Source organism: Peromyscus eremicus, chromosome 3 (genome assembly GCF_949786415.1).
Source record: "Peromyscus eremicus chromosome 3, PerEre_H2_v1, whole genome shotgun sequence".
Taxonomy (NCBI): Eukaryota; Metazoa; Chordata; class Mammalia; order Rodentia; family Cricetidae; genus Peromyscus; species Peromyscus eremicus.
Window position 1 is genome coordinate 26,458,754 of NC_081418.1, and position 72,089 is coordinate 26,530,842.

The window sequence follows — 72,089 nt, forward strand, 5'->3', positions numbered from 1 at the left end:
ATCACAACAACCAATCAAAATGAAGAGTTGTAGAGCCTAGTTCCCAACCGAAACATCTACCACACAATTCTGTACCTAAGACTCAGGAATCATAGGAGAGTGAATGGAAAGATTTTAAGAGCCAGAGGAACAGGGAGTTTTCTGTGAGATTGTGATATTTCCTAGAAATGTCAGAACCTATAACCATAAAGTCTCACCAACAGGACTTCCTAAACATGTCCTAACAAGGACACCACTAATAGACATGCTTTAGCTTAAAAAAAAAAAATGTGAATTTTTTTTTTTTCTACATGTGTGTCTGTGCACCACACACATCCATTGCCCATAGAGGCCCAAAGAGGGTGTCAAATCCCTAGGACTTGAGTTACAAATGATTGTGAGCTGCCATGTGTGTGCTAGGGAGCTGGGGTGCTGGGAATTGAACCTGGGTCCTCTGGAACAAGAAGCCAGTGGCTCCAAAACCCCTTTTGAAATAACTTGTAATTTTACTTTAGCTTTGAAATTTTAGGTTTGAAAACCTGTCTAAATATCCAAGTGGGGGACTGAAGTCTCCCACTGTTGCTGTGGCAGGATCTCTGTGACCTCTTAGTGCTTTTCAGTGTCTGTTTCATGAAACTTAAAGCTCAAGGTTCTGGCTAAATGTTTACAAAATGTATTCTCTTGGCTTGTTTTTCCTTTATAAATACATAGTGCTGCTCTTTATCTCTTTAGATTAGTTTTGAAGTCTACTTTGGCAATTTGATTCCATCCTTTGGTACTTAGATTTTCTATGTCTTCGCTGGTGTGTTTCATCAAGGCAACAAACAGCTGGCCCTTCATTTTAATCCAGACAGTTCTGTATCTTTTTCCTTGGCCAACAGAGACCACTAATATTTATTGAAAGGAGCCTGCTAATGTCTAAGGACTTGTTAGGTGATGCTGCCTACCGGAGCGTTGGTATTTGTTTTATTTCTCTCCTATTAGTTTTGAGGGTTTACTGTTTTGCTGTTAGATATGATTGACACTTTCCCGGCTTTTTTTTTTTTTTTTTTTTTTTTTTTTTTCCCCATTTGTTTGTTCCTTTCCTGGTGTGTCCTCTGATGTGTTTGCCTAGAAGCTGTATTTCTTCCTCCTTCCAGCAGAGAATTCCTTTCAGAACTTGCTGGAATGTTGGCTTGGTTGTTATGAATTGTCTTGACTTAGTGTTTGTCTTGAAATATGCTTATCTCGATATCAATTTTGAAAGATAACTTTGCTGGACATAGCATTCTTGCTCCATACTTACTTTACTTGGCTTGAAACACCATTCTGTATTTTTCTGGCTCTCAGGATTACTGATTAAAGGTTTGAGGTTATTATAATTCCTAGTTTTGTATGTGAGTTGATCGTTTTCTATTACCACATTTAGTATTACTTCATTTTTTTTACATCTTGACTATGATATGTCATGGAGTTTCCTCTCTTGGAATATCTATTTGGAATTGCAGATGTCTCTTGTGCTTGGATGTCTACTTCATTCTCTAGGCTTGGGGATGTTTCTACTATAATTTCATTTAACAGCTTATTCCTTTTGATTTTAATGTTGATTCCTTTCTTCTGTGACATGAAGTTTTATATCTAGACTCTTGAATATGTCTAAAACTTCTTGGAACTACTGATCATGCTCTTTAATGTCCCGTCCCCTGCCCCATGTCTGATTATATTATTGTTTCTTATCCTTGCAATTCATTTTCCTGCATGGCATAGTCTGTTGATGCTTTCTAATTATTGACCCTTTCCTTCCAGTATTTGTTTGGTTCGTTTAATTTCCCTCCATAATTCGGACTCAGTCTCCAATTACTGTTTAAAATTCACTTTGGAGATTATCCTGTCAAGGTCTTGGATTTCCTTCATTTGTGCAACTGTTTGGTTCTTCTGTATGTCATTAACTCTTTTACAAAGTAAGATTCTGAATTCTGTCAAAGACACTTCAGCTATTTCTATGATTTTAGACTCCATTATAGGGGAGTTGGGAGTTTGGAAATGGATTGTAGCTGGTAGTTTCGTTTCTTTGTTGTGTTTATGAATCTGTTAGACTGAGTTTGTCTTCCAGTTTTAACATCCACCTTTTCCAAATCTATATGGTAGTATTCTGTGCATCTGAGATGGGTATGTGCAAGAAGTTCAGAGATTGAGACTGGTAAAGAGTGGAACTGATTGTAAGATGATCTGGTGTGGCTGGGTGATGGCAAGGCCATAGGCAGGGCTACAGGCTGATAACCAGCCTAGCCATGAACTCCAGCATTGTAAGAGCTGTGAACTCTAGGCACTACTGGAGACCAATCTCTGGTCCCTCCAATGAACTATGGGACTAAAACTGAAACTGGTCCTATGCTGATCCCTAGACCTGTTCAAGTCAAAGCCCTGGTCTCGAATTCCAACAAAGGAACATAAGACATGAGCCTATCTGATGCTAATGGACCCTAACTAGAAACTTTTAAAATGAATGTATAAAGCAGCTTATCTATTATGTTTAATTAAGAACAAGAACATTAATAAGCAATGTTTTACAGTATTTCAAAGCAACAGATTTCTAAAAACTACAGTTGGATTTTTTTTTAAATTCAAACTAAGTAGCTGTAGAGATGGCTTAGTAATTAAGAGTGCTTGCTACTTTACAGAGGACCCAGGCTCGGTTTCCAGCACCCACATGGCAGCTTACAACACAATACTCTGGAAATCAGCTCTGGGGAACTGGATGCCCTTTTCAGACTCCCATGGCTGCTAGGTATGAATATGGCACACACATACACGTGGGCAAACACTCACACATAACATAAATCCTTTAAAAAATAAAGCTAAGATGGAAACTTTTTCTATTAAATACAAATTACTATTAAGTCAAGTTACAAGTAAGAGGAATATTATCTTGACAAACAAGGCAGGTGTGGTGGCTCATGCCTGCAATTCCAAGAGTTAGGAGACCAAGGCCAGAGAATTTCTGGGAGTTTGAGGCCATCTTAGACTACATGGTAAGGTTGTTTCAATAAAAGGAAATAAATACAACAGACAAACCCCCCAACAAAACAAACCTCAAAACACACAGTGAGCCACTGAAATTGTGAACCTATTTTTAGGATAAAGCATTCAATTTAAGGATACTACATTCAAATCAAAGTTAAAGCTAAGTCAAATACTTTCCAATTGTTGAAATTTGCATTTCTCTATCGAGGCATGAGCATTGTTTAGGAAACTTCTCTCCTTTATAACACTTATAGGGAAGGCCTAAAAGTTACTGCAACTGCTGGCTATGGTAAAATGCCTATCCTCTGGGCACTGCACAATACAAAGACTGATACTGTCAGGGGTTAGTGTTCACAGTGGATCATGTGATTTTTTCCCCATTGACTACTATAGATACTATAAGAGTTTCTACCTTTGTTATGTAATAATGTGAAACACTGGCGCTTTATTAATGTAGTGCAGGAGATTGAAGCTAGGGCCTTGTACATGCTAAGCACATTCTCTCCCTGAGCTATCTTCCCAGCCCAAATCTTAAATCTACCCTCCACTGACTACTTACTGAGGAGTGTCACTGCTGTACTGAACTCAAGGAATTGGGGGAAATGGACAAGTGCTCCAGTGTGTTTTTATTTCTTTTACAATCAGATTTTCTATTTAGCTTGTGCTTTTCTGGAGTGCTGAGCAATGCTATTTGCTGAACAGTTCTTGTGCTTGTGTGCATGTGTTTGTGAGTGTTTAAAACCTTCTGCCCCACAACTCCTGTTGCACTTCTGGGAAATAAACGCAGGATTCTAAGCTAAAGCAGAAAACCTATAGGATCAGTAAGCAGTCGTTCCTCACGCAGAAAGATGGTACAAGGATGCTTGACTTTTCCATTGTATTATAAGTGCCAAGAAAGCCAGGGGACTATGGTCAGTCCCATGCCTGCTGTTTCCCCAGCATATTGTACATAGTAAAATACAATTGTTTAATTGTTCAATTAAAAATCTTTCATGAGAAAGCTGAACACTGGCCTAAAGGGACAGATATACTTAACTATAACAACTGCCATCACATTTCATTTTGAGAATCAATGACATATGGTGGACGTATACTTAATAAGAATGTCTGATGGTATTTCATGAAGAACATGGCAGTGTTTGTTAACTGGAAATCACCTGCACTCTCTGGATCTCCGGAGTGAATTTATGATACAAAGGGACTTGACAAGATGAGCCAAATTCTAAATTGCCAACCAGCTTTCAAATTTTTTAGTGAAACATACCAAAGATCAAAAGCCTTGCTGGGCAGTGGTGGTGTACACCTTTAATCCCAGCACATGAGAAGCAGAGGCAGGCAGATCTCTGCATGTGAGGCCAGCCTGCTCTACAGAGCAAGTTCCCGGGCAGCTAGGGCTACACAGAGAAACCCTGTCTCCAAAAACCAGAAACCAAAAACCAAAAACAACAACAAAAAAGCCTTTCAGTTTACAAGCAACAGACAAAGAATATTAGAAAATTTAAATTTTTTAATAAATGTGCTTTGTTCACAAAATGTGAAAAAATACAACAAACACAGACGTACATTTTCAGGTATACTACCTCCAACCACTTTGCAACTATGATAAAAAGGACATGATCTGTTTACAATCCCGATGAGCCCAACCAACCACATGATTATCGTCTGTTTTTGAAATAAGGAATTATTTTGGAGGGATTGTTGTAAATGGGACGGCAAGTCCCTTAAATTATTTATATCCATGTGAAACCATTTTTAACGTACCCATACAATATCGAGAGGCCCTACTAACTTCACTGGTCATTGCTTATATAATCTGGCCCCAACCCAATGAGTGCTCATGTTTCAGCACTTACACCTTCAACTGGCCTTGTGGAATACGTATTGGCGTAAGTTCTAATTTGAGTAAGCTGAGTTTACAGTAACAAATGATATAACATCAAACATATTTATACTAAGTGGTAGTAGTTCTTATAAAGAGATATTTTTAAGTACTACTTAAAATACATCATGCACACCTTGGAAAAAGCAGACTCAACATCAGTAAACAATCAGAAGAATGTATAGCACCAACATTTTTTGCTGTAGGTCATACCTAGATCAACTTTGCAAAGCACTGTTTCATTTACTTTCAAAGCAATTTCATTTGGTGTATTGTTTTCTTTGCTCTTAGAATTGTAATTAGTAAATAAAACAAGAGAGTATGGTAGGAGGGATGCTACCAAAACATAGTTTTATTTTATCCTGAATACAGTGCGTTTTCATTCTTTGTCTTTTCTTTTGAGGGAGCTCTAAGATATTATCCTGTAGTGCCTAAATGAAAAGAAATATCAACTCTAATAATTATAGAACTGTATGCTATTGAAAGCAAATGAAAAATTTCAAGTTACTTATGGCATATTTGAACAACCAATGTTTATTGCATTTACACAACTGACCTTTCTAAAATTAGTTATAATCATGTTACTTTCATTAATTTAGCATGTGAAACTGAACTTGAAATATTGGATATACACAATGAACCTATCTTAAAGGGTAAGTTTATGTATTTCTAAATAAAATTTGACATTCAAAGTTAACTATAGCAATTCACAATAAGCACAAAAACATCAGTTTACCAGAGTAAAGAAGTGCAGTTTATGAAATTTAGGATTAACTACTGAAAATGCAAGTTTCCTTTTAAAAATACACACATGCACACGTGCGCACAGGCACACACGCTTGCACACACGCTTGCGCGCGCACACACACACACACACACACACACACACCATTAACCATGAAATCTGAAACTGTTATATTTCAGTGCAAAAACCTCAGTATGAGGTAATTTTAATGTAATAACCACTTGAAAAAAATCCACACAGTGGCACTCTTAAAAATGATAGTTTACATGACAATTGCTGGCTGACAAGACAATGTGGACTATATGTTTTTAACTGTTTAAACTTGTCTTGTTTGGACATATATTTCTCGTTAATCACTTGCTTCTGATTCAGAAACACAGAAAGGCATTTATCAATGTGGAAAGGGAAATTTCCCACAGCCAACTAATTGTTTATATAGTCACAGAAAATTATCTGCTAGGGCTTAGAAAGAAATTAGGATATTAAAAGGTCAAGACCATTCTACGAGATTATCAGTAGAGGGTTAATTTCAAAAACGTTCATGTAATTCCAAACTTGTAGTGCAGCAGTGCCTTAATGGACAGGTAAGGACCCTGTCAGAGCTGGTCTCAATAGAATATACTCTTCTAAGTGCAAACCCTTTCACAAAGGTGGTCTCAGTCAGTATTGAGTATTAGACATTGCTCCTTGCTTAAACAGAAAATTTTATAAATGCACTCTAAGTTTTAAAAAATAAAAATGAACTTTCACAGGTAAAACAGACTGAACACCAAAGCCTAAATCAGTAAGAAAGTCATGGAAATATTACTTTGGCAATGGTGTTTGCTGTGCTGTGTTAATGAAATTAGAACATACTTCGGGAAATGTCTCTTCCAATGTCTAATGTTTCCAAATGAGCTTAATATTAAGAGTTGTCACCAATTTCAAAAAGTTCAGAAATACTGTATCAGTAGATGAAACTGAGTAGAAAATGTTTTCTGTAATAGGTAACAATTTAAAAGAAAAGTGTACCATGAACAACTAAACCAGCCTATGTGTGAAATATTTAACTTGTGAGTCATCAAAGTGCAATCTACAGCTTTCTACACATCTTAAGGTTCCTCAGGACAATGGTATAAAGTCAACACTGGACTAAAAAGGAAAATGCACAGTACATTAGACTTCACAACAGCACTATAGAGAAAAGAGGTACCTTTTAAAATCTTAATGCAAAATGCTAAAGGAACAGTGGTTTCTGCTAAGACAAAGTCACTCTGCATGAAACTTTAAGCTTCCTATATAAGAATAAATTTTGAAATCCAGAAGTAGAAAAAAATAGCAAACTCTGTAAACGTTTGCATTTCTTCTCTGCAAACCAGGCTTTAAATACTGAGTTCATGTTAGTATTCTGATTAGTGTAAGCAGTTAGTTTAGGAGTCTGGACTAGAAGGGCTTTTCGCCTTTACATTAACTTAAAAGTAAGATGGGATCCTCTAGCTCATAGAATGGAATAGAGCTGGCTTGACTTTCCCCAGAATCTGAGTCATAAGGAGCATCAGGGAGCTCTGTGAAACCGTATGCTAGCTGTTCGTCTTCTACATCTGATCGAACATAGCAAGAAGGATTAGAATACTCCTCATCTTCTACACTGTTGAAATCTTGAGGAATATATAACATCCCTGGATAGTTCCTACTAACCAAGTCACTGGTTGTTTTAAGGGAGGTTTTCCTAAAAGCCATGAGATGCATATGAGAAAATTTTGAATACTTGAAGCGCTTAAAGCCCAGGGATTCTATAGCAATCTTCCAGCTCTTCATCATCATAGCATGCCGGTTCTGATGGGAGGAATCGGGGGTGATGATGAGCAATAAGCCATTCAGCACTAACAGCTCATGGGCTTTCTTGCAGCAAATCCATCGCTGGTAGGGTGACGGAAAATAGGACAGGAGGAGAGAGAAAACAACCACATGGAAAAGTTCTCCAGGAAGAGAATCAATAGGATTTTTCAGCTGCTTCAGAAAAGCATCTATAGCGTCTTGTGCAAGCTGGAGTGGCTGCTGAAGCTGCAGGTTCAGGAAGTCACACTTGTACACACTCTGTAGAAAGAAAACAACAACGAAGGCATGTTAAGAATTTCAAAGTGTTGTATGCATGCCTGTAATCCCAGTACTCAGGACCGTGTATGTTGGAAGCTAGCCTGGGTGACATGAGATCCTGTCTCAGAAAAGAAAAAAACAAAAACAGTTTCAAGAATATGTTCAACCTGTAACATAAGTTTCACACCACAATATTTAACATCTCACAGCTTTTCGATAGAACTCAGTAATGACGACCTTTTCCTTCTAACTCTACACAGATTTTCTTTTCTTCCATTATTTTTTGTTTTTTTGAGACAGGATCTCCTGTGGTCAAGGGTAGTCTTAAACTTCAAAGTCAAGGCTAACTCAGGGCTCCTGAATCCGTCTCCTCCTTTCAAGTGCTGGGATTATATGTGTGTACCACCGTGCCGTTCTCACCTAAACTTAAAAATTTTCACTAATTAAGCCCCCGTAATTTCTAATCATCATTCTACACATGCAAACAAATACATGCACACTCTCAAAATTAAAAATAATTTAAAGCACCTTTTTAAAACTGATGCTTATTTAGAATTTAATTTGGATAAGAACATACAGGAATGATTCATTTCTAATGTTAGGCATATTTATAGTTTATTATCAACAGTTAGCCAAATAAGAAAAAAAAAAAAAGAACTTCTAAGGAGATGATCAGAGTTGGTAATTGTTACACAGTTTGTAACTGAATTCTTTAGCAAAGAATGTATGCTCCAGGCTTACAAACCTGCTGCTAGAACTCACATCCTGGATGTCAGGAGGGAGGGAGGAGACTGAAACCTCCAAGTGACACATTAGTGGACTGATCAGGTGATGAGTTCCCGGGTGAATGGACTATTGGGAGGAGACAGAAACTGTAGGAGCTGAAGCCTAGTTCCAGGCAATGGATGCTGTTTCTGTGTCCATCTCTATCTCTGTATCTGAGGAGTCGGCCTTGCCTCAGGCTCAGAATGAATAAGCTAGCTGACTGCAACCTCTGACATCGTGAGACAAAAATAACTTGACCTCCTAAATCTGCCTTTGTCAAGTACTTTGTCAGTGACAGAAAGGTAACTGACAGATAATGCAGGAAGATTTATGAACTTTCTATATGCAGAATGATGCTAACGTTCTTTAAAGTTCATCAAACATTTAAAAATGGTACTGACACTACTTTTATTCTATTAAGAAGTTAATTCCTGCCTTGAAGCAAATTACTCATTAAATTTAATTAACACTATCAAATGAGTAAGGAGAATACAACAAACAAAGAAATAAATATTTCATATTTGGCTGGACACTAAAATGCTACAGAAATATGAAATAAGAAAGTAGTGCAGGGCTTGGGAGATGGCTCCATGGATAAAAACACTTGCCCTGAAAGCCTGATAGCCTGAGTTTGATCCCCTGGAGCTCATATAAAAAGCAATGCACACAGCTAGAATCTCAGCACCCCTATAGTAAGATGGGAGGTTAAGGCAGGAGAATCTTTGTATATGTTGTTCAGAGGCAGAAAACTATGGACCCTAAGCAATACACTTACCTTTTGTATTATTTACTCTTTGCAACAAAGATGTTTACAAAGACATCTTTGTAACCTACAGATTTTTAAATCACAATGATTTTACTATAGCCTACTTCTAAATCCTGGCTTTCTAGATATAAAGAAGGAACAGAACAAAGAAAATATGTTAATATTAGTTAGCTAAATGCAGAACATTTTCAGAATATGTATTTAGTTTTGAATAGAAATGATTTACTAGTTGGTAGACAGGAAATATATCTTTGCTATTTTAAGAATGTAAAGATAGTGCTTTTCCTTTTTAAAGATACATGTAAAAAAAAAATCAAGTTTGTAAATAAAACCACATACCTCTACAGCAGGTACAATATCTATGCCAACGGTTAGAAATTCTTCAAACTTCAGAAACGGATTAAAGCAGCTGCCAACATCAAGCAATCTGATCTTTTCAGAGGCTTGAAGCAACCTGGAAACAGACACATGCTTTAAAAAGCAAGCTGAAAATAACACAGTTGGAATTCACACATGAGAATGAAGATTATCACGTGGATTATTAGCTTGTGTCCTAGGAGGAGGGCTTGAAGAAATGCTGATGATGTGGTTACATCTACGCATTCTATGGTAAAACAAAAATAATCTTTATATAAAAACCGTTTCAAAATGGCTGTAAAACGTGAGGCAATGTTTTCTATTTCTTGATCCGTTTAGTATCTGGCATACAGTGGATTCCAACAGCTGTCTGAGCATTTAAGATTCTGCAGTATTCCTGCCAGGAAGAAAGACTCAGAAAACACTACTCTCACAGAAGAAAGTAAAAAACAAACAAAACAAATGGTAACTTTGTGAAAATAATTTTTCTTTAGCAAAGACTCCAAAAGTGTCTTAAACCCATACAATATATCTTGAGAACTACTGCATAAGAAAAAATAAACTCTAATTCTCAATAGTCAATAGAATTTATCTTTGGATTTCACTTTAATTTGTCTCAATGACTTAAATGAACCAAAGGAAAATAATACATTATATTCTTTAAATCAGAGAACTTTCTTATTGTATGCAAGTATTTGTAATTTCCCAAACTAGCAGAAAATGAGGTAGCAAATTTAATCAGAATGAAGTTCAATATGGCTCTAGGCAGTGACAACAGCCTCTGTCAGTCCCAACCCTACATTATAAATAAAAATAATTAAAATAGTATGACTGTTTTAACTTTGAACATATGCCACTTTAACTAATGTTAAAATAATTTTCTCTACAAAATTTATGAGTACACATTGGAAAAATAGAGGGAAAAGAACATAAATAATTGTGTAAGAATAGAATGTTGGTATTTTTTGAAGGCGAAAGTATAGAGACTTGCCTAACTTTGTTCTAGCATTTATTTCAGAGAAGTTTTAAACTACAGATCTAAAAGTGATGTTTTAGAGAACAAATGTAATAAGGGAGTTATATATTCAGCTAGGAGCTTGATGTGCTAACATTTTATACAAACAGACAGTCATCTTTTTTACTACAAATCATCTATAGTGCACTTCTTTACTATAGCACACAACACAAGACAGTACCCAAAATACAAACCAATTAAAAAAAAACTCTTGTCAATGAAATGTAATTTTAAGAACTTATCTGAACGGGTTATAGGAGTATAGAGGACTAGCAGTTTCTCCAAAGGACTCTTCCCACCTCACCCCAATTTATAATATAACTTGTTCTTACTAGAAAAAATCAGATAAATGTCAGTTTCTGCAACAAACAGCCAGAAAACTTCTCACTGACAACAACTGCTCTGGAAACTTGAGAGGTGACCTTCTGTGCCATGGCTGATCTAGGTGAAGACTATCACATGGAATCTGGATGATGTCTATAGCAAATAATCACTTGTAAACTGAATTACATTGGTAGTCTTTGAAATATGACAATACACTAGCTGAAGGAAGACAGAAGCCAGCAAATTCTTGTGGCATAAGTTACAAAATACTCAATCAGAGCAAAAAGTCTAGCCAACAACCAGAGAAATGCCTAGCATATACTTGTGCAAGTTTGAATATTTAGATGACAGCCAGTTAGAACAAATGAGAATCTATAAATATATGTAACAATAACTGTTCTAATCCTTCTTTGAGGCTATAGTTAAGCATATGAGTTTTGAAATTAGAGATTAAAATAACAGAAACTCTGTCTTTTAATATGTAATACAGGGATAGGCAGGATAAAATGAGACAATCTATTTAATGTTTAATCACTGTCTGGTACATACACTTTTTTTAAAAGGCAGGGTCTGGCTATACAGTCCAAGATGACCTAGTACTTGTTCTGCAGCCAACTGGCCTCTAGCCCAGGATGACCTTCAACTCATGATCCTTTTGCCTCAGCCCCAAGTATGACAATTACAAGTATGTCCTAGAATGCCAAGTTCTTTGACACTCAAAATTAACATTAACAGATCAAGTGATAAAAAATATCATTATCCTTTACTTAAAAAGAAGAAGCAACTGAATTTACTGAACATGTGTTATCCTATGTTGATATTAAGGGAATGAAAATATTTGAAAAAATTAGCTCTAAAAATGCATTAACAGGTGAAGACGTGGATGAGTTAGGGAACAAAAAACTGCATGTAGATATATAGTTACAATACTGTTGGACTACTTTCTATTTTCAGCATATTTGCTAATTCTTTTTGTTGAACTACTGGTGATCACAAATTTCAAATTAGTAACATCTTATTATATGTCAGTGAGTTACTTGTAAAAGCAACATACTTAATGAAGCATGCGTAAGCTTTTTCTTGGTATGTTAACAATAAGACTATATAAAAAGGACATTCAAAAAGTTTCCCGCTAATATTAGAAATAACACCAAGTTATGAGGCAGCGTGGGAGGGCAGTATCAGAACTTCAAATCATCTGTGATATCTGATCAAATACCTGTCTAGACACCATGGAGGTATTTCTTAAAGATAAGATTAGTATTTATATCAGAACTCTGAATAAGGCTGACTGCCCTCTACAAATGGGCAGGTTTCATGCAATCAATCAAAAGCTAAGAGAAAAAGAACAGAGTTGCCTAAAGAAAAAGAAATTTTTCCTTCAGATTGATTCCAGACTCAATCTGCAGCATCTTCTATTCTCTGGGTCCACAGCAACCTAGGCCTGCACGACAGATTCCAAACTAGGCAAAATGGGGCCAATTTCTTCAAATAATTCTTCTCATTGTATGTATCTATGCGTATTCCATTGATTTTTTTTTAAAAGAAATCCTGACTAAAATGCAATCCCAATATAGTCTCTGTATGTGATAGCTCAACTTCTTGTCCATCATGTTGGATACCAAAGGGACAAAAGGGAATTCAAACCACAGAGGAATGATAGTAGAAACCTACTGTTAGTTTCCTTGCAGTATACTATAATGTGTTGTTTCATTGTCCTGAAAGTAAGTCTGAGCAATGGACATAATTTCTTAAAAGGAGGCATAGTTAGCAGGAATACTAGTAATTTTTATGGATGTACAGATCTCTCACTACCACAAATATGCCTATACTTTTAAAATTATTTATTGCTTTTTCTCTTAACACAGTTGGTCTCTTTTCACACTTGCCATATTTTAAAATTAATATATCTGAAGTCTTAAGGTTTCTTATATGCTAAACATAAACATATTTTTCTTTGAGGCTGAATGTAGCTCACTAGTCTAGCATGCCCAACAACTTGGGTTTGGTTCCCAGCAATGGAAGAAAAAAAGTGTTTTACATTTTCAGTTTCAAAGCAAATACTTAAATGATCTTGTTTTCACTCTGGGTAGTTAAATGTAAGTCTAGTAAAACTGGATCTACTATTGTGTTGTTACTAGAGGAAGAAGCTAAATAGTAGATACTGATACTGGATCATTGTTTTTTAAAAGTATATAGTTTTTTTGTTTTTGTTTTTTTTGTTTTTTTTTTAAGGAGAGCATTTTGAGTAGTTAATTCTTCAACATTTTAATTTTCCATCTCTTTGGAACCACTTGCCATGTTTTTAGAGTTCCATTCTACTCCCAACACTTGCAGGCATTTCACCTTACTGAATGGTACACAGACTGAAAAGATATTCTAGGGTAACAAGAAAACGAAGGGTAGAAGAGTATTAACTTTTTCTGTTTCTAGCCTCAATTCATCCCCATGTTATAAAGTCAGAGTTAACGCAATCATGAGACCGACATAACTGGGAACTGGTGGTATCTTTATTTATAATTTCTTCTAACAGAGAATACACTCATTGAATTACTGAGTTCCTTCACACATACGGTAACTATGTGAGGCTTTGCTAGGCACAGCAGAGTATCATGCCACTTCTAACATCTCTGCAGGTAGAGCTTTACAATCTAATACAGTGGTTAGTTAGGAAGCCTAGAGTGGTCCTGAGCTAGGCACTGAGTTCACTAGTTCTTTCCTACCTTTGCACTCCTGTTAAGCTCTAGGGAAAGCCTGGCATCACATAACAGTTGTCTTGTAACCAGGAGGGAATGGATAATCTTACAATACTATGAATTCTTTGAACCAGAGTCTTCCCCACACTTTCGGAACTGCTATTATACTGTATGAATTGAACCTACACTGAATACAGAACAGAACAGAAATTTTTGGAGATGGGTTTTTCCTCTTGAGTGTTTTTAAGGTAAACAGCATTATTTAGAAGTTTTGGGGTTGAGGAAGACAATTCATCTGAAAGACTTGACTCATTCACACTTACATTTATAGTTTACAAGCTCTGTACTGTGACCGCTATCATTGACGGCTTAAAGAGAAAATGTATATAATAACTTTTTGTTGAAGTCCAAAAATCACTTCTCTAGAGAACTGAGAGAAAAATCCAGAGCTCTTCATATTTGTGTACTTCCACTAACACTTCACCTAAAGGCTCACACTTCATTTTGGTTCAGTTCTTTGGTAATACTCTTCAGTTTAAAACATAGCATTTTCCAGAAATAACTATCCTCAAGTCTTTATTTTATTCACTTTGCCCATGTTTATTCTCTCATTTATTTAAACAAAAGCTGAGTATTTGTATGCCAAGCATTCCATAGGTTTCAAGATACATGATAAGACAGTCACTATCCTTCAATTATACACAGCAGGAGTATAACTTAGGGTATTGCTATACAAATACACTGTTTTCTGAATTATTTTCTCAAGTCCTTCTATACAAAGAGCCAAACTGAGTTCAGATGGGAATTATAAATAATAAACGGAGAGTAATATCATCTCCAAAACCATAAAGGATATTCTTAAAATTAAATGTACGTATTCTTCCATAAATATATCCATATATTCTTTCATACAGTTACTCAATCCTGAGAAACTGGCCTTTATTTTTCTAAGAATAAATTGAATGCAGAATGTATTATAAAACTTGGTGCAGGGAAACACCTCACAATTCGATGAAACATTATGACTGAAGATGCCTGCTTTGATTTTGGCAATCCAAAATTAGGTAGGGAGTCTTCATCAACTACGTAATACACAGGGGAGCCACTGGGGAGAGACAGGAAGGCTCTCCAACAGCGTGGTAAAACAAACAAGGGCAGATGAAGGGCTGAAAAACCACATAGGTATGTTAATAATTTGCAGTTTCAATTCCTACTGTAGCACTTTCAATAGAGACAGCTGTCTCGTAAGTTTCATTGTAGAAGGTTTAGACCTAAAATATGAGTCACTGACTGAAACTGGGTTATACACATAGATCTGATCCTGTATAGACCTGAATCTTATAAGTATTTAAAAATTCTCATGCTCAAGTGATCTCTCTGTCTCTGTCTCTGTCTCTCTCTCTCTCTCACACACACACACACACACACACACACACACACACACACACACACGTATGCTTTCCTTACTTGATTTTCCCTTCTTTTCAAACTTCTTCCAAACAATATTAACACTGTATTTTTTCAGAACAGTAAGGTTGCAAGCAATTGCAGGGATCTTATTAGATAGATTAAAAATATTTGAAGATTGGAGTTCATAAATACAGAGACTCATAAACGGACAAAGTGTAGTGAGAGACTTTAGAAAATTCAGTCCTAACTGGGATATCTCCATCTAATCCTTCCCCTTATGGCTCAAGAAACTCTGTTGAAAATGAGGCAGAGACTGTAGGAGCCAGAAGGGATGGAGGACACAAAGGAAACAAGATCTTCTAGATATAACAGGACTGATGCACATAAAAACTCATAGAGACTGTGGAAGCATACACAAGGCCTGCACAGGTCTAAGCTAGATAGGGTCCCAGTGCTGAGATGGGAGAGAAATGGACACAAGTCCCGATCCTTACTTAGCCAGAAGCTACCTCCAATTGAAAAGTACTTGCAAAGGAAAAATTAGTTATCTCCACTGGAGTCTCACTGGTTATACAAATCACTTAAGGGAGGGCCCATGCCCAGCAGTAGACAAAATGAATTCAATAGTATTTTTGGAGGGATTCTGTGTCTGTCTGTGTGGCTCATAATGCTTTGTGTGGCCATGGCTTTTAAACCCTACAGGTCTTTTGCTTGTATACTGTGTTTTCTGATTTTGTGTTTTCATGGGATTTCTGTGTTTGCAAATATGTGTGTCTCTGTGTCTATGTGTGTTTTTTGTGCTTTTTCTTGGGCTCTTTTTATTCTGTTCACTTACTTGTTTTTATCTTATTTCTGTTTGTTTTTAATCTATTATTATTATTATTATTTTAGATACCTGTTTGTTTTCTAATAAGAGAGAAAGCAAAAGGGTGTGGATTTGGGTGGGTGGGGAGATATGAGAGGAGTTAGAAGAGAGACACCATAACCAGAATATATTGTATGAAAAAAAATTTATTTTCAATTAAAAAAATTGTTTATGTTTTTCCCTACATACCACTGTAACTTAAACTTTTTTGCAAGGTCTCAAATTAGAATAATGCCAAAGATAAGTAAAATTTATGAGTACTACTCAAAGCAGAGAACTACTGAGCTCTCAGCATCACATTCAATGTGCCCATAACTGAAAGTTAAAGTCAACTGGCATGAATTTTATGGAAATTCCTCACTGACTTTAATCTCCCTTTGATGAAAATGAGCTGTATTTATCAAAATACAAATGATTTAAGAACAAAACAAAATAAGACATAAGTATGTTCTGAAGCAGTCTATATAAAACTAGTGAGTGTTTATTGAGGTTCAATACTGACAATACTATGTTATTTTAACAGAAAGATGGCATTCCCTAGTGAAAATTCATTCTTGGGTATAATCAGTTAATTAAAAGGTTTTCTAAATTATGAGCCAGAAAGTCTCCTCTGTAAGGGAAAGAAAAGAGAAACAGAACCTTCAAGAAAAATATTTATTTGGTCACTTTACCAGAACAACTTTGCAAGTAACATCATACAGCTCGATTAAGGGAGTCTCTCAAACACTTTCCCACTCCCAACTGTGCCTCTCAGTGAATTGAAGACATAACTTTCCTTAGGGGTTCTATGTTTTCACTATCAATTACACTTTTATGTGTCCAGAACACAAACACAGACACACACACACACACATACCTCTAACACAGTGGAGACTGGAAAAACGATTAGTTCTATACTTTGTATCCTCTCTCACAACTCTTGTCCTTTTGCTGGGACCTCCTCCCCCCTCATTGTCTACTAGCACCCTTTCTCGGTTTCTTTTCTAAATGTCCCATCACACCTACATATATGCTGTGATCACATGAGGGAAAATGTGGACACTTCCTTTGAATTTGGCTGACCTAGCTTAATATACATTCTTAGTCCACCTTATTCCTGCAAATCTCATGCTTTCATTTTTCTTTATAGCTGAACAGTATTCCATCTCGATTGCAGACATTTTCATTATTGATTCTTCTATTGAGGGACATCTAGATTGTTCTATTTCCTTGCTATAGTAAATAGAGGAGCAATAGACACATAGCAAACACCTTTGTGGTAGGATATGGAATACTATGGGTATATGTCTAAGAGTAGAAGAGCTGGGTTATGTGGCAGTTTTTAAATAAAAATTTTTTGAGGAATTTCCATAATGGCTGAATTAATCTGTACACCCACCAGCAGTGAATGAGGATTCTTCTTTTCCCATGTCCTCTCTAACACTGGGCAGATTACTTGATGATAGTTATTCTGTCTGGGATGAGGCAGAACCTCAAAGTAGTTTTAATTATCCTTCCCTGACGACTAGTGAGTAGTTCTGAATAGATTAAATTTAGTCATGCATGCAGTGTGAACCCATCAGGATCCAAAACATAGCTCCAACCTCAAGTCCACACAGATGACCCTGGTCAGCCCCAGAGGGACACAAAGAAAACAAAAAGACAGAAGAGACATGAATGTTAGTAAGGGACAGAACAAATGGGAAGGAGGGAGAAGAAAGAGTGGGGTGAAAGCAATACGAATTTATCATACACATGTATGAAATTTAATAAAAAATTTACAAAGGAAAGTGATCCTCATGAGGAAATAAGAAGGTGTTGCTTAAAACTATAATGCTGTATCTTACTCTTTTATGCCAATTCTGTAGCCCACACATACATCTGGGCAGGAGCCTGAGGGCTACTCTCTGCCTTACAATTTTGTTAATGTGATTATGATAACATTAAAATATTTATTAAGATGGCTCAGGATATTGAAAAATCAGGTCACTACACAGAGGTACACAATTAATATGTGCTGTAGTCAGCTGGGCAGAACTCCCAATCTGCATTTCCAGGTATTTTTCTCTTAACCTTTCCACTTACCATCACACATGAAGATTGCCATTAGCCTACTAGAACTTCTCAATTGAACTTCAAATTACTAAAATGTAGTTGTCACCCTTAAAGGTCAATGACCTCTTAGTTGTTAGATCCAAGAACAGTCAATTAGTTTGTATCTTACTGGCAAAAATAGCAATTTGTTACTTCAAAAGAAAACACTGAAGACTCCATTCCTTAAATTATCTTTCTATAGTTTTGCATAAAGTCTCACTAGCTTTATGTTTACATTAGATCAAACTAAATTAAATTCCAGTTACCAAAGTAATAATAATTTGTTTTAGGTAGTAAATCTAAATGATGCTGGGGACATAGTTCATAGAATTATATTAGTGGGGTGGTAGGAGTGCACATCTTTAATCCAAGCACTCGGGAGGCGGATCTCTGTGAGTTCGAGGCCAGCCTGGTCTACAAAGCGAACTCCAGGACAGGCACCAAAACACAGAGAAACCCTGTCTCTAAAAACAACAACAACAACAAAAAAATTATATTAAAAAAATTATAACCTAAGAATAACAAATGTTTAAATGATTTAAAACTCTTACTAAGAAGGCATATTTATTTCACATGTTCCTCCAAACAGTACTTACTTCAATAGAAAATACTTTGTAGTCATGAATTTCCTCTAAATACAGTATATTACATAAGTCTGATCATGGTTATGGTCTCATGATGATTTCCCAACTGAGTTGTTACCCAAATGACATTTGAATCTGTATCATCATTACTACATTCATTCTCAACAACCAACACTTTGAAAGGTCAGAGCTTTGGGATTTTACCTATTTCTTCCCATTTTTAAAGGGTAGCCTGAAGAGTAAAAGGATATGATCAAAGTACATTGCATGAATGTATGGAAATCAAAGAATAGATAAAATTAAAAGACTTAATACTATATGCTCTTCAGTTTATCTATTCTTTGGTTTTTATACATTCATGCAATGTATTTTGATCATCTCTCTTCTTCCACCTTTTCTCAGATCCTCATATTTGGCTCCCAACTTCATATGCTCTTCTCTTTTAATTTATGGCCCACTGCTGGGTGGTGGTGGTACATGCCTTTAATTCTAGCACTAGGGAGGCAGAGGCAGGCGGATCTCTGTGAATGACCAGTCTGGCCTACAAACTGAGTTTCAGGACAGCCAGGGCTGTTACACAGAGAAACCCTGTCTCAAAAAACCCAACAAATAACCAAACAAACACAGGAAATTTATAGCCCATTGAGTTCCGTTACCATTGCCAGTATGTGCACAGACATAGGGCCATGTACTGGGACATGGATAACTAATACAGGTCATGCCCCTGACCCTTCTTCCAGCTGCAGCCATCAACTATCAATAGATCTCAGGGCCCTTGTGAGTCTTTTTTTTTTTTTTGGTTTTTCGAGACAGGGTTTCTCTGTGTAGTTTTGGAGCCTGTCTTGGATCTCACTCTGTAGACCAGGCTGGCCTTGAACTCACAGAGATCCACCTGGCTCTGCCTCCCAAGTGCTGGGATTAAAGGCGTGTGCCACCACCGCCCGGCCCTTGTGAGTCTTTCTTCCCACTCATGCTGGAATGCTGCCTAGCTTGATCTTGTGCTGATCTTGTACAGGCAGCCACAGATGCCATGAGTTTATGAGTATATTAATCCTGTCACATTCAGAAAACATTTACAACAGTCCTTGACCTCTGGTTCTTACACTCTTCCTGCTCTATCTTCTGTGGTGTTCCCTAAGCCTTGTGGGTAGGGGTGATCTAATAGAAGTTTCACTTGGGGCTCAGCACTACAGGCACTTATTATCTGTACTTTGCTAAGCTGAGAATCTGTGTGTCAACCACCACCCACTTTAATAAGAAGCTTCTCTGATGATGGGTGTGAAGTTCTGTTTGTCAACACAAGCTAGAGTCATTTTGGAAGAATCTCAATTGAGAAAAATCCCTCCATCAAATTTGTCTGTGGGAAAGCATGGGGCTGGAGGAGAAGGGCATTTTGGTGATTAATGATTTATGTGGGCAGGTTCAGCTCTCTAGGGGCAGTTCCACTTCTGAACAGGTGGTCTTGGATGTTATAAGAAAGCAGGCTGAGCAAGCCACGAGGAGCAAGTCAGTAAGCACCATTCCCTCACAGCCTCTGAATCAGTTCCAACCTCCAGCTTCCTGCCATGACGTCACTCAGTGATGGACTGTTACATGGAAGTATAAACTAAGTAAACCCTTTTCTCTCCAAGTTGCTTTTGGTCATTTTTTTTTTTTTTAAATCACAACAACAGAAAGCTGACTAAGAACGCTCTATTAATCTGTATGTGTAAAGACAGCAGTAGAAAGCCGTTCAATGTTTTGTCTATTTGTTTACAGCAGACTTGGCATGTTAAGCTATCTCACCAAGGTTATCAACTAAGGCACTACTAAAATAAAGAAAAAAAGCCTGTCTTCCCAACTGTTGTGAACACATTAAATAAGTACAATTATTTGCATTATGCTAACATATAAAATCTTCAACATGTATTTTTAACCAAGACAAATTGTGGAAGATAGTGTTACAAATTTCCATTTAAGTATTGTTTTGGCAGAATTGGCTTTAAGCTTTATAACATACATTGTTTTAAATCAGAATTACTATGTTGCTAATTTTGCTAATGCTCCTGATTGGTATTTACAAACTTAACTAATTAGCATTCAGCAAACTAAACAAAAACTTTTACATTCAAGTTCAAGTACACACATTTGTATTCTTACTTTTATATATCAACACAAGGAATTGACAGTTTATTCCAGTGTTGATAGAGAAACAACAAATCGAAACCATGAAAACACTCGATGCTGGTAAGTTTGGGCAAATGGGCACTTACTGAAATCAATTCAACAATCATGGGCAAGAACCTAGACCCATCTACAATGATCATATGTAGACAATCCGACCCTGTCTTCTCTCACATATACTCTATTTAGTTAGTAGATAATCTTATAGGACATGCGTTTGTCTTAGTATCTAAGAGATTTGGAACATTATACTGAGGCACACAATAGCGAAATTTTTATGAAGAATACTATGCAAAAGTGAGTGTTTTATTGGAACAGAAAGAGTTTCCAAAATTCTATATGGACATAGTGTTTACTGTGTAAAAACTCATGAATGCCCTGCAGAAAGCCTGAGAAGTGCACTTAAAATGTAACTAGGGTCGAGGGAACATTTCCTTTTTATTTATAATCTTCACATACAACACTTTCACATCTTCATTTTATTGGCAGTCAGGAAAATACCTAATAGTGATTTCTAATAAGATATAAGTACTGCAATAATGTATAACAAGAGTTAAACAATACTGGTGTGGTGGTTTGAATAAGGATGGGGCCCATAAGCTCATATAATTGAATGTTGGGGTCCTAGTTCCTACGGTGTTTGAATGGAAAAATACCTAGACAGAGTCATCTTAGGCAAAGTCACTCTAAATGCTTAATGTTATATAACGTAAATTCTGGCTTTAAGAACCATATTTAAATACTTTAAATACTAGAAACTATATTTTCCCCTTTACAAGTAAATCCTAGCTGACCATGCCAAAGGCTGCCTGTGATGGTTAATGGTTAATATTAACTGTCAACATGGCAGGGTCTAGAATCTCCAAGGAACAAGCCTGTGCACCTGTCTAAAGGGGATTGTTGAGATCAGAGATCAGGTTAGCCTCTGGGCTGGCTGTGAGGGATTATCTACATTAGATTACCTGAGGCAAGAAGACCCATCTTAATTGTGGGTACCCTAGCACTGAGCTGAGTTGTGGACTCAATGGAAAGAGAAAGCATTCATCCTTCTCTGCCGCCTGATGGGACTGCAGCAGAGCAACTGCCTCAAGCCCTGTTGCCACGCCTTCCCTAATCAAGCGGACTGGCTGTCCCTTGAACTGTAGCCAACAGAAATCCTTCCTTCCGTTACTCGCCAGGTAATTATCACAGCACTGAGACAAGTCACTCAACATGTCAACAAACTAGTCTTCAAGAGATGACTGTAAGGTTGGACAAAGCCACGAAAAATCAACATCCTAAGGGACCTAAAGGAGAGCCAAGTAGGGTGAAGAGTATCTGTCATGAAAAGAAGCTGAATGTAGGTTAAGAGCACTGAGGATCTGTGCTATGCTTCCTGGAGCTGTTCTTGTTTCTGCCGTACCTGCTGTATCAAAAGAAAACCTCAGATTCTTCCAGGACAAATCGGGCTGTGAAACTGTAGCACCTTCACTGCTAGAGGGGGCTGAACTGGTTTGGACTGTGGGTGAAGATTTTACAGAGTATTCTCAGTAAACAAAGTAAACTGGGTTGGATCAAACGGGGACAGTCTGCAGGTATGCTAGTCTCAGGTTGCTATACCAGTCTTGGTCAGGCTGAGTTTCAGACTAGAAGATAAATCAGAAATTTAGCAGCAAGATCCTGAAAAAAGAAATACACAGAGGAACTAAATAAGCCCCCCACAAGACTATGGCCAAGAAGGCCATGTAGAGGACCTTCACGAGGGAATGGCAGAACATGAAGGGTGAGGCTGGTCTGCACACTGTTTAACTACCTCCTCAATCAACACATATCCTGGCCCAGAGCATCTGAGCACAACTTCTCATCTATCAGTGTTTAGTCATTCAACAATGAGGTACAAGTATAAACCCTAGAAAACCAGCTTAAAATAATCAACTAAAAGAGAGGCAACACAGACATCAGCATGTACAAACCACAAACCTTGAAGATCAATTACATCTAGGAGAAAAGAAAAAGAGACAAAGGAAGGAGGGAGGAAGGGAGTGTGGGAAGGAAGGACAAAGGAAAGAGGGGGAGGGAAGGAGGGGAGGGAGGGAGGGAGGGAAGGAGGGAGGGAGGGAGAGAGAGAGAGAGAGAGAGAGAGAGAGAACACACAACCCTATTCCTTGACTTCCTTCTTAGGAGAAAACCCAAATGACAAGTGTTGTACTACATTATGAGCAACGTTCAACTGCCAACAGAACACTGAAAATATGCAAAGAAAAATAAAAAAGTGTGGTCCACACTCAGCAAAAAACAGTAAATAGAAGCTTACTCTGAGTGAGTGAAAATTTGAGATTTTGCAGAAAAAAATTTCAAGGCAATGACTGTAAAAGAGCCAAATGGGTATGAAGTATACATTTGTAGCCTCAGCTACATGAAAGGATGAGGCAAGGATTGTTTGAGCCCAGAAATTCAAGGCCACCTGAGCGAGCAACATAAAGAGATCTCATCTCGGGGTTGGGGATTTAGCTCAGTGGTAGAGTGCTTGCCTAACAAGCACAAGGCCCTGGGTTCGGGCCTCAGCTCTGGAAAAAAAAAAAAAAAAAAAAGAGATCTCATCTCAAAAACAAAAATTTAAAATGCATTTAAAGAATTAAAAGACACTATGTTTAAAGAATCATTGAGAAATATGACAGAAGTGTACAAGGGAATCTCAGAGACTACAGCTGAAGAACCATACAGAAAATGCAGAGCGAGTGCTTTCCACGGCTACCTGTTTTGATGTAGCTAGATGAGTGATTATTCTTACCAACATTTTATTTATTTGCCAGTATTGGGGATTGAACCTAGGACACTAGCCAAGTGCTCTACCACTAAGCTACAGCCTTTGACAACAACTTAAAAATACTTTAGCTATTTCATGAGATCTAAGGTACAAGATGTTGGATAAGTCATTATAAGCTTTGCAATAAACTTAAGGTAAAGATGACTTACTCTTTCCTAGTGAACTAATCAATGATGTGCTGATTTTATTTAAATGAAATTACTCATAACTAGGTAATACTGTGAATACAGTATAAGGTCAGAGGAACCAAATAATGCTATCAACAGTTCTGAAATTATTTAAGAATTTAATTTTGCTGTTATCAGTTTTCAGCATTTGTCAAGAATGTTTCTACAATTCTCAAACAATTAATAAAATATTATATGACAGAAAATTTATTCTGAAACTAAGACACATACATAATTTTAATTAACTAGACTATAATACTCATGAACTCGCAAAGTTCATACCTACACACACATACACACACCCCACCAGCAGGCATACTTTCAATTCAACAATAACATGATGATAGGTGGTCAGTATTGATATTTTTTTTACTTGTAATTCCTTAGTGGCTAAATACTTTAAACAGTTTAATTGGCTTTCATTGCTTTGATTTTTCACAATAACATTTAATTGTCACAACATATAATTTTCATAACATTTAATAAACCATACTTTTTTCATTTTTAAGGACAACATATGCTATAGGAACACTAAGTTTTCATGTATTTCTTGAAATTGTATGAGTTTTAAGCTTAACAATATTATGAATATTTATGTCTCAAACTTACATATATCAGAGGAGAAAATAAACATCCTGCCTCTAAGTATTGACCATTACACTGTTTTACAAGGTGTAAACCATTTTTTCCCACTATTCACATTAACACAGCTACCTGGGGAAAAGTTGACTGAAACAGATAAGTATACTTACTCAGTAATAAATTCAGGGCTTGTAAAGCTGAGGTTTGTTAAACGACCTTCAAGTTTTGATGACTCGTGCACGTTTAAGGCTGGAGTGGTCTTAGTGGCGAGTACAGCTCTTTTTTCATCTTTCTCAAGTGCTTTTCTCTTCCCACCATTCTGGAAATACTCTCTGCATATACTAAAGATGAAAACAAAGTTGGGTTTAAAAACATTAGGTGTGATGAAGTAAAATAAATTAACAACAACAACAACAACAAAACACTCTTCATTATTCAAGGTGGGAAACTTTCAAACAGAAGGGTCCTATTTTAAAAGGTCAAATATTACAGTGATGGCTATTCTTGGTTGTTAACTTGACTATATCTGGACAAGTGGCTGGATATACCTGTGAGAGATGTTTCTTGATTGGATCATTGAGGTCAGAAGGCCCACCCTAAATCCCGATCTTCTGAGGTTGAAGAACCACCTTAAATCTGGGCCTCGCCCTCTGCTGGCAGCCGGTAGGAAGGACAGGGAAGAAAGAAGCACTGGTTCTTTCCAGCTTGCCCTTGGGCTCCCTGGCTAAGTCCTTCATTGGTATCAGAGCCTGCTTCTTCAGGATCCTGACATACATCAAAGACTAGCTGAGATACCCAGCCCTGAGGACTGAATGACTACTGGATTTTTGGACTTTCTGTTGGTAGGACTGCTATTGTTGGACTAACTAGACAAGCCACGCTAATAAATCCCTTTTACTAATTTATTAACAGATTAAACAGACAGATTCATTCTATCAATTCTGTTCCTCTCGAGAACCCTGACTAATACAACTACATTATAATTTCAAAAAGCATTATTATAAAAATGTTGAATAGGTTGGTTCGTCAGCCATTCTTGCTAGGTAAGTTGCTTCTCCCTTTGCCATCTGTACACAAGCCTAGCTCCAGACTTGCAACCTGTGAGCCCTGACCCCTTCTGTTCAAGTGCCACCTTTGCTGCCTAGCTAAGTCCTTTATTCCTTATCCCATCATTTACGCTACCTGTTGTCACTCCACACCCACAGCCCTAGTTTCAATCTGCTTTGTTCATGCGCCATCTTTGACTGGTGGGATGTCTTTAGCTATCCCAACCTTCTTGTTACCCACTGCAATCTCTAGACCCACTGCTGCAGCTCCTGATCTGTGGTCAGGAGTCAACTTTGCCTGGTCCAATTAAACAGCTCATCATCAGGTCTACCTGGCGTAGTTCTAGTCACACAGCTCCTGCAGTCACCCAATCTAAGGCAGGCCCAATTCTCACAACAGACACAAACCAAGGAGAGTTCACATGCCTAGGTCAACTCACAAAAACAAAAACAACACTAATAGCCAAGACAGTATGTCTTACATCAAACTCACCAGTTCTATAGTTCTGAGGACTACCTAGATAAACCCCATGACAGAATTTAGAAGAACTTATATATTTTATCAAAGAATTCATGTAATTCAAGGAAGAATGAATGAACAAAAACCTCACTGAACTCCAAGAGGCTCACAATAAACACCTGAGTGATGTCTACGAAAAGACAAATACACTGCTAAATGATGAAGAGAATTCAGGATTTGAAGACAGAATTCAATAAAGAGATAGAACACAAACTGAAATGAAGACAGAATTGAAAAACTTGGTATCAAGAATTAAGTAGAAGACAGAATACCAGATAGAGGATCTAGATCAAATAAGCAAAGAATATTTTTAAAAAATTAAAAAGCAGAGGAAAAGAACATGCAAGAAATGGTAAACACTATGAGGGAAAGCATCGTGGGTTATATAGACCAGGTCCTCAACAGGACCATAGAAGAAAAGTTCCCCAAACTAAGGAAAGACATACCCATCCAGACACAAAAAGTGCAGAGAGCAACAAATGGACAAGATTAAAAAAGAAACACTCCATAGCATACCACAGCTGAAACAAAACAAAGAAAAACATTGAAAGTTCCAAGACCAAAAAAGTGACATATAAAGGAAAAAACCATCAAAGTAACAGTTGATTTCTCAATGGGAACTCTGAAAGCCTTCTGGAGCAATGTACTCCAAGTTCTAAAAGACCATGGATGTCAACCTAGACGACTATAAACAGCAAAACTATTTGCCACAGCTGAAAGAAAAGGAATACTTTCACTGATCCAAACAGTCTTAAAAAATTCATAACCAACTACAATAATAAAATTTCTAAGTAGAATACTGGAAGCAGCACTTCTAATGGAAGAGAGACTACACATAGCCAAGAGACTCTAGAAAGAAAACAAGTAAAGCTATAATTAAAGAATTACAAAGCACAACTAAGAACACAAACCTACAAACAGCAAAATGATTGCAATCTACACAAACTTTTCAATAATAACTCTAAACATCAATCATTTCAAGTCTCCAATCAAGATATAGGCTGGCTGAATGGAGTAAGAAACAAAATCCATCTTTCTATTTTCTACAAGAAACACAGCTTGTAAAATAGGCACCATCCTAAAATGAAAGGATGGAAAAAAGTATTTCAGGCAAATGGGATCAGGAAGCAAGCAGGCACAGCCATGTAGCAAAATATACTTCAAATTAAAATGATTTAGAAGGGACAAGAAAGGTACATCATTACAACCAAGATACCAATTAATCAAGAATATAGTATAATACTAAAGATAAATGCACCAAATTCTGGTGTACTCAGTTTCACAAAAAAGCATACAAATGGAAGTAAAGACACAAATTAGCACAAACTCCAATAGTAGTAGGTGATTTCAACACCTTTCTCCAATAGATAGAATATCTAGACAAAACAAACAAACAAACAAAAACAAGAAACCTCAGAATTAAAGATATTTTATCAAAAGGACCTAAAAGACAACTACAGAATATTCCAACCAAACACCAAAGAACATACATTCTACTCAGAAGCACATGAAAGCTTCTCTAAAACAGACCGCATGCTGGGACCCAAAACCAACCTAAAAATACAGATAATTCCATGCATCCTCTCAGGCCATTATGCAATAGAATTTAAAATTGACAGTGAACAAAACTCTAATTAAGTGTACAAATTTATGGAGATTAAACAACTCACTAGTGAATGATGAATGGATCAAAGGGAAAAAAAAATCAAGATAGAAATCAATATCCCAGAACTAAAACAAAATGCAAAACAACAAAAGCTATGGGGCACATTAAAAGCAGCTCCAAGAGAAATATTTATAGCCCTAAGTGCCTACACATTAAATAATTAGAAAAAGCACAAATAAATGACTTAATAGTGCAATTCAAAAATTTGAAAAAAAACAAGAAGAAAACAAGCTCAAACCTTGTAGACAATAAGCAATAAGAAAAATAAAAATAAAAATTAATGAAGTATAAACAAACAATAGAAGAATCAATGCATTTAAGAGCTGATTCTTTGAAAAGATAAACAAGACAGACACTTGGCCCAAAAGAAAAAGAAATGAACAGGGAACATTACAATAGCCCCAGAGAAATTCAGCATGTTACAAGGGAATATTTGCAAAAATCTGTACTCCATTAAGTTGGAAAATCTGAAAGAAACGAATAAATTTCCAAGTTACCAAATTTAAACCACGAAGAGATCAACAGTCTAAACAGCTCCGTAACAAAGCAGGAGATTCCAAAAGCAATAGAAAGCCTTCTGACAAAGAAAAGCCCAGGCCCATATGGATTCACAACAGAATTCTACGAGACTTACAAAGAACTACAACCAGTAAATCCTAAGTTATTCAAAGGAGTAGAAGTAGGAGGAAGACTCCTAAACTTGTTCTATGAAGCCAGTATTACTAGACTATCCAAACCAGGTCAAAACACAACAGCTATGAAACTAAAGCAAACAGATGGCCAGCCAGTACACCTGATGAGCACAGATGCAAGCACTCTGAATCAAATCCTCTTCAATGAGTATAGAAACATGCCCAGGAGGAGCTGTCCAGTTCAAGAGGGGCTCTATGTCTGTCGTTTGTGTGCTTTTTCACTTTGTTGTTATTTTTTGGTCTTACTGGTTTTCTGGTTGTTTTCATTTTTTTGCTTGTTTTTTTTTTTTTTTTTTTTTTGGAGGGGGTAGGGAGGTAAGAGGAATTGAGTGAGGAGAAATAATATGATCAAAATATACTGTATGAAAATAAATGTTAAATGAAAAGCAAAGATCATTCAAAGTCAAGTTGGCTTTATCAAGAAAATGCAGGATGGTTCAACATATTTAATTATATAAATTACTAAATATAGTAAGTACATATCAATAATTAATAAACGATATAAATTAGCTTAAAGACAAAAACCCAGGATCATCTCAATAGATGCAGATAGCTTTTGACAAGGACTGGAAGGAACAGAACTCAACAATAAAGGTTCTACATGACAAACCCACAGCCAGGACAGTAAAGTACCCCCTCCCCTTCTCAAATAATGCTGGGAGCACCAGCCAGAGCAATATAGCTAGAGATGGAAATTAAAGGAATACTAATGGGGGAAAAAAGAAGCCAAGTATCCCTATTTGTAGACAATATGGTAGATGTAGACCTCACAAGTGTGATGGCTATTCTTGGTTGTCAAATTGACTACATCAGGAATCAACTAAAATCCAAGTGGGTAGACACACTTGTAAGGGATTTTTCTTAATTACATCATTTGAAGTGGAAAGATCTACTTTGAAAAGATACCTAGTGTTCAGTATTTTGGTAGAAATAATACTGTGAAAATGGCCATCCTATCAAAAGCAATTTACAGCTTCAACGCAACCCCAATAAAACTAACCACAATATTCCATATAGAACCAGAAAAGACTCTGGATAACCAAAGCAACCGTGAGCAGAAAAAATAATATTGGAGGGATCATTATCCAAGATCTTAAAATATATTGCAGAATCACAGTAATAAAAAACACTATGCTGGCATAAAACCAACATGGAATAAAGGCCCAAATGGAATGAAATAGAAAACCCAAACAGAGTACCCATAACTATAGCCATCTGGTAGTTGAGAAAAGGGGCCTCAAACCATATACTGGAGAGAAGACAGCATCTTCAACAAATGTTAAAATTACATACAGCCCAAGCCTGCTCTTGGGATCTTTGGGTGCATGGAATAGTCTCCCAACAGTTATCTTCTGATCTCCCCTTCCCATAAATACAAATAAAGTAAAAACTGTGGGTGAGGTAAGCAGAGAATACGTTAGAGAAATCTTACATAACAGGAACTGAATAATAATCTGAAGCCTGAGAGAAGTGAGCCTTGTTTCTTGTCTCCATCTCTTTTCCTGTTGCTGTGATAAAATACTCTTGACAAAAGCAACTTCAGGAAGAAAGGGTTTATTCTGTGTCACAGTTCATCATAATTAGGAGTCAAGGAGCCTGGCACAGTTGTTCACATTGCATTCACACTCAAGAAACAGACACTAGAGCTGACAAGATGGCTCAGTGTGTAAAAACAAGCAGCCGGGTCAAATGAACTGGAAAGGAAGAAATAAAACTTAATGTATTCAGATGATACTGCGAATATCTAGACAACCCAAGAGACTCAATCATGAACTAACACAAACAGTAATAAAATTCTGTAAAATGGTGAAGTAAATGAGAAGTATCCATAAACATGTTAAAGAAATACATACACTAGCCTGTTAGAATATGTAATGAAAAAGAAACTCATATTTATAACAACAACAAAATGTTAAGGTGCCTAGGAATAAAACAAGAGATATGCACAACCGCCATAGAGAAAACCTTGAAATACTGACAAAAAAGGGAAAAAAAAATGAAATACATTTTTCATGGGCAAGATGATTCAATATTGCGAAGGCATCAGTTTTTGCCAATTTATAATTTCATATCAAGCAATTAAAAAAATAAGTAAACCAGCTTATTCTAAGGTAGAAAAGGAAAAAAAAAAAAAAACAAGAACCAAGCAATTTTGAAAAAGTACAAGGGTGGGTAGGATAGATGACATAGAACGGTATTATGTAAGTCTATGATTAAAATACTGACAGTTATAGGCCAACAATATACATAACTAGTGAAAGAAATTATAAAACAAAATCAACTATGAGGTAAACAGTAAAATATGTAAGTATCAAGCTATGATACTGTGATATAGTTTTTTACATAAGTGGTGTTGGGGAAATGGACAAATCATATGGGGGAAAGTTATTTTAGGGAGAAAAAGGAGAGTGATACTTCAGAACAAATACCTGATAAACGCCAAACAGGTAAAATACATAAATACACAAAATGAAGTTATAAAAGTATTAGAAGAAAACACGAATGAATAATGAATAGGAATCCCTATAGTTGGCAACTTCAGAAACTTTTTCTAAATGTATTTGATTGGCACAGTAAGGAAGAACATTTATAAAGTATTGTGTGACATTTCAATATACTGATACTCTGTACAATAGACTTATAGTTCTACTTTAAGATATAAGAGGGGTACAAGGTATGGAACACTGATTATGTAGTCCTAGTCAAAAAGCCAGTCATCTCAAAACCCAGAAAAAATCAGTTTAATCTGATCCAGAAGGCGGGAAAAAGATGGAGTTCTCTGAAGATGGGCAGGAGAAATTTTCTAGTTATTTAAGAGAATTATTGTGTTCAGACTTTGAACTGGCTGGATGAGACCAAGGGAAATCTGTTTTATTCATCTAAAACGAAGATCTTAGGATCGATCAGACTTCATGATTATATGAGTCAGTTTTTTAGTACCACTCTATCACTATATATCCATACAGAAGTACATAAATGTGTCATGTACACACACACACACACACACACACACACACACACACACACACACTGCTTCTACTTCTCTGGAAACATCTAACATAATACCAAATGGCACGATCTCCACAATTAAGTAAAAGAAGGTAAGAAGCAATATATAACACACTATCACCTACAGTTAAGAATAGATATTGGAGGGCAAATTAGTACAGACACTATGGAAATTAGGGTGCTAGCTCCTTAAAAAATTAAGACATCTATTACCATATGAAAGGACTGTATTTCCTACCACATGTTATTTGCTGCTCTATTCACAACAGCTAGGATGTGGAAACATCTAGATGTCCGACAACTAATGATTGAAAACTGTGATAAGTATACACAACAAAATTTTATTATCTGTAAAAAGAATGAAATGATGAAATCTTCAGGTAAATAGATGGAGTTGAAAAAACATTTCAGTAAGTACAGTAACCCAGACCCAGAGAGACAATGTTCTATGTTCTCATTTATATGTTGATATTAGCATCAAATTTTTAGGTCTGTGTGTTTAACTTTGAGTACCTATAGAATCCAGAAAACTAGAAAGGGACCGATGCTGGGGATGGGAAAGAAAGTTCTTACGGGAAGAACAGAACATGGGTGATATGAGTGGGGGAAAAGAATGGAAAGAGAAGTTTCAGTGAGGAGAGTGACAGGAAGGGAGGATTAGAGGGGAGAGCTGAGGAGGGAGTGGGGGAATAACTAACATGAGGGATGTTTGAAAAAGCCATATGAAAATCTACTATTTTATAAGGATCAAATACATATTTTCATGTAAGAGATTAATGGAGTTACCCTCTACAGTGGATTCCTTGCAGAAGCCAGAGCACCAAATAAAAAGCCCAGTGATATGTGTGGGATACCCACTGGAAATGTTGAGCAGTGGTGTCCCAGAGACCCCATAAACAACAGAGGCTATTGTCCTTGCCCTTGACTGCCCACCAGAATTTGAAGGTAAGATCTTACTGCTAAAGACACCACAGACTTTGGTGACAAGACAGGTAAATCAAGCTACAAATGACTGAGAAGATTCCTCCATTCTAGCTAACTTTCATAGCATTAGAAGTTGCTATATAGGCTGCTGGGGGATGAGGGTGAAAGTCATCAACACTGTGAACTACAATAACAAGTGTCATGGCAAGATATGCCGATGGGTACAATAGTAGCACAAATGTTATGGGAGTAACCAACTATTTCCTGATTAAAGGATTTAAGACCTGTTCCCCAGGAAGAAATCTGCCTGGCAGTGTAAATCTGACCAAGAATCCGTGCCTGAGGTGCACACAAGTCACAGGTGTAAACTTATTATAATTCTGCTACATGGACATAGAATCAAACTACTAGTATCATAGTTCACTACCCATTGTTGTGATAAACACCAAGACCCAAAGCAACTTGGAGAGGAAAGGGTTTATTTAAGCTTACATGTCCTAATCACAGTTGATCATGAAGGAAGTCAGGAAAGGAGCTAAAGGCAGGAATCTGGAGGCAAGAACTGAAGCAGAGGCCATTGAGACATGGTGCTCACTGGCTTGCTTTCCATAGCTTATTACATAACCCAGAACCATCTGCCTCAGGGTGGAACTGCCCTTTGAGCTGGGCCTACACAAATTAATCAGGAAAATGCCCCATAGGCTTACCTATAGGCTAAGTTGATGGAGGTATTTTCTCAATTGATGTTCGCTCTTCCCAGATGACACTGACTTGTGTTAAGCTGACAAAACCACCAACTAGCATGCCTATATAAATGGTGATTTTACATAGTACTTTAAAATTTTTTTTTTTTTTACATTTTACAGTGGCATTTCCTTACATATGCACAATTGTATTTTACTCTAATTTGCCCTCCCTCATGCCACCTGCCCCGGAAATAGAATCTGTGTTCCCTTTCCATTATCCTCTTTCTGGCTGCATCTCTCTCTCACTCACTCACTCACACACACACACTTACTTGTAGTTTTAAATCTAGGTTGTGCATCTGAGAGTAATCATTTGCCATTTGTCTTTCTGAGTCTGGCTTATTTCACTTAACATAATGATTCTCCAGTTCTGTCCATTTTCCTGCAAACACCACATTTTCCTTTGTGTATGTACACATCTTCTTTATCCGTTCACCTACAGGTAGGCATGCCAACAAGTTCCATTTCTCAGCTGCTGTGAATAGTCCAGCAACAAATGTGGATACATAACAAACTTTGTGTTATGTGACTTCAGGTACACACCGAAGAGTGGTGTAGCTGGTCATACAACAGTTCCATTTTGTTGTTGTTGTTTTTGCTTTTTAAACACTTTCATGCCGATTTCCTCACTGGTTACATAATTATTCAAACCTATTATTCCCTTTCTTGCCTTCAGTGTGTGGAGTATTTTTAATATTTTGATCATGAAAGTGGAGAATTTTCCATTTGTGGTGTTATCAGTGCTCAAAAAAAAAAAAAAAAGATTTTGGAGCATTTAGGATTAAGGATGTTCAATCTCTCTCCCCCTCTGCCCTACTCTCTCATGTGTTTCTAATTCTCTTCACAAAAATGACATGACATAAAAGACATCCAGCTGCCTGTATTACATTATTTTCAAATTCTACCTTCCATTAAAAGAAAACAGGACTCTGAAAAATTAGATTGTAGGTCTAAAGTAAAGAAAGTAAAGACTAATTTTGTACTGGACAGAAATAAATTGCTCAAAAGCAATGTGAGAATATAGAAGCAAGCTTTTGATTCATTCTCATTGGCTAGATGAAATTACATGATTACCCAATAAGGAAAAAAAGCCAATAACAAAGGGAAAAAAAATGACTAAAAGATAGAATTAGTGAAAACATGACACTACTGCTGTGGGATGTTCTGTAGCTGGAGAATTTTTCTCCAGCTCCCATCGCCAAGTCCCATCAGTCCCGGAGCCCATTTATAAAATAAACACATAGACACTTACATTATTTAAACTGCTTGGCCATTAGCTCAGGCCTATCATTGTCTAGCTCTCACTCTTATATTCAGCCCATTTCTATTAATCTTTACTTTGCCACGTGGCTCGTGGCTTACCGGTACTTTACATCTTCCTTGTCTTGGCAGTGGCTCCAGCAGGTCTCTCTTTCCTTCCTCCTTCCTCAATTCTCCTCTCTCCTTGTCCCACCTATACTTCCTGCCTGGTCACTGGCCAATCAGTGCTTTATTTATATAGAGCGATATCCACAGCAATGTTCTAAATGTTAAATGTGTTGCTCTGATTGGTTAATAAATAAAACACTGATTGGCCAGTAGCCAGGCAGGAAGTATAGGCAGGACAAGGAGAGAAGAGAATTGTGGGAACAGGAAGGCTGAGGCAGAGAGACGCTGCCAGCTGCCGCCATGACAAGTGAGATGTAAGGTACCGGTAAGCCAAGAGCCATGTGGCAACTTTTAGACTAATAGAAATGGGTCAATTTAAGATAGAAGAACTAGATAGCAAGAAGCCTGCCACGGCCATACAGTTTGTAAGCAATATAAAAGTGTCTGTGAGTTTACTCGGTTGGGTCTGAGCGGCTGTGGGACTGGTGGGTGAGAGAGATTTGTCCTGATTGTGGGCCAGGCAGGACTGGAGAAAACTCCAGCTACACACTACAGTGATATTACAGAAACATTTTCAAAACCTCACTTGTCAAAATTGTAATTGTCTATGCCATACAACTTAATAATGTAAAAATTGGTCAACAGAAAGAACTATAAATAAACATAGATGTTTTGAAGAACACATAATTATGTTCTATTTATAAAGAAAATGCTCATTACAAAACAATGACAGTAAGTGTTAAAAGAATGATACACCTGAAAAAAGATCTTAATTTTGCAACTGCAAATGTGTTATTTAATAAACAGAAGTGCTGGGCAGTGGTTGTACACACCTTTAATCTCAGTACTTGGGAGGCAGAGGCAGGTGGATCCTTGTGAGTTCAATGCCAGGTTGGTCTACAAAGTGAATTCCAGGACAGCCAGGACTTATACAGAGAAACCCTGTCTCCAAAAAACCAAAATAAATAAATAAACAAACAAGTAAATTTATTTCAAAGGCTGTTAAAGACAAAATTGATCAACAAGCCAAAATGTCATCTCATATATTACTAGCTAACTAAAAAGAGAAAATCGAAGTTCCTATTTGAAGAATCTAGAGGCTTCACCACAACCAAGTGATAGCATGTCTCAGAAAGGTAAGAGCCTACTCATAAGATGCAGATGCAGTTTCATCTACTAAGATTTCTTTTTGCAGCTAAGTGGTGGTGGTGTACACCTTTAATCCCAGCACTCGGAAGCAGAGGCAGGTGGTTCTCTGAGTTCCAGGCCAGTCAGGGCATAGAAAAACCCTGTTTTAAAAAAGAAAACAAAACAAAAGGATTTCTTTTTGCAAAAATGTTTGAGTTGCAACAATCCTCTAGAGCAATGGTTCTCAGCCTTCCTAATGCTGTGACCCGTTAATATAGTTTCTCAGTTTGTGGTGACGCTGAACCATAAAATTGTTTTCGTTGCTACTTCATAACTGTAATTTTGCTACTGTTAGGAATTGTAATGTAAATATCTGTGTTTTTGAATGGTCCTAGGCAATCCCTTCGAAAGGTTGTTCACCACCCCACCCCCACCCCCCACCCCCGCAAAGGGTCATGACGCATAGGTTAAGAATGACTGCTCTGGAACCAACTTTCAGTTTACAAGAAATAAACAAGATTGTAAACATGAATAAATAGAACCAAGAAGAAACAAATACATGAATCCTGAATATAAGCAACAAAACTGGTTTAAGATTAGAATACAGGCCGGGCGATGGTGGCGCACGCCTTTAATCCCAGCACTCGGGAGGCAGAGCCAGGCGGATCTCTGTGAGTTCGAGGCCAGCCTGGGCTACCAAGTGAGTCCCAGGAAAGGCGCAAAGCTACACAGAGAAACCCTGTCTCAAAAAACCAAAAAAAAAAAAAAAAAAAAAAAGATTAGAATACAGACAATCACAACAGTTTCCAACTTCTGTAACAACAAAACAAAACGAAACTATATAATCTAAAACTGATGTATTTTTTTAAAAGCTTGGAGGACAAAGGATGCAATGTGGTTTAAAGGAATGAAGAAACTACAAATCAGCCTCCTTTCCTAACTAAGGGAGCGCAGGTAGGGGGAAGCGTGCACTGCAACGTTTCCGAGCACGAAGAATCAGGCTTGCCAGAGTCATGGGATCCTGTAGTGGCAGAGCTTTCAAGGGACAGTCACCACATGGACAGGTTGGAATCTTTAAAGAACCAAACTACAGATATACTTTCTCATATACTCTTTCTGATTCTTGGGCAGCAGCAGCATGAGAGGCTGGGAATGGAACGAAAAAGCAGAGGAGGATCTCTGTGTTCTCTCTTGGGCTAATACCTCAAGATCTTAGCTCATCTTCTCCAAGAGCTGTCCCTCTGCATACACAGAGCATTCATTCACCCACTCTCAGAACATCCAAAACCAAATGTGAACTGACGCTTTCTAAAGAGGTAATTTAGCTCCATTCCAGACCAATTACTACTGCCGATGGATGAAGTGTTCTTTTCTTTCATCCTAGCTCCTGTATCAGAGAAAAAAAAAAGGCATGTCTCTTCTGAGGAAAATATTTATACGAGTGTCTTTTAAGCACAATAGCAAACCACCATACACACAATGAAGCAGGAAAAAAAAATGGCCTATAACCAAAAGAAACAGATCTGCAGCTACACTGTGGTAAAATAAGCAGAGAAAGTCTTGCCTAACTATTACAAACATAATAAGCAAAAATAGAGAAAACAGTCAAGTAATTTTAAGAAATTTGAGAAAATTAATCTTACGTTTCTCAGTAATTGATAAGATACCAAAAAAGGAAAATCAGTGAAGATATCTAAAATACTTGAACAATGCAATTAGCCACTTTTAAGCAACAATCAAAATTAAACTATGTGAAGTTTTCTAAAAAAACTGACATTTTTATAAAAACTCAACGTTATAAAAAAAAACCAATGTAAGAACATAGAGATATAACTACCAAGGTCTAACTTTTAGGAAAAAAACTTAGAACCTTGTGTTAGTTATTGTTCTACTGCAATGACAAAGCACCACAACCAAAGCAAGCTACAAAAGAAAGCATTCAATTTGGGATTCATGGTTCCAGAGTGTTGGTCCATGACCATCAAGGCCAAGAGCATGAAAGCAGCAGGCAGGCACAGTGCTTACATGAGACAACCATAAGGCAGAAAGCAAGAGAGCAAGCTAGCAAGAGAGAGAGAGCATGAGCTTGCTAAATGGGAATGACATAGGCTTTTGAAACCTCCAAGTCCCACCCACTCCTAGTGACACATTTCCTCTAAGAAAGCCACACCTCCTAGTCCTTTCCAAATAGTTCCACCAACTGTAGAGCAGTATTCAAATGTATTAGCCTATGGGGCCATTCTAATTCAAATCACCACAAAATTCTAAGATTCATTCTGGAGACACTAAGAAAAAAACCCTGAATTTATGAATTAGATATTTTTAGTAAGTTAGAAGATTATTGATAATTGTCTTAATGATACAGAAGGATTTTCTCCTTAGGAGTTGTGAGTTCAGGAATAAAATGGGATGTTATTTGTGAACTGCTTTCAAATTGTTCAGGAAAAAATATGTTTATGTATCTTTGAGCATACACATAAAAAATGCTTTACTGAAATTTTACCTGTACCTTTATATGTACATTTTGCTGTATTTTATTATTTCATATTACATTTGAAATCTAATTATTCTTATAAAAGAAATCCACCTTTGAATTATTTCAACTAAATGGCCAATAAAAATCTTAGCAAAGAAAATAAGTCAGTCTTATTTCACACATCAAACCTCTTTAAAATTTTAAGCATAACTAAATGGAAGCAAACTTTTGCTCAACTGGCACTGAAGCCCATATTAGCTTTGAAAGTAATACTGATCTCTTATAATTATCAAGAGGGAAAAAAATCATACATAATTAAAATTATATATAACTACAAATTTAATATTGTTTTGAAGGCTTTAGGTTTAAATAAAGACACTGTACAACCTACAACCTCTCTTACACACACATTTTGTTCTGCTTCAAGATCTCAGTGTAGAGCCCAGGCATGTTCAAACTCATAGCTCTCCTGCCCTGCCTCCTAAGTCTAAAAGCATGTGTCATCATGGGAGGCTCCATCTTTGTTGTTGGTGTTTTTTAAATCCACATCTTGTATTTGACTATTGTTCTTCAGAAGTCTGAGTTAAATTCATATCAACTATTTTTAGCAGTTTGACCTAAAAACAATCTCTTTCTGAACACAAGAAGACAGAATACCCCTGGGGAAAAACAAACTCAAGGAAAAAGAAAGGAGAATGAATACAAGGCAGATTCATTACCCAAGTGGAAGGTACAAATGTTCCTCTGAGAATGCCACACATCAAAGTCCACTTAGGAAAACAGGAAGAGGGGTTGCCTCCTGGATTGTCATGACAACTGAAAAGCCAAGAGTAAAACAGTGATGGTTCTGTTCTGTTCCTGAGTAGATGACACTGGAACTTCCCATTACCAGGGAACATCTAGCCTAGTAGGACACCTCTTTTGTTTCTGAATTGGGGGTGGGGGGGGCAAAACAGTCAACTCTATAACCATTTTCTCTACAGAGCTAAGCAAATAAAACTAAGCAGTTAATTACAACACCCCATTTTTCTTTTCTCTTTTTTGGGGGTGAGGGGGAAAGGGAATCCTTGCTTTATTTCCCCCACTGTACAATTCTTTGTTCCACAATCCACTCCTTTCATTTTCTCATTACTTTTACCCATATATATATATATATATATATATATATATATATATGAATGTATGTGTTTGTATATATAAATATATGGTTCTCTTAAAATTAACAGGAAAGTGAATATTTATATAATTTAACATTAAATTATATAACAGAAATTTTAATATTGTGTTGAAGCCTTTTTGGTCAAATTAGCTTTAGGTTTAAATAAAGACACTATAACCTCTCTTACATACACATTTTATTCTAGATTACACATGTGCGCATGCACAACTACTACTAATTATAAAAGAAGTCATGAAATTGAGATTTAGAGGAGGACATGGATGAGTTGGAGTGGGAAGACACTGGGGTAGAAGGATGTAAATAGAGTACTCAGGTATAAGACTCGCAAAAAACTAATATATGAAATCTCAAAGTATTAATTTGCATTTCCCTGAGGCTATGGATGTTGAAACTCATTTAAGTGTTTTTCAGCCACATGTATTTGGTCTTTTAAGGATACTCCTAGTTAAAAACAAAAAACCAAACAAAAAAAACCCCACTCCTAGTTTCATGACTGATATTTTAATTGGATTATTATCATTTTTTTGATGTCTTACCATAGTCAGAATGGCTAGGAGTAAAAACAACAACAAAAACAACAATCCAAATGAAGTAGATGAGTAGATGACGTAGAGGCTGTAGAGAAAGAGAATATTTACTCACTGATGGTGGGAATGCACACTGGCCAGCCACTATGGAAATCAGTGTGGAGATTCCTCTAGAAGCTAAAAATAGGTCTACCACAACATGTAGCTATACCACTCTTCAACATGTAATAAAAGGACTGTATCTTACTACAGAGATACTTGCTCATCTATGGTCACTGCCCCTCTACTCACAATAGTCAGGAAGTAGAAGTATCTACCAACTGAAGAATAGATAATGAAAATTTATATAGTAAGAAAGGGGGACCTGTGGGAGCCCATTTTCAGGTTTCCTCCTGGCTTTACCCAGCAGGTCTGCATAGAGAGGAAGACTGGACCACGGGCCTGAGTGCAGGTGTCTGAGGTGGTCTGCACTTGGCTGTGCAGCGGGGAGGACTTTTGCTCCACCCCTTGGCATTCCTATAAATACCCTTGGGACCTGCTGGAATAGGTTCCAGGCCCTCTCAAGGTTATCCTGTATTTTCTATCTTTATCTCTCCCCTCTATATCCTTCTAACTAATATTTCCTGCTGCTCCTACTCAAGAGCACTCTGGGGAAATGTGAGGGTGTAATCTCCACCCCACCCCCAACATATGTGTATGTATGAATACTATGTGTGGATTTGCTTGGACTTCTAATCATATATATGGTCTCCATAACTCCTGTTTCACTGAGCATCTAGAAGAAAAATATCTTTCTGCAGGATATAATCCTAGAAGATAGGTCAGCTGAGAAATCACTTTGGAATTTGAAACCGAGATGGGGGACAGGTGCAGGTTATAGGGGTAAATGTCATATATGCAATGTAGGAACTAAAATGCTTTTGTTCTCTTCTGTTGTGAAAGGTTTTGTCAAGCCACATATCCATTCATCTGTTTCTCATTAGTTTTGTTTTGTTCTCATTTAAATATACACATACACACAAACTAAAAAAAGAAAGTGTGGTACACACACATAGTAGAGCATTATTCAGTTGTTAAGAAAAATAAAATTTACAGTAATTTGATAGAACTGGAAATAATTATGATGGAGGCAGTAACCCTTCCAGTATGGTTAATCTGGAAGGACAAGCATTGCAGGTTTCTTCTCATATGTGGAGTTGAGTCTTAAAACTTTATATAGTTATGTTTCATTTGGAATACCCACAGAGGTTAGGTAACTAGTAAGGGTCATTGGGTAGGAGGGACCTTTCAAGGAATGAGTAACAGAAAATAGCATTACTGAGTGAGAAAGTTGAAGAATGGAATAGGAAGGATTGGATAGGTGGGGAACAAGAGAGCAGGGTAAAAGAGAGAACATGGGGAGAGATAACTAACACTGAAGGCCTTTTGGAAAGCAATATAGAAATCTACTATGTAGAAACTTTCTAAACTGTATGTACAATATAAAATAGTTCCAAAGGAGTTAATCAATAATGGAGATGGGAGGTGGCATGGGCACAATACCCCAACTAGACACAATATCCTACCAAATAAAAGCCCCAGTAATTGGAATAGGTTAACAAAAATGGAGAAAGAAACAAAATAATACAATACAAAATAAATACTGTAATGCTGTTAACCTTCAACAAAGGAAGGATTAAAACAGAACAGAATTCATATACTTGTTATAGTTAAATTGTTTAAAATATTTGTCCATTAGAATGAATTACATGGTTTCCAATAAAAAAATGTTTAAAAAAACAAAGAATATGATTTCAAAATTATTATTAAATCAAAATTTGAATTAAATGGGCTGGATGTGGGTGGGTGAGGAGATAGGCAGAATATAGGAACAGTTGGGGTAGGGGAAATTATAAACAGAATGTATTTTATAAAACAATCTATTTTCAATAAATTACAAATATTTTAAAGAGGTGAGGGATGATGGCTGCAGTTAAGTCTACTGGCTGTTCTTCCAGAGGACTTGAGATCAGTTTCCAGTACCCAGGTATGTCAGGGTACTCACAAATGTCTGTGACTTTAGCTTCAAGGGTTCCAACACCCTCTTCTGGCTTCTTTAGGACTACACACAGATGACGTGCACACACACACAAATAAATCTTTAAGAAAACTGAATATAAAAATGGAAAATTTGAATGAAATGAAGTATAAGTTGGACACTATCATAAACTTAGGGTTTATACAAACAGAACAGAGCTTTACTTCTGGGAATTCATTTTAAAATTCAACCAACATATAAAGAGCTTCTTCTAATTTTACCACATTGATAGCATTAATAGCAATAGTATTTAATTTTCCAACTTTCAACATTAGAAATTGTACTATTAGAGAATAAACACTCAAAGTCATTATAAATGCTGATATACCCCAAAATCACACACCAAAACTTTAGGATTTTAAAACTATTACCATGCTTTTAAGTTTAATGTACTCACCTTTTACTTGAATCTAAATGTATTATCTAAAGAAGTTTTTTTAAAAATTATGGGTGAATTAAGTGTTCTTGTATTTTAAATATATTAATGTTTAATGTATTTAAATTTATACACACACACACACACACACACACACACACACACATATTGTGGCCCATTTGGTTTTTGTTTTTCTATCAATTAATTATTTTTTTTCTAGCCTAATCACAGTTTCTCCTCCCTCCCTGCCAGTTCTCCTTTCTCTTCAGAAAAGGGCAGGCCTCCCATGTATATCAGCCAGCCACTCCAAATCAAGTTGTGGTAACATTAGATGTAAAGTCATATTTTATAAAAAGTTTGGAAAAAATTAAGCATGTGAAAGAAAAAACATTTCAATTAAGAAAAGGTAACTGAAATAAACCTAGGCAAAGTGAAACACAAAGGAAAAAGAGGCTCTTAAAGACATCACTTAGAGTATTTATAGTTTCCATTGTGGTTTAATAAATTGTACATCATTTTACATTAACGTTAAAGAATCTAGTGGAGACCAAAAGCGCCCGTTTATAAAACACTCACCTACAACACCATTCAATGCGACCTTCACCCTCACAAGTTTTTGCCCAGTGATTATCTGCCAAATTTTTCATTGCAACAGCATATTCACAAAGTGTTTCAGCGTCTTCACAGTGTTCTCTCCAGATCTTATCAAAGTCTCCCACTGTAGGCAAAGAAAAAACATGAGCTAAGTTAACGTTATTTTTATGTGAACTAATTTCATGAAAATAAGATAGTTTATAAAATAATACAAAAACTCATGAATTAAAACTTAATGGAGTTTTATACATTGCTTTACAACTGATGATCTGACAACCAAAATTTACCCTTTCAAACTGACTTATACAGTTGAACATCACTGATTGTGTACACACGCACACACACACACATACACACACACAGATAAACACATGAACTACCAGCTCATAAATCAAATGCATGTTAGTAGGGGACAAGTATGGCTGGAAATTAACCATTAGTTTCACATTATACAACCTTGGAAAAGAAGAACATAAACACTATGTTTTGTACTTAGTCTAGGTATGTTGTATCTCTTTTGGCCAGGAGGGACATGCTTCACGTGATGAAATGTTTGCTTTGCAAGCATAAGGACTTGGGGTTCCACTGCCAGAAGCTACAAGCTACAAGAACTGGGGGGAGAAACGGGTGGGTCCCTTCCGGTTTACTGATCATGGCTAGCAAGCTAACCAACAGTCCAGTTGGTCAGTTCCAGAGTAAGGATAGACCTTGACTCTAAAATCAGTAAAAATACAAGGTAGATGGTACTGAGGAATGACACCCAAGGTTGTCCTCTGTGCTACACACATGCACATGTACACATACAAACACATACACAGAAGGTTATAATCTAACTATTACTTTTAAATCAGTCTTCGTCACATTTAAGATGGAATTTCAAATGTCACTGTGAAGACTGATAGAGGTTGGAAAGTTATTTGACCAAATAAAGGTCATTTTGGTCATTAGCACAACAGGGTAAAGAATTAAAATTATCTGACTGCTTTCCTTCAACATCTTTAAACAAAGGAATTGAGTTCTCTTGTACCATATCTAAGTCTAGGTATTTATGTAGTAACAGAATAAACATAAAGAAATAGTCAACTGTGGGGTTAATTACATCCAAACTCTTCTTCCAAGCAAGATTAAGTCTTTTTTCTTTAACAATTAACACATTTATTCAAATTTAAAGAGCAGCCAATTAATTCTATTTACCGGCTACTTTAGTTCCACAGTCTAGTAAGTGTTGGAGTTGAAAACCTATTTATTACCCCTCGACTTTTGACTATGCCCATAAACACAAGTAAGGGTACAACACATCCATATACACATTGTCCAGTTAGAAGACCACGGTACCAATCATTCATAGACTAAATACTGATTTATTTCCAAAGTAAATGGAAGCTTAACTAACAGTAAAGGAGTGTTACGCCCTTAATATACTAACATTTTCATTAGTCACTAATTTTTTGTGAAGGGGCTGGGCTCTTAATTTATTACAAATCAGGTTAGCCTTCTCTGTCCCCTAAGAAGCAAATAATAATTTAATAAATTCTCAAAAATTTCTTTCTTAGCAACATCTATCAGATGGAGGGATGTATTAAGACTATAAACAGAATAAGAGGTCTTCAAAGCAGTACTCTGACTAGTGATTTTTCCATACACCTATGGGAGCTCATAATACTGTTCTTAAATTTATCCATCAGACTTGGTACTAAATGACTCAATGAGGTAATAGTGTAGTTTTAAAGCTGCTTTATGATTAGAGTTCTGTATCAACTTTAGAGGGCCCCTTGGACTTGTTTCACTATCCTATGTAACACATACATTATTCAGAAATACGTGAGTGAGTTACATGGGTTTGTAAATGTGAGCCATTTGCATAAAAATTCTATTATCAAATGTATTTCAAAGAACCTGTGAGTACTGAAAACTGATTTCATTTGTGCAAGTCTTGATTTATATTCTACATGGTAGGTAAAACTTGAAAATTTGAATATTGTATTTTATTTGGAAGAGAGTCCTAAACATCAGCACTAAGGGGGTGGGGGAAAAAGCCAAGAGAAAAAGCCAACAACAGTCCAGGGGTTGTTAGTGACACTGCTGGTAAGGACGCCATGTCCACAATGCTACTGGATCCAAGGGCAGGAAGCCTGAGCACCAGCTATCCTAGTTCCCATTAACTAGGGAATGCTAGAAACCTTGGATTCTAGCAGACACTCACTGAGTAAGGACGTATCAACTGAAGGCTCCCTGAGCACTAGCTATCCTAGTTCCCATTAACTAGGGAATGCTAGAAACCTTGGGCTCTAGTAGGCACTCACTGAGTAAGGACGTATCAACTGAAGGCTCCAAAGTGCTGGAGAAAAGTAACAGAAAAACAGAATACACTCAAAGTGGAACTCTTGTCACGGATGGTGACCGAGTTCAGTATTTGCCCATTACAGCTGAGAATTAAAGGTGGTGATGTGACACACTACTGCCCTCTATTAAACTTCTCAGTGTCCTTACCATGTCATTTTAGACTCTGAAACTTGATTTACTCTGTAATTAACTAACAGCTAAAAGATGCAAAGATGATTAAAACTATAGAGAAACCTATTTCCAAATGGCTTTTTAAAAGGCCTGTGTATTCCTCACAGTCCACAGAACTGTCTTTAAGGAGTGCTTTACGTGTAGTTTTGAGGTTCATTACCTGCTTATCTGACATTTAAAGGATTCAAACATTTGTCTGTGTGTTTAATTGATTTTAATTGCAAATAACTTAATATTTTAACATTTTCATTAACAGTAGAGTTTACATACCCTCAAAGTGTGCTCACACTGAAAGTTAATGTGATTGTAAGCAGAGTACACTTAGGTATATAACTAAAAATAAACAATAAAATTTTATATATTTTTATTCTTATACTGTATTTGATGAAAAGGGTTTTTCTTTTTTGAAGACTATTTTAAAGTGTGTGCAAGTGTGTAGGTGCCCATGAAAGACAAAAGAAGGTGTAAGATCAACTGGGCTGGAGTTTATAGGCAGTTGTGAGCCCCGTTACATAAGAGCTGAAAATCAAATCAAACATGGATTCTTGGAAGAACAGCAACTTCTATTAAGTGCTGAGCTATTTCTCTAGCTCCAGTGAAGAAAAAAAAGAATTACTGTTAAAAATGCTATATGAAATAATAAAGTTATCAAACAGGTAATAAAACAGAAAGTGCAAAGCATACAAATAAAACGTGAGTGAAGCTATAACAAACCAGACATGAACTTAATATATTCCCTATGTCCCTTGTAAGTATCCTGAACCACAACTTTTTTGTTGTTGTTTTTATTTTATTTTCTGATTATGATGATGTTCCTTAATCTCATATTTTTAATCAAGTGCGATTTTTTTTAAATTTTTTATTTTGCAATACAATTCAGTTCTACATATCAGTCACAGATTCCCTTGTTTTCCCCCCTCCCGCCCCCCTCACCTTCCCCCCAGCCCACCCCCCATTCCCATCTCCTTCAGGGCAAAGCCTTCCCCACAGACTGAGATCAATCTGGTAGACTCAGTCCAGGTAGGTCCAGTCCCCTCCTCCCAGGCCGAGCCAAGGGACCCTGCATAGGCCCCAGGCTGAACCACAACTTTTAATTCAAGCCCTTACCCAACAAATATTTATCAATGTCTACTAAGTATACACTACAGTAAATGTTTAATGGCTAAAAATGGACAAAAAACATAGTTGATTTTTAATTATGAGAAAATTTCACTTTCTGTTATATTCCTGAAAGCTTAAGGGCACTATTTTAAATAAATTAAGAGGGGAAAAAATGGGAAAGGTTAATTTTTTCATAGTATTCTGCTTTTTTTTTTTTTTGAGACAGGGTTTCTTTGTGCAGTTTTGGTGCCTGTCCTGAATCTCGCTCTGTAGACCAGGCTGGCTTTGAACTCACAGAGATCCACCTGGCTCTGCCTCCCAAGTGCTGGGATTAAATGTGTGCACCACCACTGCCCAGCAATATTCTGCTTTTATAGTGTCCAAAATACTGAATTTAACAAATGTTTAAGCATATTATAATGTGGGTTCTGAAAGCACTGCTGCCCAAATTAATTTAAAAAAAAGTTACCAAAATGTCCAGCATGTATATTCAAATTTCTTCTGCACACTCAAACTGTATACATAAAACGTATATTAAAAGTTGATTCTAAAGACTTTTGACAGTCACTTGGTTATTAGGTCAACCACAATTTTAACTACTGTTTCATTGGAAAGGACAATGCACTTTGCTTCCTGGCCATCCCTGAGATGTAAGCAAGCCTCTGCATGTTTCAACTACTAGGGGCAGGGCTTGCTCGTACCACCATGAACTCAGCCATGATTTCCCTGCAAGACACTGTGAGCTAAAAGAAATCTATTCCCTCAAAAAGTACAGTAACTTGGGGCCTGCAGAAATGGCTCAGTAGGTACAGTGCTTGCTCAGCACCCACTCAAAAGAAAAGGCCAAGGGTGGCTGCCTATAATCCCACACTAGAGGTCAGAAGAAGCTTCTGTGATGAGGGCTGAAAGGGTCTCATGTACCTGAGACTGTCCTCAAACTTGGATGAACTAAACTTCTGATTCTTCTGCCTCGAGCACCAGTGCTAGGATTACAAGAGTGCGGTACCATGCTCGATTTTATGCAGCTCTGGGAAGTGAACTCAGGACTTTGTGCATGCTTAGACAAGCGTTGTACCAGCACCTCACTTTCAAAATTCACTCCCTCCAGGAATCCTAGAACAATTGGATGTACATTAGAAAGAGACAAAGTATGAATATATCCAACAAATATACAACTTCACCTTTCCTATTACAAGGAATACAAAAATTACTTTTAGAAAGCATCATTACACACACACATACAAACACACTTCATGATCAAACAAGAAGAATAAACTTAGAGAATCATCAACAATAACTTATTCAACTACATAGTTTTAAAATCAACTTAAGTCATATAAATCCTAGAACAAAGTTCACAATAGCATGACTTCTACTTTTTGTACACTTTAAAAAACCCGCTGTAAAACAACAACAAAAATAAATAACTAATTTATAGTGGAAGTGGAGTCACATCTATGGAGTTCACAGGTATTTTTGTAAAATCTTTAAACTTAAAGAAAAGTAATTTGAACAAAAACACTAAATTATAATGAGTTTTTTATATTCAAGAAAAGTGAATCAGTGCATTTTACATGCTGTGATCACCTAATTACACATGATATTATTTTTCTCAGTCATTATTCTAATTCTCATTCTTAAAAGGTATAAATATAAAGCAAAGATCTGAAATTTAATGAATATAACTCTACAACTTATTTATAAACCACAAATGGTAAAATATTAACATAGAAAATACATTGGGACTCATAAGATTCAACAGTAAAATTATACCAGTCTTTTAAAAAAGTGGATAAAGGAACTGAAGCCACTTTTCAAGCCAGACATAAAAAAGGATTACCAGGCACATGAAAAGATGGTCATCATCACTAGTAGTCAGGGAAATGCTAATTAAAGCTACAATGTAATGGCTATGCTGTACGTGATAAAAAGGGAGTCTATGTACTCTGTTCTGAGAGTATAATACTACCATTATGGAAAACAATATAGAGCTTCCTCAAAACATCCCAAAGCTTTCACCTCCTCTCATCCTCTCTCCCCCGTTTCCCTCTCTGTATGTATGAAAAACAAAATCAATATGTAAAAGAGACTTTGTAATCTCATGCTTTCTGTGGTATTAACTACAAGATAAGAAGAAAAAAAAAACTCCAGGTGTCCATCAGTGAGTACTAGACAAAAGAATTATGGTATTTACATATATAATGAAGCATCATTCAATTCAAAAAAGGAAATCCTGCCACTCTTGACAATGTGAATGAACTTCGAGGTCATTACACTACATGAAATACACCAGTCACAGCAAAGACATGCATCACAGACCATGTAGATGTGGAATCTAAAGCAAGGGGCTTAAAGAAATATAAAGTACTGTGTGCTCATCAGAGGTCTGAGGAAGAGGGAAGAGTTGAAGACCCAGATGTTGGTCAAGGGGTAAAAACTAAGTTACAAAATGAACAGGCTTTAGAGATCTAATGTACAGTACTGTAACTATGTTAGAATGTATACATTTAGTAAGTAGTAAATTTTTAGTAGTCATACACACACAAAATAACTGTTAGTGATGGATGTCAACCAGACTGACTGAGGAATCATTAAGTAAGATATATTTTTTTTTATCAAAACAGCAGGGTATATACCTAAAACTTACTCAATATTTATCATAATCTCTTCTTTAATTATTTATATGTAATAAATGTATGTGCATGTATGATATACTGTTGAATCCATTTAGTGCTGAAAATCTGAGATCATAACATATCAGGGGAGTTATTACCATTTATACATAAAAAAAATAACATGTTAAAACTCTGAAAGGTAACTCTATAACAACAACAACAAAATCCTGTATGGGGCAGTGAGTAGGGAGAGATAGAAGGACTGGAAAGGGAATTCTGGGAGTGATGGAAATGTTTTATAGTTTGTGGCAGTGATTTCACAGGTGCATACAACTATTAGCATTCACAGAATTCTGTATTGTAGAAGGCGTTTATGAACTACACACATCAATAAACCTAAGCTTTAAAATGATGTGCAATGAGCAGAGCAAATGCTCCAAAATTAAAACTTATCGTGGTAACTGTTAATCTATAGATTAGAATATATTTCCTTAACTTCATGGTCAAATTCTAGAGAACCAACACCCCAGGGACCTAAGACTTACGTAAGACTTAAAGTTTTAGAAATCAGAGCAATTTTCTGGTTGTGACTCAGGTATACTGCCAATGTGACTATAAGATGTTATATCTCTGTAAGAGCAGAGTCAAGTCTGATGAACTTTAAAATGCTATTGTAGAGCCTGAAGACATGACGCTGATAACTGACTGAGAAAAGCTTATACTCCAGTCACCACAGCACCCTGCCTTTCTTCCTGAGTTTTACATTTGTAAATGTGAATGGACATGAACTAAGGTCTGCAACAAACAAACTGCAATGACTTTCCCAACCACAAACAGATGGGCTTCCATCAGTCAAATGCTGTATTTAATCTCTGTAACTGCATTATCTTTAATTTTCTGGCAGTTGTTCTCATCTCTGGTTGCCAATTCTCAATGCACATAGTGACTACACAGACATTTCATTTAATGGATCTAGAGTGTGAACTGGTCATTTACCCCAACGCTTTACAAATAAATCCACTGTACACTCATGGCTCAAAACCAACAGCCTAGATATATAGCAAGGTTGGAGAGTCAAACCCCAGTGAAACAAGACAGAAAGCCATGAAGCTTAGGGCAAAGTAGAGTCAAATGAAACTTTAAAAAGCAAAGTAGTTTATGCTTATATATATATCTTCATGAGGCAGCCTTTTATAAGATGCATTTATGATTAAGAAACTTCATCCAAAATACAAAAGTCTTCGACTACTTCTTGTAAAGGAGACAATGTAAGAAGAATCAGGACCATGTTACTGGTTTTTCCCTTGTGAAAATAATTTATGTACATAGCTATGACAACAATATACAATATACAAGTACAGTTTCCTGCCTGGTTGATGTAATGCCAAACTTGCAAATAAAAGGACTTACGAGTAGCCTACCAGAACTGAATTATGTGAGTAGGGAATTGCTACACAAGTAGGATCTAGCAATGCTCAGATACATCTTTTTACAGGTATGAGATTAACAATTTATTCTCAACAGGCCATGATGGACATGAGTAAAGCTGCACTGCATTTCAGGCACCAGAAAGCAGTACACCAGTGGTTCTCAGATATTATATTTTATAAATAGCATAAATTTAGCCTCTAAAATTTAGGAGACTATTGTTATGACCATAAAATTTTTATCTGTAAATTTAGGGTATACAAATATAAATAAATATATACAAATATACAAACTATTACCATGATTTTATATAAACATATTATACCCATCAAATTATCTTTAGTTTTTACAGTCTGAAAAAAAATCTTAAAACTAAACTTAGACTAAGTGATATGAAGGAACCAATAGGTAGGGAGGGCAGAGTAGCAGGTAAGAGGAAGAAGAGAATTCACTACATAGAGTAAAGCACAGCTAATTCAGGACAGTTTGCCAAATGTTACAATGTTCCCCAATATTTGTAGTTTTAAGTATGTAAAAAGGGAGATGTTTAGAATAACTTGGATCACTAGGATAAAGCCATCAACAAGAAGCTACTTCTATTACCTTCTTTCTTTTGTATATGAATCTTCAATCTACGTGAGGCATTGTATTAAGGATAATTAGGCAAACGGCAGAGTTCTACTGAAAGAAGTAAGCTCAGTGGGAAAGAGATAACTAACTCAGGAGTGATAGACATGAGAAGGTCACACCAACTGTGGGAAGTACAAAGACAGGCACTTATTTATGTAAAATTTGTGCTAAACATCCTAAGGAAGTAGTCTAAATGACCATCCATAGCATTTTAAGAGATGGAAAGATTTCTAATTTTAAACCATAGTATTTGATAACGTGACACAGATTACCTGATTCATCCATTTAGGTTTTTTTGCTGTTGTTGTTGGATTTTTAATTATTATTATTTTCTCTAGAGTTGTGCGATATAGTCTAGGCTCGTCTCCCAACTCTTCATCTTTCGGCTTCAATCTCTTAAGTGCTGGAATTAAAGGCTTATTCCACCACACTTGGCTAATAACTTGAATTTTAAATTGTCAAGAAAACAATATATATGGCTAAATTTACTGGGTAACACTATTCTTAGTTTCAAGATGAATATTCTAGAAAATGTTACATGAACAAGTGGGGATAGGATGGGGTAAGGGATAATGTCCCGGAGCCAATCAATTCTTAATGCTACCTTGGAGGTGTATAGGTAGGATAGTTATAAACAACACTTCTGGTATATATGCAACGTGAAGATAGTTGCGATCCCACTGATTTTAGAAATTAGCAAGAACTAATAAAAATGGGAGATCCAAAAGTATGTTTCATAAGACAGGGACTTCTTAATACCACTGTCAGTTATTAAAATTTACAATGTGAGACTGTTCTTTCAACAAACAGTTTGTGACAAACAGTTTTCAATCTATGTCAGAAAGGGTATTTCCAAGTACTGGATTGTTCTAAATTAATATAAATGCTATAAGAGATGGGTATGACAGGAGCTATGGGAAGCATTTGCCCATATTATTTAGATATCAATATAGGTATGCTTATTTTTACTACAGAAGTATGAAGACACAACAAAAAAAGGAAAGAAAAAAGAAAGAGACAATCTAATATATGAAATCAATTTAGGCATCAAAACTATTAACAGGGAAATTTCACAACACAACTGCTGATATGCACACTGTACCTTAAAATAAGTAACTCTTTACATAGCAGTGAAGCAAAAGTACTAAGAAGTTAGTCAAATCACTAACAGCTCTTTCTCAACTGGCACTTCCCTCCTCTATACTATGTTTTTATTATAGAAATGAAGCATCTTATAGGCAGACAAGAAATGAGTTTCATTCTTTTGCATCAAACTATCTAGTTTTACAACAAAATAACCTTAGTTCAGTGTCATCCCCTCCCCCACACCCCAATTGGTCCAACAGTCCAACAGTTACCTGCATCAGAAGCAAACAAGAAATATTTAAATGTGTTCTAATTTCCAACTTACACAATTGCCTTCTGGGGGCCTAAGAATCAACATTTTAAAATTAACAGAGTACTGGCACACACTAATGCCTAAGGTACATCACACTAGATTGGAAGCTAATGCTGAGAATATTTCAGAATCAAAACCAATCACCATTTCTTAAAGAATATAAGAATCCTAATTCTGTCTTTTCTTGAAGACTGTAAGTTGTCATTTTGAGTACTTTTACTGTAAATGAAGCATAAATAGCAGGCGTAGTTCTTCAGCATTACAACCTAGCTAGAACAGAAGAAACTCAACTTCTGGGAGTGCTCCCTGTGTTCTGTGAAGACCCCACTCTCACCTGTACCCTGAAACTACTAGGGTATCCAAGCATCACTTCCCACATCATCATCACTTTTCTGGGAGTCTTGTTTGTTTTCTTCCACATGGAGCTTCCAACCTTCAACTTCCAAAGAGTACATCCATACTAAATCACTGTCTCCATCCCTATACTAAGCCGATTTGCATGTCTACCCTGTTCTCACAGCACTCTTACTCAACCATATACAATGCATTTCTAAACTGGAGGTTTAATGGCTACTAACCTTTTCCCAAAGAATCTTACATTATCATTGTCTTTTCCTCTTTACTTTTATGAAAACTGCTTATTGTACCCTTCAAAATATTCTTATTTTTCTCTATTTGACCACCGTGCCTGTTACGTATGTCTTTATCAACTCTATATCAGATGAGTGTCAAGAGACACCTAACTCATTTCTTCTCTAGATTACTTCCTATTGCAGTCTTCTGTACTTCAGTGTTCTGACTTTTCTGGTTACTGGACACTCCATGGAGTTTTGTTTTGTTGTTTTTCTTTTTTCCTTCAAAAAAAGTTTTTATTCATTTTACATACCAACCACTGATTCCCCTCTCATCCCTCCTCCCACTCCCCCCCAACTTCCTCCCACCCGACCCACCCCTATCCCCTCCTCCAAAAGGGGCCTCCCATAGGGAGTCAGCAAAGCCTGGTATATACTCAGTTGAGGCAGGACCAAGCCCCTCTCCCTTGCATCAAGGGTGAGCAAGGTGTCCCACCATAGGTAATGGGCTCCAGAAAGCTAGCTCATAAACCAAGGATAGATCCTGACTCCACTGCCAGGGGCCCCTCAAACAGACCAAGCTATACAACTGTCTCCCAAATGCAGAGGGCCTAGTCTGGTCCCATGCAGGCTCTACAGCTGTTGGTCTAAAGTTCATGAGTTCCCACAAGCTTGGTTCAGTTGTCTCTGTAGATTTCCCCATCATGATCTTGACGACACCGCCCCCGCACCCCACCGCCCCCTTTTGCTCATATAATCCCTCTTCCCTCTCTTTGACTGGACTTCCAGAGCTCAGCCTAGTGCCTGGTTGTGGATCACTGCATCTTCTTCCAACAGTTAGTGGATGAAGGCCCTATGATAACAGTTAGGGTATTCACCAATGTGATTACTGGGGTAATCTGATTTCACTCTCCCCATTATTGCTGGTGGTCTAATCTGGGGTCATGCTTGTGGATTCCTGGGAATCCACCAGGTTTCTCCCTTACCCCATAATGTCTCCCTCTATCAAGGTATCTCTTTCATTGCTCTTCTCCTCCCTCCCTCCCTCAGCTCAACCATCCAGTTCCCTCATGTTCTCATTGCCCATCCACTCCCCTCTATAGACAGTTATATCCTACAAAGTTCCAAAGACAACACTTATAATGGACCTGAGACTAAGAACCACGACATCTGGGGTTTTGTTTTGTTTTTTTAATGTTTGTTTGGGCCGGTTAGGTAATCAAAGGATTTGCATTAATATTTTTCTTTTCAGGCTATCATCTGACACCACAAAGACACCTAATGATAAAATCAAATAGGTAACATACACTGCACACCTACTGTGTGCCCTTCACTCAATCAACTGCATCAGTACTCCTTTCAGTGTTACTGATTACTAAGCTCCTTTCATTTCTCTTCCTGCAAACAAAAACAAAAACAGTCCCCCAAACAAACAAACAACAAAACCAAAACAAACCTTCTAGGCCTAAGTTACCTACATTTTTGGTGGAGTCTATTACAGCGATAAAGCAAAGATTCTCTTATAGGCATATGCACGTGTGCCACACACGTGAGCACACGAGCACGCATGTGCACATGCGCGCAAACACACACACACACACACACACACACTTTTCTGACTCTGTATCAGAATGGGTGTTGACTAGGGGAAAACACAACAAGAAACCTCACTTGAAAAAAAAGAGAACCTGTTCAAAATCTCTTGGTGGTCATAGAACTGGTCAACTCACTAACACAGTTGTGGAGAAAGTCCACTGAAAGAAAGCGCAGGTTAAAATGGTTTCCCCACAATCCTCTCACTTCAGGTGTTTGCTCAAAAGCAGTGACAGCTGGAGAGATGGCTTGGCCACTAAAGTGCTTGCCTTGCAAGCAGGAGGCCCTATGTTCAGATCCCTAACACAATATACAAGGCCCAGGCCCAACATCATGCAATCATAATCCCACCGATCTCAAGGGATTGCTGTCTGGCCTAATTAGTGAGCTCTAAGATTCAAAGAGAAACCTTGTCTCAAAAAATAAAATGGACACAACCAAGGAAGACACCTGAAATTGCCCTCTGGCCTTCACAGGCATACGCACACATGCACTTATACACACACATTCACACACACAACACACATACACACACCAAAACTACAAAAAAAGCAAAACCAAAACTGAAAATCCACATGGCTCCAGTTCTGTTCTCAATCAGATACACTGATCAAGTAAATCTGACCAATCAACAAAGTCCTTGTTTGGAAAGCAAAACTAAACTAGCTATTTCTTAAAATTACTGTCTATACATATTATGATCAATTTAAAATAGTTTAAGTTGCTGTGGAAGTCAAATTTTATAATTCTGTATAGCAAAGATAGAAAATACTTGTGTGTGAAAGCATATTTTCCTTCACATAAACTCAATCTATAACAGTCTCTTATCTACGAATGTCTGGACATAAAACATCCCTTCTCATCACCAATGCTAGAACTGTGCTCACATTTTCTTTTAGTAACTTCTTCAGATATACAGTACTATCTCAAACTCTGCTCTTTCTTGTCAATTCTCTTTCTCTTATACACACTGGCACAAGACCTCGGAGTGGTGGGTGACACAGGGCGGGAAAGGAAATGGAGCAGAGTGAAAGGGTGGTAAGTGCATTAAGCCCACCTTCTCACCCTTGGAACCCTATTCACTTTCCCGGCCCGGGCCTGCTCACCACTGTCCACACTTACCAGCTGGACAGATTAGAACAGGGAAAAAAAAAAAAAAAAACCTTTCTTCATCAGAGCAGGAGGGTCTCATTTTCATCTTTCTTACTGTTGCATTTCAAATCCACTATCAGAGATAAAGGCAAAGAAAACTCAACCCTTGCTCGTGTTCTTATTTTTCAGTAACTGCTTATTTCCTTTCCCATTCCACCCCAAGCCATTTCTTTCATTAGCAGTATATCCCTGGGAAAGCCGTACTGCACACTGCCCTAGTTCAACTATTTCCATCTCCACAGCCCACACCCACCAGTTTATATCTTTTACCTTGCCCAACTTTTAGCGCTGCTTCCTGCTCTCCACTTTCTCTTATATTCTAACATTTAAGTCACCAACATTAGAATAAGAGATGGGAAGGAAATTCTATTATTTCCCATAAAATAGTACAGCACTAATGAAGAACAATCTTGGCCTCATGTAAGTTACTTTGATCTTCTTAGGACTGAGTCCACTATAAAAATGAAAGGACTAATTTAGGTTATACACTAAGTCTGGCTGATATGTTTCCTGTCCCTAATGATAGAGATGCAGAAACTGAAGGTGTGAGATAAAATGTAGACAGTTTAAGATCAACCATGCTTGAGAATCATTAATGAAAACTCTGAGTTCTTCTAGTCTTACACTCCACGATTTTAAGTGAGACTTTGGGTTATATACCTAGACTTTCTCAGAAGGCATTCAAATAACTGAGACTAGGACTGTGTCAAACATGAACGTTGAAAAGGGCACACTTACTCAGATCATCTATTTTGCAAGTTAACTGATGGGGTATTATGTATCACTAGAGCAAAGCCTAGAGAAGCCTAGATTGTTGATGGAATTTAGGGCATTAAAATGCCAAAAGAATAGCTTCATTCAAATGCTTAGACTGTCAGGAATCCTTTACCTGCCTAACAGCACATCAAATCATTCACTTCTGAACTACATATATTGCTTTCAGTTCTGGTAATTTCTAAGTACCAATCCTCATTATGAACTAAGAGTTCCCCTAGTTAGAATTTGGGCTTAAAGACATGTTTAAACATGTGGGACAAAGCATGCATAAACAGCAGCTTAAAGAGATAATGACACATTAGCAGGGTGTTAATTTAAGTGGAACCTATTCCTTTATGAATAAATGAATAATGAATAACAATGAAATTACTACAAAAAGGTTAATAATAGAAACTGAATTACACACTAGTCATTTTCTTTTAAAAGATGTGCCTTAAATTTGTAAAAAATAGCACAATAAATTGAAGAAAAGTGGGTCCATTTATTTCCTCATTTCTCCAAACAACATAAAAACCAACAGAGAATGCCATTATGTAAGTGCATTTTGTGACTATCAAGAATGATGCAACTGTTGCTATGGTAACCACTCATTTTATTGAATTGCGGTTGGGAACTAAAGCAATTTTAATAAAAAAAAAATTCAATACCTTAATATGCTTGCCAAGGCTCTTCTATTGGTACCTATCAAACAATAGCTTTAAACCTTTATGGGGATATCAAATGGCCTCTATTAAAAGCCAGGACTGAGTTGTCAAGGAAAGAAACTTGGAATAGTTTTAAAAATAAAACACAGCACCGACACTCAAAGGAAGAAGACATGGACTGAACTTCTAGAGTAACTGGAAAGTGCATAACTGAAAAGCAACATGATCTCACAGGTCTTTGTTCCTTCACTGTCATATTTCTCCTTTAACCTAAATCATTAACTAGTTAAATGACTAACACTGCTGAGTTTGCATTTTGCAATTATGCTAAAGCAAAACTCCGCTGGAAGTATCCCATTTTAATACTTAAGAGATTTTTTTTTTCTTCCCTTGAGCATATGACGAATAAAGCAAGTTTTCAGCTTCGGAAATCTTATAAAGTTGCTTTGTTTGAGAGCCTCCATTTACAAAATGCCAGGATAACTCGTAAAATCCAACTACAGACACTGTTCCGGCATAAGCAAAAGCCAGTAAAGCTGCTTCCATGGAGGGGGCTGCACCTATGGCCGGCTTCAATGGCATCCGTGTCTTTCAGAGTCCCTGTGGTTAGCCACTGTTCAAAACTGCACAGTATCTAAAGAACCTGCCCCAGATCTCTTTCTTGCCTGCCTCCACAAACTTGAAGATGGAGCTGCGGTGGGAGGGCTCTGCCTGCTACGCTTCCTCCCCACCGTTAAACCAGGTGAAGCACCTTGAGATCCTCTCCTGGGCCTGATGACTTCGCAGCCCTGGAAGCCCGGGCACGGGGAGGCCTCGGCACGGCCTTGCCAAGAAGCGAAGAGGAAGAAGATGGGGGCTGTTGCCAAGCGAGCAGAACAACAGGCTGGTCCAGCGCAGAAGCGTGAGGGGCAGCTTGGCTTCTGCCAGTCTCCTTCCTGGGCGGATTTTTTCCCCCTTGTCTTCGGGTCTTACCTGAAAGGCACTCCCTCTCTCCCTCCCTCCCTCCCAGTGCGTGCTCGGTGACAGTGGTCTCAGCACAGCGCTGGGGACAGGGCCTGGGCCGGTGGCGACTGCCCATCAGGGTGCCGGGCGCCCAGAGCAGGAGGCCGGTGGCGGCCTGGGCAGCCGACGTGCCGCCCCCGTGCGTGTCAATGGTGGCCTGTGGGGCTGGCAAGAGCTGACCCAGGCGGGGGCCGCGCCTCCCCTCCCCCGCCGCCTGTTTACCTTCGCGGTACTTCTTGCGGAGCCGCCGGTGGACGCTCTTCACCACCCCGGACAGCTTCTCCTGCTCGAGCTTCCGCTCCTGCTCGCGGGGCTGCGCGGCGCCCGAGGGCCGCTGTCCGCGCGCGGCGCCTCGGCCGCCCGACCCGGGCTCCATCGCGCCGCCGCCGCCGCCGCCGCCGCCGCCGCCGCCGCCGCCGCCGCCGCCGCCCCTCGGGCCCCGCGGTCTCTCCCCGGACGGAGGAGGTGGGCAGCAGCGGAGGCAGCAGCCGGAGGATGAGGCCGCGGAGCCCCAGCCAAGGCCTCGGGGGCGGGGTCTTCCCCGCAGCGCGAGGTGATTGGTGGGCTTCGGAGGGCTGGGCGGAAATGGAAAGGGCCGAGGGCCAATGGGCGGAGGGCGGCGGCGCAGCGCCGGGTTGTTTGGGAAGGAGCAGCTGGAGGGGGCGGAGGGAGCACTGGGCCTCTTGCCAGGCCCCGCCCCGGATGCTGTGCGGAGGAGCCCGGGCGGCCTGGGGGAGGGGGCGGGGAGAAGGTCTGCGGTGCGAGGTGCGCTTGCGCCTGCGAGTTGGCTTAGTTTGAGCTTCATGGTGAGGTCCAGCTTTGGCACGTCTCCCAACTTTGCAAAGCTGTGTGTTATGATAGGATGCCACTCTCTGAGTTCACTTCGCACCTGTGTCGCTTCCCATCGACCCCATCAACCCATGGACGACTTGACGGCACAGAGTTTTACACTTCAAGGAGGAGTCCAAACTTGCATGCTTCTTGGGGGGTCAAGGAGAGGTCAAGCTACCAAATCCGGATTTAATTCTCTAGCTAGCTGTGGTTAATGCCAGGCATGTGGCAGAAGCACCAAAGACGCCTAAATGGGAAAAGAAAGGTAGTAGAAAAACAATAGAAGATGTGGAATAATCAAGTTGGAAATATTACTACATCGTCTTCCTGTAGAACCTTTATACTCTGCATACCATGGGGTTGCTAGAAAACCTACATTTATTGTAGGTAGCCTCAGAACTCAGGAAAGTCTGCTCATGTGGTCTCTCTCACATGACTGTAGAGTCCACTACTGCATGCAGAGTTCACTGATCAACTTTCCCTTCCTAACTCCTTCAGGCTTGGTATGGTGGCGCATGTCTAATCCCAGCTCTTGATCGGGGAGCAGAAGTATGCTAATCTCTGTGAGTTCAAGGCTAGCCTGGTCTACAGAGCAAGTTCCAGGACAGCCAGAGCTACACAGAGAAAATCAAAAAAAGAAGAAATAAAGAAACATGGAAGACTGTTCTCTAAAAATAGACCTTATTAGCTTGGTACTGGTACCTAGGCGGGTGGAGATACTGCAGGCCGGGAATGAATTGTATCTAATTGTGTACTATGTGATTGTGCAGCTGTTGGTTACATTACATTGTATAGACATTGTTGCATTGAAACTTTCAGATCAACGATTTTGTAATATAAGTAACATTCTCCTTCTGTAACTGTCAAGTTCAAAGGAAACTCCATTTCCCCAAATTTTGGGGGTTAGACAAAAGCCAGCATTCCTCGGGAACTAGGGGAAGCTAGTTCCCCTCTACCAAAGGAACTATTTCCCTTACCTTTGGCAGAAGGGACAAATGGTTATCTGTGGTGCCTATTAGCATGCTGGCCTCCTGGCCTCCTGGCTCTCCCCCCACCCCCCCAACTTCCTCTATTCCTCTGGCTCAGGAGCTTCCCTGCCCCCAGCTTCTCTCTATAAGCCTAAGTTGGCTATGTGTATTTGGCTATGGTCCTCTTTCTGGCCCTTTCTTGGTCCTCTTTTGGTCTTCCTCTCACCTGTCCCCGACCCCTTTACCCCAAACCACCCCCCCACCCCCTCTCCCACCTCCACCCCCCATGTACCCTGCCCCTTTCCTCTCTCTCTACTCTGCTCCTGCTTCTTTCCTGGTCAGGTCCAGTCTTCTGGCCATGTTTACTCTCTTACTTTCTCTCTCTACTCTGGACCCTTCCAGATGCCTCTAGCTGTTCTCTCCTTCATATCTGCAATAAAAACTTTCCCCTCAACCATACAATAGAGTGGTCATGTAGTCAGTTTATACACTATTTCACGTTTCCTCCTGGGTTAAGATGATCCTGAAGAACAAAGTATTACACGTTTTTTCCAGATCATAGGAGAAGAAATACCACAGTGAAGTAGATCAGACACAGACAGATAAACTCCAAAAGAACTAATTTCAATTTCAAAGAGAAATTCCAAGAAATAACTAGAAAACATGTATGTGGTCTTAACATAGGGAAATTTCATTTGGGAAGAAAAGAGAGCTTGGATGGTTTGTTTGTGGTGTTTTGTTTTGTTTTTTCCACATATGAAAAGTAAATAAAGTTGAAAATATTGGAAAGCTACATAGTAGTTGGTAGTGAAGATATGTAGGAACATATGTCATTTGTAGTGAATATTAGGTGCTCAGTTGTTTTTGTTGTGTTGTTTTAAAATCAACCTTTTCTACTTCCATCTAGGAAAGTAAATCTAATGATGTATTTTTATTTAAATATTTTTTATTTTAATTATGTGTACATGTGTGGGTTTGTGCATGTGAACACCATGCCCTCTGGTACCAGAAGAGTGTATTGGGACAGCTGGAGCTAGAGTTAGTTTTAGGTAGTTGTGAGTCATCATGTGGGAGCTGGGAACTCGATTTGGGTTCTCTTCAAGAGCTGTAAACTCTCTTAGCTGCTGAGATAACTCTTCAGCCAAGGATTTGTTTGTTTCTTTGTTTTGCCTTTTCAAACCTTCTTTCATACTAATAGCAGATGAATTTTGAAGACCTTTTAAAAGGTTAAAAACGTTGAAGTGAATTTGGGAAATATAGGAAGGATTAAAGATGGTAAAAACTACTCAAAGTTTTACCAGTGAGAGGTAACAACATTTTTTTTTTGGCCTGTATGTACCAATTTCAAATGAGGGGTTTCTCAAATGGCTAGGTGGTAATCTATTGAGTGAATAACATACCATTTTACTAGTTAACCCCCAGTCACTTTATATTTATGTTGTCTTCATTTCCCTCCATTAGAAGCCACATTACATGTGGTTAATACCTTTGATGGTTTTTATTTGATTATATGTATCATTAAAGAAACTTCATTAGATCGCCCTAGGAAGGGGAAATAGATAAGATCTCCCAGGTAAACTGGGAGGCGATAGAAGGGAGGGGATGGGGGATGTCAAGATGAGGAATCAAGATGGCCGAGTTGAGGGAGGAACTGAGAGGGAGAGCAATGAAAGAGATATCTTGATAGAAGGAGCCATTATGGGGCAAGGGAGAAACCTAGTACTAGGGAAATTCCCAGGAATCCACAAGGATGACCCCAGCTAAGACTCCTAGCAATGGTGGAGAGGGTGCCTGAACTGGCCTTCTCTTGTAATCAGATTGATGACAACCCTAATTGTCATCATAGAACCTTCATCCAGTAACTGATGGAAGCAGATGCAGACAGGTATCCACAGCTAAGCACTGGGCCAAGCTCCTGGAGTCCAATCGAAGGAGAGGGAAGAGGGATTATACGAGCAAGGGGTGGGGGTCAGGATCATGATGGGGAACACTATAGAGACAGCTGACCCAAGCTAGTGGGACTCTGGACTGACAGCTAGGGAACCTGTCAGGGACTGAACTAGACCCTCTGAATATGCGTGACAGTTGTTTGGCTTGATCTGTTTGTGAGGCCTCTGACAGTGGGACCAGGACTTATCCCAGGTACATAAACTGGCTTTTTGAAGCCCATTCCCTATGGTGGGATACTTTTCTCAGCCTTGATGCCAGTAGAGGGTGGAGGGGCTTGGTCCTGCCTCAACTTGGTATGCCAGACTTTGTTGACTCCTCCTTACCCTCTCTGAGGAGTGGATGGGGGTGGAGAATGGGAGGGGGAGTAGGAGAATGGGAGGGAGAAGGAACTGTGGTTAGTATGTAAAATGAAACATAAATAAATAAACCCCATTAAAGTCCAATTTCTAATTCAAAGGGTCATACCTACTACACTTTTTGATACTTGTTATCAAGATACCTTTTGTACATGGACTAGGAGTTTATGTCACGTCTGGCAATGTAAGTGGCTATTTATTTCTTTGTACCATTACCAAGTAGAAGTACTACTATTTGCTGATTGATCATAGGGGCTGTTAAAAGTCCCTATATTTAAAAGCATGAGGAAACTTCCTGCTACTTCTTAAGTAGTTATACTCTTTGTCATAATATTTAGTTTAACATATTAATATAAAAGAAACATTTACAATAAACAGTCATTTTCCAAGAAAATTGAAAAAAAACACATATCTTAATTTGTTTTTTTGACTTCTGGTTTTCTTGAGAATCAACTCAAGAACTTGAGATTGGATAGTTAAATTTTACTTAAAATTTGCATGAATTCCAATTGAGCGAAGGCTTATATATCCTGAAAAAAACCAATATTGAGTTTTCTTAACAAGACATGACAAATGGCCATAGATTACACGATGAAGGAAGTTTACAATTACCTTTCTCCAGCCTACTTAGTAATACTAGGCAAATCTGTACATCTGCCCTGGTAGAAAAGCAATTGTAACAGGTTTTTCAACTAAGTGCAATAACTGTTCTCATTGATGAAAATGTAGCATGTAAGTTTAGTGTCATACTGAACAAGCATACCCTATAGCACCTTTCTTCATCTAGTAGAAGCTTTTGATTTATTATAAACATGTTTTTATAATTCTTCTAATATTAACTTAGATGTCTTTCAGAGATAGAAGATGTTGGAAGGAAACACTATACGTTTAGAGGAAAAAGCAGTCTTGGACTGTACTCAACCCCTGGTCACTAATTTCTCATCTTCACCTCTTGCCTTATCTGACCACTTTCTACACCCTCCTCCAGGTATGTCATAGCAAGGTTCACCTGTTGAAAGAAGCCATCTCATACAGCGTGAAGGAAAGGCTTTTTGTTTATAGTCACACTCTTTATAAGAAGAGTGAAACCCTACTGGTGATGAAGAGAGTCAATACAGTATTATATATATTAATACAGAGTCAATAACAAAGTGGAAGCTTAAAAAAGTACTCAGCGATGAAAGCAAACTCTAAAAGTCCACATCACAGGTTCTGCGTGCCTTTGCAAAGGTGTAGTCCCTTTCATTCTGCCTGTATTGAGCACCCCTGCAGGACAGAGAGCTGATAATGAAAATTAGGAATCTTTCAATGGCCTAAAACATTTATATTTTATTTTTAATTGATTCTGATGATGCTGTCTACTTCATTTGGCCTTCTTTATTGCCAAACTTTAAAAATATTTTTTAATGTTATACAATACAAATCCCAATGTTAAATTTATATTTATGACTCATTAACAGTATGCATCAATAGTGCAAAAAAGAATTGGTCAACCGCCTCATTACTGATGATAGGGCTATTACATTCCAAGTCAGAAAAATATTCAACTCATGACTTTAGGAAATTCAGTTAAAACGAAGATGAGATGTGTGGCAGTTTCCTCCAAGGTTAAAACTTTACATTTTGGAGAGAAACTTGTTAAGACATAGGTAGAAAAAAAGTGAAACAATAAGCTATTTAGTGACAGGATGTTTACAAGACGGTGAAACAATGAAACAACAGGATGTTCTAAGGGGAAGTTAAACACTCCATCCCACAGAGAAGCACTTAAAACAGGAAGGAAACAACTCAAGATAGCTTCAGGAAGACCCTGAAAATGACCAGGTTCACTAGTCTTTTTCCTCAAGAGTAAATAAAGACTAAAGACTGCTGAAAGTGACTTTCAGGCCAGCCCAGCCACCTAGAGAAGCAGAGAGCAGCAGAACTGCCCAGAAGAAACAAAGACCGTCTTAATCGCTGAAGACACTCAAGCCAACTGTGCTACATGGAAAGGATACTTTGCAATCTGTTGAGCTTGGAGCAGGTGCTGTGGAATATTGCTTTAACTAGGCAAAGATCTGTTACATTTGTTTATGCTGTGTCTCTGTGTGTTGCACCAAGCACCACTGGTGTGTGGGTTCACGTGGCTCCATGGAAAGTTGACTCGGAGGCATCTTAAGAATGAATCTAGCATTTCATGGCTGCAGGGGGATCCAGCCTTGAAGGACTGAAGCCCCTTCCTTTCGCCTCAGGCATTTTTATTTCTCTCCATTCCAGTTTAGCCAGTTAATTTCCATATGCTCAAAACAACCTGAAAGGAGCTTTCAAATATACAGTGCCAAGTGCAAATTCCCTGATTTCTCAGGTACCATGGTTTTCCAGGTTTCCTGAACCAAGTTTTGCACAGGCCATTGTGTCCTTGGGAAACTCTGAAACAAGATTCACATAGAGGGACAGCAAGAGAAACAAAAGGTGTCTGCTAAACAAAAAATGGATTAGGGCTAGGTGCTGCTCTCTGGAGCCAGGCCAGGTGCCGCTCAGCAGGAATGCAGCCACAAGGCTGAATTTGCTTAATTATGTAAGGATGTGTTGCTGTTTCACCTAGCCTGCCTAAGGCACCTCATTGGTCTAATAAAAAGCTAAATGGCCTGTGAGAACAAGGAGAGCAAGGGAGAAAGAGAGGGAGATACCCAGGGCCAGTCAGGCAGCCACCAGCCAGCCAGACACAGAGTAGGACATACAGAATGAAAGAAAGGTAAAAAGTTCTGAGGCAAAACGTAGATGAAGAGAAACAGGTTAAATTAAGTTATAAGAGTTAGCAAGAAACAAGCATAAGATAAGGCTGAGCATTCGTAACTAACACAAAGTCACCATGTCATGATTTGGGAGCTGGTTGGTGGCTCAAAAGAAAGCCTGTTAGAGACAGGCATCTGTATATTCTAGGTTTTCAGCTTTTGTGAGATTTCATCCATTCTGGGGTGGGCTTTGGTGATACAGCTCTCTTTTAGTATTTCTGCTCCTATAAATAATCCCCTTACGCATATCCATATTATAAGTAATCCCAATAAAACTCACTGGTTTACCAAATTGGACTTTGGTGGTTTCTTAATTAGGGTTACTTTTACCATTTCTAAACACTATAACCAAAAACTAGATTAGAACTTGGAGTCAGGAGATGATGCAGAGGCCATGGAGAGGTGCCGCTTACCGGTTTGCCCCTCATTGCCTGCTCAGCCTGCTCTTACAGAACTAAGGACCAGTGGCCCAGGGATGGCGCCAACCACAATGGGCTGGGTCCTTCTCCTTCAATCACTAATTGAAAATGCCCTACAGGATTGCCTACAGCCTCACCTTATGGAGGGATTTTCTCAATTGAGATTCTCTCCTCTCAAATGACTCTAGCTAGTGTCAAGTTGACATAAAACTAGCCAGCACAGATGGTATCCATACTGGTTTGTCATCAGTTCCCTAACTGGGGTGAGTCACATGTGTGTTTTATCTCCCCAAGAGAAGTTTGTCGCACAACACTTGAAATGTAAAATTTGTATTATCTTGGAAATAACTGCTTATTATTTGGAGAGTTGTTAACCATTCATGCAAAAATACCAATAAGTATAAATCTTTTGTTTAACTTTAAATTGTAGAAGCATCATTAGGTGGGAATATTGTAGAAAAACTAAGAAAAAAAATTATATTTTCTTGAACTTATAGAAACTTTCTTCGGGAAAATATACTTAATGATTTTTAACTTAATACTTTGGTAGATGATAGAAGCAAACAGAATGAAAACACATTCAGGCAAGGAAAATACTCTATTGTTAGATTTCTATTTACTAAGGCAGATTACAATTTGGAAGTCCTATTGAAATACATGTTTTTCTTTAATTATTATGTTTATAATTTATTTAATTACCTCTTTTGCTATTCATTTTGTAAAGAACTTATTTTTATTATTTTAAATTATGGGTATGTATAGAGGCCAGAGGCCTTCTGTCTCCCAGAGCTGGAGTTTCGAGTCACCTGGCCTCTGGAAGAGCAGTAAGTACTCCTAACAACCACTGAGCCATCTCTCCAGACCACTTCTTCAGTTCTTAATATAGGCTCAAAATAACACAGACTACTTTTTTCCCCAGGGTTCACGTATGGAACACATAGCTTTAATGACAACAACTGATAACTATTAATACCTCACTCTACATGCTACTATTAAGTTTATATATTTTGTGACATACTAATTCATTAAAAATATTCAATAATCACAAATGAGCTAATATAGACATAGGTCTACATACAAAAATGGCAATAGCTTATGCCCATAAAATGAGGAAAAAGACTGAGAGATCAATACTAGGCCTGGTGGTGTATGCTTGGAATCCCAGCTATGCAGGAGGCTGAAGCAGAAGGATCACAAATTCAAGGCCTACAGAGTGAGCTCAAAGATAACCTCAAAAACTTAGCGAGACTCTATCTCAAACTGAAAAGATGAAATGTTAAAAGAAGTGTCTCTAGTTCAACAGTAGACCATTTGTCTAATGTGAGAAAAACCGTAGTTTCAAGCAATCCCCACAACACCAGGGGCTGCATGTCTGGGAGAGAGACATACACGTTCATTGTGTTCTACTCCCTTTCCATTATTCACAACTAAGGATTTACTTTCTTATTTTTTCTCTGTTAAATGTAAAGTGAAGAGTCTGTATTTGAGTAGTATTTTAATTTACATATTTATCATTATTTTAGTCATGAGTCAAGAAACAAATGCATTTTACTTTGAGACCCAGGACATTTAAAAACATATGACATGCATCTGTAATGAAGACATACTTTCTACTAAACAATTCTTAACTTGACTAAGTGAAAAGCATCAATGAATTTTCAGTGCAGTTTTTATTTGTAATGCTGTAGAGCAGACTATATTAATTTTTATGTCCTTCTAGTGAGTCATGAGCTAAAATTTAGAACACACTCTCAAATTTTAAAGATCTCTTTCAGCTCTCATTCTACAATGATTCTGTGACTGACATTGACCTAGAGCGTTCCTTAAGAGATGTTGTGTCCAAGCTGCACAGTTCCTGCGCAGCATCTTTATTTTGGGGGAATTTCCAATTTAAGGAACACAGTAAGAAACATCCACTCTTCTAATAAAACTCTCTTGAAAGAAACACCTATTTAGAGGAATGGAATACAAAAAAGCAGAAGATCAAGTGAATAGTGTGGTCTGATGAGGAAGACTGCGAAAGTCTGGGTCTCTTGGGTTGCAGTGATGGAGTTCTATCTTTCACTGCTTCACATTTCCTCTGTAAGCCAAATAAAGAGGCAGCTAGGCCTTCCCCGAGTCCTTTCTGTCTCACTCGTATACTCATTGAAGATGGGGACCTGGGAGACAGTCCAGATCTACCTCTTTGATTCTTTGGCATATATGGTGCTCCTTAACATATTGCAGTAAATGCCATTTTAAAATCTGAAATAGCTAGAGTAAGTTCTGCTTCTGTGTAGAGGGGTCTAGTGAAGAGATGCCAGGGAAGAAAATCACAAGAACCTGAAGGAGCTTTTCCCGTAAGTCCATGAGGATTGCTGTCTGCTGAATTTTATCAGCAAGTGCCTTATCATTCCTACATCACAAAGATGAATAGCTAAGAAGTGACCATTGACTGTAATTGCTTTGAAAAGTCAAAATATTTTAATAGTTAATAAAAGCAGGCAGACAGAAATGTTTCAAGGAGCCTGAGAAACTAATATTCTCGTGGATACAGGAAGCTAATCTGTTCTTTCCCTTATTAAGCATTTATCAATTTACTTTTAGAGTTTAGTGGTTGTTACTGAAACATTTTTGTCTTTTCCTAAGAGTAAATATGTCCCCAAATTCTCATATTACCTCAGAAATTATAAAGTTTCACATGCCAAACTATAATAACCGTGCTTTTCTTAAACTTGACTGCTCTTGCTAAAAGTTTTTCTTATAAAATAATTAGAATTTCTGACTTTTTTAAAAAGTTAAATTAAAATTTACTATGCCAGGAAACACAGTACTTACAACTTACTTAGCAGGTCCATAAAATTCTTGATTTCAAAATCAAACTCACAACAAATTTATTTTACTCATTAAAATATGTATTTAACCATGGTCAGAATCCCCAATGTTAACAATTTCAGTTCTCTATAATCTAACTAAAAATTCAGGAAATTCTAATTAAAAAAAAAAACCTGGGTGGTGGTGGCCCATGCCTTTGATCCCAGCACTCAAGGGGCAGAGGCAGGCAGATTTCTGTGAGTTCTAGACCAGCCTGGTCTACAGAGCAAGTTCCAGGACAGCTAGAGCTATACAGAGAAACCCTGTCTCAAAAAAAAAAAAAAAAAAAGTTCAGCAGTTAAGAGCACTTGTTACTCTTGCAGAAGACCTGGGTTTGGTTCACAACAGCTGTATCATGGTGCAGAAAATCCAACATCCCCTTCTTGTCCCCAAATGTGCTTCACAGATGTGGTGCCATACATAAAAATAAAATAAAAATAAATTAATAAATAAAAGTCCTAGCAAGTGTTTTGCTGTTATTGTAGAAATGGGCAAGTTTGTTCAAAAGCTCAAATGCAAACACAAAGATAACAGAAGGTCCAAAACAATTTTGGCAAAGAAGAATAAAGCAGAGCATTTGAATACTCAGTGCACAAGCACATTAACTAAAGTAGTGTGGCACTGGCAAAAATGTGAGCAAACAGATTGATAGAGCGGGGAAGGAAGATCAGGAATAATAGGTATACACGGTTAAATTCCTGATTTCCCAATGAAATGCAAATACAGTTTCAGTGGTGAAAGGGTGGTGTGTTTTTAAAAAACTAAGCCAAGCTACTTGGACAACCATTTGAAAAGATACTTCAATTCATACCTCATGTTATGAAAGAGAAAATATTCAAAACAAAGCCCAGGTTTGAGTATAAAATCTAAAATTACAAAACCTTAAAAAGAAAATCTTGGTACCTTACTGTCATGTGAATAGTACTTCTGGATATAACATAAGTAGAGTTCGTAAAGGAAAAAAAAATGTATCTCAGACTCAATCAAAATTTAAGACTTCTGCTGTTTAAACAATATACTGAGGGAGTAAATTGGTGAGGCACTGAGTGAGAGAGTATGATTTCTGTCATATATACCTTGCAAGGATTTATATCTGGGTTATGGAAAAAATTCTTAAATATAATCATAAAAAATTTCACATTAGCCAGAGCAGTTGGTTGGACGTTGTGACATTCTGGCTTTGTTTATTTATTCTTTACACATTTATTTACTTTTGTGTGTGTAGGAGGTACAAGACATTGTTGTATATCCTTGGCTGACTTGTAACTTGTTATGTAGAAGGGGCTGGCTTTGAACTTGTAGTAATGCTCCTGCCTTGGTCCCTGCAGTGCTGAGATTACAAGCATATGCTACCATGCCCAGTCTTAGCTCTTTTTAGATGTTTTCTACTTGAAGTGATACATCTTGAACTTAAGTAGATGCATTACAAAAATCTATTAGAGAAAATGTTTATCTGGGTTACCAAAGAAGAATTTAAGTTAACCATTAAGCATAATGGATTCAGAACATTTCTTTTATTACATCTTTGATTTTTTTTTTTACCTGCAAAACTTCACAGCTCTTAGACTTTTTCACTTAACAAAAGAAACAAAAACTTTCAAGGATATGTAAAATCAGTGAGATCAGTCTATAAAATTGAAAGATAAAGAGAGTTAGCATGGATAATGAGTAGAAATGTTTATTAAGCTAATTGTCTCCATTGGAAAAGAGAACTATGCACTTTAATAGTATTCCTTTTCTAAAGTGCATTATCACAGGTAGAGATGTAACCAGCACATTCGCTGATCTTGTCCTCAGTAAAACCTATGCTTACTAACCCCTGTTATGACTTGGGGAGTAGGAAATGTGCCCTTGTAGTGAGGGAGGAAAAGGGGCTTATGAATAGATCGGCATACATTGGGTTTGTACATCAGCAAATCCAATTGAAAAATTCTTAGCTTAGAGATGTACTCGCATCTTCAAAAATAGCTTCTTTTCAGGACACTGCAGTGATTTCAGTTTGAAAAAGTTTCTGAACTTTTAACTCAAGGTAATGAGCTAGTTAATGGAAGACTGAGTTTCGTGTAGGAAGCAATTACCTGGATTGATAGGAAACTTGAGAAAATGAGCACAAGCTTTAATGAGATTGGCAAAAAGGTCATGTGTCTGAGAGCTGAGATGGAGTAAAAAGGAATGATAGTGGGAGAAATCATTAGAGACAATGCCACAGAAACCAGTAGAAATAAAGGTGAGATATTATACCACTGAATATACTTTTGTAAAAGGCCACAAAATTAATTCGCCTAAACATAAGATAACCTCTGGAAATTTGTAAGTCAGTAGTCCGTGGTCTAATTGGAGCTTTGCCCATGATCTACTTTATTCCTACCAATACAGTGGTAGAAATAGACTTGAAAAGAAGAAATCATTATAAACTGATTGATAGGTATTCTAGTTAGTGCACAGTCTTTGCAAAAAGCATGCCCTAGGCCCTGCTTTTACCTCCTCTCCCAGTCACTTCTCAACTCACAGGGTGTTCTGACTCGCAACCCCAGCACTCCACTTACACTGTTCTGAGAAAGGTCAGCAGTGATGTGTTTGTCAAATACTTCAACCTCTTTGCAGCTTATGTCCTGTTTTCCTTCCCAGAAGAATTAGGCATTGTTCACCTTCTTTTTCTCACAAACTGTGTTGCCTCCCAAGACACAGCTATGTCCATTTATCCCTTTCTCCATTTATCTCTGTCTGCTTTTGAAAATCCTTTTTGTAGTTTTATCTTTTCTGCAAGAATTTTTCCAGAGAACTACTATCCTTGCTTCCTCTGCAGGATATTCCTGAGTGATCTTCTGCCAGCCTCAAGCTCCCACTGTGTTCTATGTGCTTCTCAAATATTGACTTAACTTTCCTTGAATTTCATACCTGGCTTTGGATGCACCATAGTCCACTACATGTGAGATTGTTCTCCTCATACCTTGAATTTTCTTTTTTCATTTCTCATGCCCTAATTATCAGCAACCCTATGTGTCCTCTTGATCACATGGAAACTATTGTTTCTTACCCATCTTCCTTTGCCATGTATACCCAGGTACTATCCTTTCAGTCTCTGCAGTGGGTTTGTTCTCTCCATGCCTTTCCACCATGGCTCCTATCAGAGTCCTCATGTGGAATCTTGTTATTTTCCCTTGGAATTTTTCTTAATGGCTTCTCAATCAGATCCCACAAAAACCTTGTAAATCTCTTTTCTAATTGTCTATATTGCTACTGGGAGTTATCTTTTTTAAATGATAGATTTGATCATGCTACTTTCTTGACTATGAAATGAAATTTCAATCTATATGAGTGTTTTCTACTTAGCTTCTAACATAGTAGCGTCTATCTTCAGGTCATACTCAATGGGAACTGGACCACAGAAGCCTTACTCTTCCTAAACTATTTTCTACTCTGTAGCCAGAGTTGACTAAAATAAGAATGGAAACATGAATTAAGGCAGTCACTCTCCTTTCTTCAAGATCTACACCAGTGAGTTGTGGGATTATCATATTTTAATAATATGTAATTTAATAATAATGTAGGCTATAGAAGAATCATGCAGATGAGGAAGGGAAAGGAGAGATTAGTGAAAAACTGTGGACAACATTCTAGTCCCTTTCCAAGCTACCACTTAATTTATGCTGTTGAATTTTACAAGAGCTCTGTATCTTTTTATTAAACAACTCCCTCACTTCATTATTTATTTTATTATTAACTTCACTTAATTGATTTATGTATGACATTTGGAACTCAAGAAAGTTTTAATGATTAAATATCAACAAACTGAATTCAAAAAATTGAACTTTCAAATTTTGTTTCATTGCTTTTTTCTGACTGTACTATCCACTATAGTTCCCAAAGACAACCAAACATTTCTTCATACTTACATCTATGTTTCTGTTTTAGTCTTTTATGGAT

At 37.6% G+C, this 72,089-nt stretch overlaps 1 protein-coding gene across 1 annotated transcript; it reads right to left on the reverse strand.

Annotated features, from left to right (window-relative positions):
• Window positions 1-5,721: 5,721 nt before the first annotated feature.
• Window positions 5,722-58,387, reverse strand: Bmt2 (base methyltransferase of 25S rRNA 2 homolog). The gene is made up of 5 exons (XM_059257389.1): window positions 58,234-58,387; window positions 42,567-42,708; window positions 24,426-24,596; window positions 9,553-9,667; window positions 5,722-7,682 (listed from the first exon to the last, which is right to left on the reverse strand). The coding sequence occupies exons 1-5, from the start codon at window positions 58,385-58,387 to the stop codon at window positions 7,053-7,055; spliced, it is 1,212 nt and encodes a 403-aa protein (XP_059113372.1). The 3' UTR covers window positions 5,722-7,052.
• Window positions 58,388-72,089: the final 13,702 nt, after the last annotated feature.

Coding starts and splice junctions, on each gene's coding strand:
- Bmt2 (XM_059257389.1), bottom strand. CDS start 58,387: ATGGAGCCCGGGTCGGGCGGCCGAGGCGCCGCGCGCGGACAGCGGCCC. Junction 9,668..24,425: donor AGCCCTGAATTTATTACTGA/GTAAGTATACTT, acceptor GTCTGTTTCCAG/GTTGCTTCAAGCCTCTGAAA. Junction 7,683..9,552: donor ATATTGTACCTGCTGTAGAG/GTATGTGGTTTT, acceptor TTCTTTCTACAG/AGTGTGTACAAGTGTGACTT.